Here is a 72089-nt window from a genome sequence, read left to right on the forward strand (position 1 = left end):
GATTGATCGACTGGAACTTGATGCCGAAGGCTGCCGCGGTTCCCGGATTGGTGCCTAGTTCTTACGTCTAGGACTATTTTGCGGGGAAGACCCCGACGTCGGTGGTGATCGAGGGGAGGGAGACGGCTCCTCCTCCCTGTACTGCAGAGCAGAGAGTCCGCTTGTGGCTCTAGTGGTTCCTGTCTTCGATCTACCTCGGAGACAAGGGAGAGAGGCTATCAACGAAGCTCCTTCCCTTTCTTTCTGACCTGAGCGACCTAGGCCGCTGGGATTGGGTCACTGCTGGTTTTGCGGTCCTTATTCGCTTTATGAGGGCCATGGTTCATCCGGAGTTGATGGAGTAGGGGAATTCTCCTGCCGCTGTTGGCCCTGGACTGTTGTTGGAGGTATGAACCTTCATTTCATTTCAAGAAAGATCATTTCCTTTTTCTTATCGAATCACGAAAGATCGTTGTTGACTATCTTATTTTACAGGTGTGGGTGTACTCCTACTTTCCGAGCCTCGCGCCCAAGAGGACGGAGCCGGTGGAGAGGGTCTATCCCGTTGTGAGGGATTGGGTGATGTGCCGTACGAGGAGCCGGCGTTCCTTTCACGACGTCTGTCGACGGGAGGTGAACGCTCTTCAGTTGGACGACATGAGTATTTCACCTTGCGTTGCTTGTCTTTCTTCTTTACTTTTTAGAACTGATCATAAGAATGACCCTTCGTTTGATTTTCCTAGTGGGTTCCCTGGCCTTGGGTGGACTACGCTGGCGCTCCTCCCTTTGTGGCTGAGGTCCTTCGACCTAGGAGCTCGAGCCGGTTGCTGCTTAGGACGTCGATGGGTCCTGTGTGGTACTTGGGCGAGCATTTGGCTCGTCAGTGCTCTCGGGATGTCTTGACGGTTCCCATCAGTCCTCCTCGGACGATGTTCAGGGAGCCTTCTGAGGCTGAGAGGGAGGCTGACCCGGTAGGTGTTGGTGGTGACGCCCTCCTTCTTCTTGGTGAGGACTACTCGGCGTTCCTCTACGGAAGGTTGGCGTACTGGCCAGACGTGGTAAGTGTGTTACTCTTAGTTTTGATCATTTTGAGAACACGATGAATGATCATCAGTTAATGGAAATCATTTGACTTTGCAGGAGGTCGAGGCGGCGGGCATCGAGCCCCCAGAGTACCCCGATACCCTTGAGTACACTGACGCGCCGGGGATGACGACGATCTCCGAGCTTCGCGACTTTGATGCGGCGGTGAGAGATGCTGGTCTAGACGAGTGGTAGCATCTGATTCGGAGGGTGAGTCTCCTAACTTGTTATGTTAATGAAACAATGAACAATTGATAACAAAGCGAAAAACAAAAGGACGAACAAAAGACAAAGGAAGAAGAAAGGAAGCATGAACTGTGGCAGCCTTACGAAGAGGTGCAGCAGGTAATGCGTCCCTTCGAAGAGGCGCAGTAGTTGCTGCGTCCTTTCTCGACGGTTTTCTTCTGATAATCCGTAAAAAGGGTTTTTAAACAAGGTTTTACAAATCGGTTTTAAGAATACTTTCAACATAAATCTTACAATATTAATTACAATAAATAAAGAACAATAATAAAATAAGGATTTACACCCTCAGACTTACATGTTTGACGAAACGAGATTAACTAAGTTTACGTTTAGTGATGCTCGACTCGAATGTACGACGGAAGTGCCCTCTTGGGGGAAAACGAATAAAATTGGTTAATATTGATTGAAGTGGAGTTGGTCAAATTGGTCGGTCATGCAAAATGAGGCTGGTACTCAGAAAGATCCGAGCTTACGTGGTTGAAAGTTCAAGCACGTAGACGCCAAAAAGTAAGAACATGGTCTAGAATGCAAAGGGGGAAGAGAAGGGCGGACACTCGCGTGAGAAATATGTGAGACCGAAGGTCTCTATTTATACTAATCACACGAAAGAACTAGGGTTTTCGGAGAAACTTTGGAAGTGAATCTCGAAAATATACGAAAAATACGCAGAAAAGGACTGAGGAAGAGGCGCAGCAGGCACTGCGTCCCTTGGAAGAGGCGCAACACTTGCTGCGTCCTTTCCTCAGTGGTTTCTTCCTGCGGAAGAAAGATTTCCGCGTTTTTATTATGGAATAGCGGATTAATTAAAAAGAAATGATGAGAGATAAAGCTAGAGAGAGAAAAGCTCTAAATTCTTAAACCCTAATAAAATCTATTACAACGATGACGGCTCTGAAATCTATGTCAAACCGCTTTTCGCCATTAAATTCTACAACTAAATCTGCTTTACAATCTTCCAAAGCTTCTGTCGTGGGCTCATCTACTAAACATGTCCCTAAAAGTGGTGACTTGGTTCCTTCTTCGTCTGATACAGGCAAAACGAAGTCTATCAACGCAATTCAGGGCATTCCTGTGTTGGATCTTAGCGAAGGAGAACCAGTAGAAAACGACGGCTGGACGTTGCGGAATGGAGGAAAGGATATACCCATATTGGAGACTATTGCTGAAGAGGAGGAATTAACTGATTTGCTGCAGTTTACTCACGAAGATATCAAAACAGAGGTAGATTTTTGGTCTAACTCTGTTATTTGTTACATATTGGGAGCAAACCCTCCTTAGGATCTTGTTGAGGATTATGTGTATAAGATGTGGGATTGTTTTGGAATTGATAGGGTTTCCTTTTTGGATAATGGAGTTTTTGTTGTAAGATTTACTAAACCTGGGGGAAAAGATGCTTTATTGAAGTCTGGTTATTATCTTTTTGATAATAAACCAGTTATTGTTAAACCTTGGGTTAAGGATATGGATTTGGTTAAAGAGAAAGTAGTTGTGGTTCCAGTTTGGGTGAAGCTATATGGAATTCCCTTGAAATTTTGGGAAAAATGTTTACCTCAAATTGCTAACCTGGTAGGAAAATATGTTAAGATGAATATTGAGACACATGATAAGGTTCGTTTGAGTTTTGCCAGAGTGATGGTTGAATTACCTATGGATCAAAAGCTCATTGAGAAGATTAAATTCTTAGATGAAAATGGGCTAGTGGTACATGTTAACATAGAGTATGAATGGAGGCCTATTTCTTGTACGAGCTGTACAGGGATTGGGCATGAAGCTGCTCAATGCAGGAAGCCTAGGGGGAGGAAGGCTAACATTCAAGGTCCTAAGGTTCCTGTTAAGCCTTCCCAAAAAAAAGAATGGAGGCCAGTGGATAAACCATCAATCCAGTCCAAGGAAGTGGTAACTCCTCCTACTCTATCTTCTGATAATTTCCCTCCACTCTTAATCAGTAGAACTACTCCTGTCATTAAGTCAACTCCTGTCAATCAAATCATTAGGCTTAATAGACAAGAGGGTATGGTTGGGGTGAGGTTGTCAGGAAGGTTTAGTAATTACACATTTATGGATGCTCTGAATCGTAATGTTGTACCACAAGAGTAGGCTGTTGAGAGTGGCAAAGACCCCCCAGATCCTAATATCAATGCATAGTTTAGGATTTTGGAATGTAAGGGGTCTAAATGACCTGAATAAGCAGAGAGTGGTGAGATCTTTTTTGCACAATAATGGGGTATGGCTTTTTGGTTTGCTTGAAACTAAACTGAAGCCTAGCACTTTGTTGAATTGGAATACCTCTATTTGTGATGGTTGAAGTGTCTCCACTAACTGCAGTTGGCATAAGGGGAGTAGAATTTGGATTTTATGGAAGCCTAATATGTTTGATATTCAGTTTCTGTCTTATAGTGCTCAACATATTCATATGTTGGTTCATTCTAGAGTTGATAATAAGAATTTCCAGCTTACTATGATCTATGCTTTTAATGGATTGCATGAAAGAATTGAATTATGGTATACTCTCAAAGAAATTTCTGCTACTTGTTGTACACCTTGGCTTTGGCTTGGGGATTTCAACATTGTTCTGTCTCTTATTGAGAGGTTAGGAGGTAATACTACTGATGCTGAAATGGAGCATTTCCAAGATTGTGTGTCTATTTGTGGTATGGAGGACATCCCTGCCACTGGTGCCATATTTACCTGGTCTAACAAACAGGATTCAAATGATAGGGTATACAGTAGGCTGGATAGGGCTATGGGAAACCAGGAGTGGCTGGATGATTATGCCACTAGCCTTGCTCACTTTCAGCCTGAGGGATTGTTTGATCACTGTCCCTGCACCATTGTGGACAGGAATGCTGATATTGGAGGGAAAAAGAATTTTAAATATTTCAATATGTGGGGGCTTGCTCCTAGTTTTAAGGATTCTGTTGCTATGGCTTGGGTTACTGTCTATAGAGGGACTAAAATGTTTTCAGTTGTTAAAAAACTCAAAGCTCTTAAGCCTATTCTGAAGAACATTAATAGAGAGTGCTTTTCTGATGTGGAGAATAATTCCAACATTGCTAGTATGGCTTTGGAGCATATCCAGAAAGCCTTAATTGAAAATCCTGGGGATGCTGATCTTATTCAGCAAGAAGCTGCTTTGGCTCATGAACTGAGAGATTTAGTATCTGTCAGGGACAGTTTTCTGCTTTAAAAAGCAAAGGTGCAGTGGTCCTTAGAAGGAGATCTTAACACTTCTTATTTTCATCATGTCATTAAGAAGAGAATGTTGCTCAACAAAGTATTCCAAATTAAGGATCAGGAAGGGAATTTGTGCACTGATGGTGATTCAATTCAGCAGGCTTTCTTAGAGTACTATCAAGGCTTACTGGGGTCTACTAATACTACCACTGAGGTTAATGTGAATGTGGTCAGAAAAGGTACCTGTTGTACTGCAACTCATTGGGACATCTTAGCTAAGCCTGTTACTATTGAAGAGGTTAAGAATAACATCTTTAGCATTCCTAAGAATAAGTCACCTGGTCCTAATGGCTATACAAGCCAATTTTTCAGAGATGCTTGGGATGTAATTGGGACTGATGTGAGTGCAACAGTAATTAATTTCTTGACACTGGGAAGTTATTGAACCAACTGAATGCAACTATAATTACCTTAATTCCTAAACTGGACATGCTAACCAGTGTCAAGCATTTCAGGCCAATTTCCTGCTGTAATGTTCTTTATAAAGCTATTTCCAAAATTCTTTGCAATAGGCTGGCTCTTGTTCTACCTGATATAATAAGTAAGAATCAGGGAGCTTTTGTCAAAGGCAGAAGCATTCTAGAAAATATCTTAATTTGCCAGGATTTGGTAAGGCTTTATCATAGGGGAAATGCCTCTCCTAGGTGCATGTTTAAGCTTGATTTACAAAAAGCTTATGATTCTATTGAGTGGGCGTTGGTGGATCAAATGCTAGGTGCCCTTATGTTCCCTGAGAAGTTCAGACAGATGATTATGACATGCATTACTACTTCTTCTTTTACTCTTAATCTCAATGGGGCTCAATTTGGTTATTTCAAGGGTAGAAGGGGCCTTAGATAAGGTGACCCTATTTCACCTCTGATTTTTTGCATTTGTATGGAATATTTGACAAGGATTATGGATTTTGCAACAAGAAAATGGTATTTTAGGTTCTATCCTCTTTGCAAGAGTTTGAAACTTACTCATTTACTCTTTGCTGATGATCTCTTAATGTTCAGCAAAGGTGATGTGTAGTCCATTATGCTAATTCTCAGAGTTCTGGCCACATTTTCTGCTGCATCAGGTCTTACTGTTAATGCTTCTAAATCTAAGGTTGTGTTCTGTGGAGTCACTGATAGTTTGAAGAATGACATTATCCAGGTTTCTGGTTACCAGGAAGGGAAGTTGCCATTTAAATATCTGGGTATACCTATCCAACCTGGTAGACTGAATAAAGCTGATTGCAGTGTGTTAGTTGAGAAGATTGTTTCCAAAATTAGAGGGATTGGAGCAAGGAAGCTAAGCTATGCTGGTAGACTTGTGCTAATCAACTCTGTGTTCAATACCCTACATAATTATTGGGCTTCTATTTTTCTGATTCCTAAGGGAGTCATCAAAAGAATAGAAGCAATTTGTAGGAATTTTCTCTGGTGTGGTGAGTCAGATTATAACAGAACACCTTTGGTATCTTGGCATGATGTTTGCTTCAGTAAGAAGGAAAGTGGTCTGGGTATTCAGAATGTAGGGGTATGGAACGTAGCAAGTGTAGGTAAGCTTGTTCATTGGTTGTATACAAAGGCTGATAGGTTGTGGGTGCTTTGGATAGACCATGTCTATATGAAAGGAACAACTTGGGTGAATTATAAGCCTCCTCCTGATTCTAACTGGAACTGGAGGAATATTTGTCGAGTTAGAGGTCTTCTTGAGGGTGATTATCAAGGTAATACCTGGATAGCTTCTCCTGGTGGTTACACTGTCAGTGCTGGCTACCATTGGATGCAGGGTTCACACCCCCCTGTCCTTTGGTATAAGGATGTGTGGGATAATTGGTTACTACCCAAGCATTCTTTTATTACTTGGTTGATTCAGAAAAAGGCTCTTAATACTAGATGTAAGCTTCATAGGATTGGTATCTGCTTAACTAATAGATGTATCCTATGTGAAGTGGGAGAGGAAACGCATGACCACCTGTTTGCTGAGTGTGTTTATAGTTCTAGGGTTATTGCAGGTGTTGAGGAAAGGTTCCATATTAGTTTTACTGGGTCTACTCAATTCTACTCAAAGTTAAGAAAGAAGACTTGTAGAATGACAAGAATGGTTACATTCTACATGATATGGCAGGAGAGAAACAATTGAAGGATAACTCTTCAGATTAGCAGGCCTGAAACTTTGGTGTCCAGAATCTCACAGCAAGTGCATAACAGACTGGTTGGAAAAATGTCTACTGTGGTGAAGGCTAATGACTATGGTTGGCTAAGTAGAATACACATTCGTTGTAATTTTTGTACTTAGTCTATATGATGGAATATGAAAATGGATGATATTGTAATATTTTTGATTATATGAAATACAAAAAGCTCACATGTTACCAAAAAAAAAATAGCGGATTAATCTCGTTTCCTTAATATTTTGTGTGAATATTACGGGAGATATGTTAGCAAAGATCAAAAGATTGGAAAATATGGAATAGAAATATCAGGAACATTCCAGAACATTCTGACTCGGTTATTAGAAAATGAAGACGGTTTTTGACCCGGACTCCAAATGTACTCTAATTACTGCCAAAACGACCGTATCGGCACGTAGATGACAATTAAGAGTTAGACACAAGTGTTTGAGTGATCACTTGACCATAAACTTATGAACTGTCACAAATCATTCCGTATACCAAACATGCGGCCCAATCATCACCGGGTGGTTTGCGGGAGGTGCAGAAATGAGGTATCTACAGCTTGAGTGATCATCATACTTGAAACATGTTACAGTTACTATGACGCTTTAAGAATCTTCAATTTTATAGGTCAAGCTGCTATAACATTACTTGAATGATGCTTCACAAATCTTCAATGTTATAGCCAAGGTTCGTATAACATTACTTGCTTAACTTGTAAACTTTAATCAATCTATTAAAGACTAAACAAATGATTATGATCAAGAGTATATACAATACGAAGCACACACTTGTCATTATCAAAACTAATCATATACTATATGGTCCAACAACTAACTTACAAGAACATGGAAAAGGTAGCGACGGGGACTCTTACCGATGTGAAGGAGGTCTATGAGAGAGATGGACGGGCTGAAAGGTTGGTCGAACTGGCCAAGGAAACTAGGGAGAACAGACCAGAGAAGAGGAAGGCTGAGAGTGATGGCGGTAATCAATCTGGTTACAAGTGTGGCAACCACAATCACTCGAAGGCTTATTCTTCTGGGTCGGGATTCAGTGGAGGATCTTCTTTCGGTCATAGTGGTCGCAGTAGTAACGGTAACTGGAGGTATCGCATGTTTTAATTGTGGCGGTGTTGGCCACAAGAGGCATGAGTGTACTAGTGCTGCTAAGAGAGGCTTTCAGAGACAGTCTCAGGGAAACTATTCTCAGGGACCAACGTAGAGTTATGTAAGTAATCGGCCAACTGGGTAGAGCTGACAGCAGCTGAGATACCAGTAGTGGGAGAATTTAAAGATGTTTTCCCGGACGAGATACCGGGATTACCGCTGCAGAGAGATATCGATTTCAGTGTGGAGTAGAAACCAGGGACGGGACCGATCTCTAAGGCCCCGTACCGTATGGGTCCTAAGGAGTTGGAGGAGTTTAAGAAATATTTGAATGAATTGATGGACAAGGGGTACATTAGACCTAGTGTATCGCCTTGTGTTGACACAGCCACCTGCGCCGCGCGCACCTGCGCATTGGTTTCGAGGCGGCGACACTTCTCCCACGAAACTCCGACGCGAGGCCAAGGCACGTCATGAGCCGTTACCGATTTAAAAGGCATTGAAACCGGTGAATGGTTTGACAAGCCTACATTTGTGGAGTCACCACCTATTTTTTGGAAAATTGGAACCGTTCAGCGTCATGTCAAGACACAAAAGTGACATGAACACTAAGAAATCCGTTACCCTTAGCATTATATGTCTAGAATGACTCTTGTGATGCCAATGAACATAGATGTTCATATAGATCTTGAGTAAGGGGTGAGGGTACGTATTAGGAAACTCGTTTATTTGAACACCTAATCCCGCCTGCCTTGATAGCAGTTTCTACTAATGATTAGGGAAGTTTTCTATACTCGATATGTTGTCAATTGTATGCATGCTATGCAACATCCACTATTTTAATCCTAGCATGTCAGATTAGATTAAGTCGGTGAATAAAGAATTTAGCATTAATTGGGTCGAAGTAGGAAGTTAGATTCATTACATATGAATTGCCAAGTAAGTAAATCACACAAGATAAATAAACTGCAATAAATGAATTACAAGAAATAAATTACAATTGAATTACAATGAATAATTGAATTTACGTCACAAGTATGCTTAAAACGGGGTTTAAAAGGAAAATAAAATGATGAAAGAAAATAGAAGGAACTAGAAGGTTGTAAAATACGTTAAATTAGCAGTGATAATAAGGATAATAACCGACTAAAACCTAATTAAAAAGCCTACTTCAAAACAAGACAGGTTCAGAGGCAGAAGCAACCTCAGAACAGGCGCAGCATCTTCTGCGTCTCTTAGAAAAGGCGCATTAGTTCATGCGACTGTTCTTGAGTTAGGTTCGGACTGTGAAAGTCAGACTTGTTAATTGTTATAGTTCGTTGATTGATTAAGGTTGATTATGAACATACAACTCGAGTAGAAGTGATTTAATCACATTATATACATATGAAATTGTCGTAAAAATGAATTAAAACGAGTTATGGTTATTAGGCGGTGTCAGAAAACGGGTTTATATACAAACTTCAAATTAGAAACGGGATTTAAAAGATAAGAAGAAAAAAACAGAATTTAAAACATGTATCAAAGACGAATTCGAGGGACTTAATATGAACAAATCAAGCCTCTTGAATCCGGGTTGGAACTTAATGACGAAAACCCGTAAATATCAAACTATAAGGGATTTAAGTCGGAATTATAGAAAGGTATTTTTATAAAACAAATTTGTGAATAAAAAGAATGAAAACCTGAAAGGAATAAGGGAGAAAACGGAAGAAAACCTTCGAACAAAACAATGAAGAAGCACGAGGAAGAAGAAGAAGAGCAACAACGGCTAAGCAGCCTCTAGAAGAGGCGCAACAAGTGCTGCGACTATTCTAGGAGGCGCAATAGTTGTTGCGTTTCTTCTCGACGGTGGCTCTCTGCTGTTCCGTCAAAAGGGTTTTAAAACGTGATTTTGAAAACGGTTTTAAGCATACTCGTAATATAAACTCGTACACTAATCAATATAAAATAAAATACAGCAAATAAATTGGGTTTTACACCCCCAGACTTAAATGTTTGGCGAAGCGAGATTAACTAAGTTGTCGTTTTAATGATTATTCGACCCGATGTAGAACAAAAGTGCCCTCTACAGAGGATTTAGAAAAAGTCGATTATGTTGATTAAAGTGTAGTGGTAAAATTGCTCGGTCATACAAACGTGATTGGTACTCAGAAGGATCTGAGCTTACGTGGTCGATTGATCAAGCACGTAGGCGCCAAAAAGCAAGAGCGCGGTCTTAGAATGCAATGGGAGAAGAGAAGGGCGGACACTCGCGTAAGAAATATGTGAGGCGGGGGCCTCTATTTATAATAATCACGCGGAGGAATTATGGAAAGGGTAGAATTAGAAAAGGAATTCGGAGGAAATCTGGAAACTGGAGAAAAAGCAGCCCAGGAAGAGGCGCAGTAGGAACTGCGGCCTTTCCAAGAGGCGCGGTACCTGCTGTGTTCTCTCCTGGGCAATTTCCTCCTCAGCAAAAAAGATTTCCGCGGTTGATTTTAGGAATTAGGGAAGACGTTGGCTTCCTTATTCCGCAAGGTAGATATTTTCGTGATAAAAGATAAAATTTAGGAATAATACTCCGAAAAATTCCAGAATATTCTGACTCGGTTTTAAGACGGTTTTAGAAAATGGAAGCAATTTTTGACCCGGACTCCAAATGAACTCAAATTATTGTCAAAACGACCGTATCAGCGCGTAGATGACAACCATGAGGTTAACTCGACTGTTTGATCTTTCACTTGTCGACGAACTTAAGAAATGCCATAAATCGCTCCGCGTGATAAACATGCTGCCCAATCATCACTGGGTGGTTGTGGGAGTTGCATAAACGAGGTGTCTACATCTTGGGGTGCGCTAGTGCTGTTTTTGAAGAAGAATGATGAGATTTTTAGGCCGTGTATCGAGTACAAGGAGTTGAACCATGTTACAGTGAAGAATAAGTATCCTTTACCGAGGATAAATGATCTTTTTTATCAGTTGAGCGGAGCTGGTGTCTTTTCGAAGATTGATCTAAGGTCAAGGTACCATCAGTTGAGGATTCAGGATAAAGACATACCAAAGATAGCTTTTCAATCGAGGTATGGTCACTATGAATATGTGGTGATGCCGTTGGGGTTGATGAATGTGCCAACGATGTTTATGGATCTGATGAACCGGGTTTTCAGCCAGTACTTGGATCAGTTCATGGTGGTTTTTATAGACAACATCTTAGTTTATTCCAAGACTAAGGAGGAGCACGAGGAGCACTTACGATTGGTGTTGCAAACTCTACTCGACAACTAGTTGTATGCCAAGTTGTCTAATTGCGAATTCTGGTTGGAGAAAGTGGCTTTTCTGGGCCATGTCATTTCTAAAGAGGGTGTAACTATTGATCCTAGCAAGATTGAGTCGGTGTCTAATTGGTAGGTGCCGAAGAATGTGGCCGAGATTAGAAGTTTCTTGGGTTTGGATGGATACTCTCGAAGGTTCGTAAATGACTTTTCAAAGATTGTCAGGCCTATGCAAGCTTTGATGAGGAAAGAGAACATGTTTTGCTGGGATGAAATTTGTACAACTCCAGTCTTGGCTTTACCTGAGGGGAGTGAAATTTCGAGGTGTATACGGATGCTTTGAAGAATGGTTTGGGTTGTGTGTTGATGCAGAACGGGAAAGTCATTGCCCATGCTTCTAGGCAGCTGAAGTCTTATGAGGAGAATTATCCGACGCATGATCTAGAGTTGGGTGCAGTTGTATTTACTCTAAATATTTGGAGACACTATCTTTATGAGGCGACCGTTAAGGTGTTTTCTGATCACAAGAGTTTAAAGTACATCTATACTCAGAAGGAATTGAATATGCGACAGAGGAGGTGGATGGAGCTCATTGGTGACTATGACATGGATATTAACTATCATGAAGGGAAGGCGAATGTTGTGGCAGATGCGTTGAGTAGGAAGAGTGTGAATTCCCTATGCACAGCTATGTCACTGATTAGATTGAAAGATGAAGTGACCAAGATGAGGATACATGTGATCCAGAAGGGGGATGCTAGGGGAGATTTGACAGTTGAACCAGAGCTTTATGATGATATTCGGAGGAAACAGGCTCTTGACCCTAAGATTCAGGAGTGGAGGGTTGGAGTAGAGAAGGGGACAATGTCTCGGTTCTCTATTCATTCTGATGGAAGTGTTCGGTTTGATGGCAGATGATTTGTACCTAAGGATGAGGAGATGAAGAAGATAATAATAGCGAAGGCTTATTGTACTCCGTATTCAGTGCATCCAGGTGGTGATAAGCTTTATAAGGATCTTAAGCAGATGTTTTAATGGCCTGGGATAAAGAGGGAGACGGCTGAATTTGTGGCTTGATGTTTGACTTGCTAGAGAGTCAAAGGGGAGCAGCGAAGACCGCACGGTAAGATTCAGTCTCTTGAGGTACCTTAGTGGAAGTGGGAATCTATCTCCATGGATTTCATTGTGGGATTACCGAGAATTAAGCAAGGTAATAATATGATTTGGTGATCGTTGATTGATTGATCAAGTCAGCTCATTTTATTCCTGTGAAAGATACATGGAGTAAGGTTCAGTTGGTGAATGGCTACAAGAAGAATGTGGTGAGATTACATGGGGTGCCGAAGGATATTGTGTCAGATAGAGATGCGAGATTCATTTCTCGGTTTTGGCAAGAGTTGCAGGAATTAATCGGGACTACATTGAAGATGAGTACCACATTTCATCCTATGACAGATGGGAAGACGAAGAGAAAAATTAATACCTTGGAGGACATGTTAAGGGCTTGTGTGATGGAATTTGGTGGTAGTTGGGAAGATAGATTGGACCTGATTGAGTTTTCTTACAATAACAGCTACCATACGAGTATTGGGATGGCTCCATTTGAGGCGTTGTATAGGAGGAGGTGTAGGAGTCTGATTTGTTGGTATGATAGCGCAGAGGCAGTGTTTTTAGGACCACAAATGGTGCAAGATATGGTTGAGCAAGTGAGGTTGATTCGACAAAAGATGAAGGCGACCCAGGATCGACAAAAGAGTTATGCGGATTTGCATCGTCGGGACATTGAGTTCCAAGTTGGGGATACAATTCTTTTGAAGGTGTCACCTATGCATGGGGTGATGCGATTTGGTAAGAAAAGGATGCTAAGTCAGAAATTCATTAGCCCTTATGAGATTTTGGATCGTGTTGGCGAGGTTGCTTATCGGTTAGCCTTTCCACCAGTTTTGGATCGAGTACACAATGTGTTTCATGTGTCTCAAATCCGGAGGTACATGAGTGACCCTTCTCATGTGCTAGAAGTTGAGGAAATTGAGTTGTATGAATCCTTGTCTTATCTTGAAGTGCCAAAGTAGATTCTAGATCGCAAGGTTCGCAAGACTAGGAATGGGGAGACTATATTGCTAAAGGTGTTGTGGTCAATCACAACTTCAAGGAAGCAACTTGGGAGGCGGAAGAAGCTATGAAGGAGCGCTATCCGTTTCTTTTTTATCAGGTATGTGTGATTACGGGGACGTCACCATGTTTTTTAAGGGGGGTAGGAGATGATCGCATAAGCTTTTGGTGCGATTTTTGGTCAGTTTTGGTCAAGTTTAGTGTATGTTTTGGGTTGTTAAGTTGTGTTTTAAGTTTTGCCTTGAGTTATAGTTGTGCCGTTGCGTTATAGTTGAGTATAGTGAGTTTCAGTATGGGTTTGAACTTCGGGGACGAAGTTCAGTTTTAAGGAGGGAAGACTGTAATATCTCAGATATTTGAATTGTTGGGTACTCTATCGAGTAGGACTTACTTTGTCAAGTAAGTCGTTTATAGATTCTGGAGTACATTCGGCTTTTAATGTACTCGATCGAGTAGGCGATACTCGATCGAGTAGGCGATACTCGATCGAGTATGTTAGTTACTCGATCGAGTAACTCGGGTTTTACGAACTTTTCGGACAGGGTTTGATAGTAAACGTGGAGAGGTATTTAAATTTTTGATCGACAATCTTTGTCACTTTTACCTTTATTTTTACACTTTTCACAAGAAAACACTACGACAGTCAGTTCTCTCCTCTTTTTGCTATCAAATCAAGGTTAGGGTTGTCGGATTTCTGAGATCGCTATACCCTTGTGATCGTCATCGTTTGGGTAAGTCATCTGTGTAACTTTTATGTCAATATACTAGATTTGTCTAAACCATAATTTGGGTATTTTGGGGGTTTTTGGTGTAATTGTTGTTGTGGATCGTAATTGTATGGATTATTGTTATAGGAGGTGATTTCGTAGAAGAGGCTTTTTAATCTGTTTCTGTTGTTGTTGGTGATTCCATTTCAGGTAAGGTTTTCCCTACTCGGTTATTGTATAATTGAATTAAGTGCTATGGTGGTTGAATCATATGATTATTTCTATGGTTAATTGTATTTCTTGGTATTGACATGATTATCAGTATTATGGTTTTTGGTTGTAATTGTATGTGGTTCGCGAGGTGCGTCCTCGGCTGAGTGGAGTCATTTTCGGGAATGGCTTTGAAGAGTCTATTGATCCAAAATACTCAAGAGGGGGGGGGGTGAATTGAGGATTTAAAACTTTTGAAATATTTTTCGATTGTGCGTATGTAATTGATTACTTAAAGTTTATTGGTTAAACTTTAACTAATCAACTAACGATTGTAAGCAAAGTAAACGAAAGAACGAAACAAGAAGAGACACGCAGATTTTTGAAGTGGTTCAGTTTCACAAGTCGAAACCTACGTCCACTATTCTCGATTAATAAATTTAGTACCTTTCTACGGATTACAAATTTACTAACCCAACTCGTACAACTAACTCTAGCTGTAACTCAATGAGTACCGTTAAATACTCGAGTGACTAACTTACGCTAATAAGAAAGCACTAATGATTCTAACAAAGGTTCACGTTAATGAACAAGTTAAGAAATCAACTAAGCACTATTATCTTATAACGATAAATGAAGAACAAGTATGCGAGTTTTGTAACACACGACCTTTCAAAACTGCAAATCGGTTTTTGTTAAAAACACACGGTTTGCTCTTTAAAATATGAAAACAATTTTTATGCTTAAGGTCTTTATTTTAGATGTTGTAAATAGCAAAGTATTTATAGGCAAGGAAGAGGTAGGCTACACGGTTTCTACAAGAACCCTAATAGCCGAAATAATAAGATATAATTACAAATTATATCTTCTTATTATCTCTTTCCTAAAAGCCATAAAAGATAATAAAGAATATTCTAAAAGATAGAATATAATCTTTCCAAATATTATCTTTACTATAAATTCTAAGATTATGATAAGATTTCCTAAAACAAGAATATCTTTTACCATAAACAAATATATTAAGTAAGATATAAGATATGTAAAGATATTATTATAGAACAAAATCTTTACCTAATATCTCTTAGGTAACACGCATAACACGGCTCATAAGCTCGTGAATCAAGCAAACCCTAATCTTAATATATAATTAGAATTTAGGTTTTAGGAGAGACTATATGGAAACCCTAATTGATAGTAAAGTCCAACTCATAAGTTGATCCAATAACCATCAATTAACGTCAGCCATAAAACCGGACTCCTCACTAAACCGGGCTTTATAAAATAAATACTTTCATTAGAACATTTAAAATAAACGTTAATTAATTATAAATCAATTTTCGAAACATTTATAAGTCGTGTATGAAAACTCAGCATTTCAATGTTATAGTAGAAGAGCTATAACATTGAGCTCTTTTACTAGTAATGTTATAGCTGCAAAGCTATAACTTTACTAATTAAGAACCTCATTCTTTGATTACCATTACGAGACAATCACCTATACTATTCTAATCTTCAAAGAGATCTTCGAGTATAGGCTACATCATCATCCAAGCTTGATTATTCTTTAGACAAACTTTGTCTTCACATAATACTTGAATGAATCTTTGAATTTGTTTGATCTTGAACAAAGGCTTGAACTTCTCATGTAACTGTCACAATCCTCTTTGTTGCTCGTAATAAGTTAATGCTAAAACACTTAACAAACGATTACACGCAACAAGTATATAAAATGTAAAACACCTTGACATCATCAAAACATAAACATATAAGCTATATGGTCCAACAAATTCCCCTTTTTTGATGATGGCAAGTCTCCTAAAATTGTGAATAATTAAAAAGTTCCCCCTCAATATAATACCGTTATCTTGATAATAAAGACTAACGCAAGATCAAGACAATTATTCAAAAACCGAAACTTCAGGACTTTAAGAGACAATCGGTCTTGACAAGGAGCAAGCTTAGGTAGATGCTTACTATAAACGTTCTTTTCCCCCTCTTGACATCATCGAAAAGTTAAGAACAAATCAAAAATGACTAGAATAATATAAGACGAGACAAGAGATAAAAACGCCATAAGAAATAAAAGTAACATGCAAGACTATAAGCATCAAAAGATAATTAGCATACAAACTAAGAATTAAACATGTTTAAAGCCAAAGTGGGCCGAATGAACACATGTCTAATAGAACACTTGGGCCATAACCTCAAGTGCAATGCCAAAATGGGCCGAATAAGAGTTTAATTAACACACCATTAGATGAAATAAAAAGAAAAGCTAATTAAGGTAAAGGCTAATGAGGGTAGGACGAAAGGAAATCAGATGTTGCAGGTCTTATACGGGTTCACGTAGTCGGGTCTAGTACGGTGCTCCAAAGCATCCAGACGGTCGAAGGAGCTCCTAACCAACTGTGAAAGAGTACCAATGCTCCTCTCAAAATTAAGCACCTTCAAAGAAAGAGCCTTTGTAGCTTCCAACGTGAGAGCTTGATCACCGGCCATCGCTTTCCCGTGCATTACCAAAGCACCACCCTGACTCGTAAGGAAGGTGAGACGATCACCGTGTGGGAACACTTCCCCACGAATAGCCTTCAGCTCCCTCTCAAAACCCGCTAACCTCTTGTCTACATCCTCCATCCACGAGTACACCCGACTAGCATCTAAACCCGAGTCTAAAGACCGAGATGGTCCAACTCGTGACAAAGCCGTAGCCAAACTAGCCGAATGCGCTTCGAATTTCTCCATTAAGCCATTCATGAACCCCTCCAACTTCGACTCCATAGCTCCTAAACCCGAATCCACCGGGGCTTTCTCAACATCCTTTTCAAGTTACAATTCGGGTCCATCAACAACAAGACCCATTAGCTTGATTAACTTGTCACACATACAATCTCTAGCACTAACACCGTAACTGTCAGGCCCGATCACTTGTTTAATTTCCAACAGACGAGATATCCACATACCATACGGCAAATCGATCGTGGTACTCAACTTATCCTTAGTAACCGTAAGACTAGTCTGAATGATACGGTGCAAGACAACACTACCCAAATTCACCTTCTGACCTTCCAACCAAGAATAAACCATTATCGCCTCATAACTCGACACCTTATCACGGCCCCCTCTTCTCGGCACCACTGTGTTCCACAAAAAATTTAAGAGGAACTTGATCTTAGCCGAGAGAGGTCGAACCACGATATTGACACCCTCCGTCATCTCCTCAAAATACTTCTTCACTAACAACTCCTTTTCACTTCCAACATTAGACCATTCAAGACTCGGATTTAATTCAATCCCTTCATTAGGAACCGAAAAAAAGAGCGAGAAATCCGAAACAGAGACGGTAACATCGACACCATTAACAACCGCATGCAACACTCCTTTCTTAATTGAGACACTAGCAAAGAATTGTACCACCTCAACCGGGTATATAGGACCCGAAAACTGACTTATGTGACTCCACCCTTGAAAATCAAGAAAGTTAATAAAGAAAGCAAGAGCGGGTACACTAACCAACCAAGATTTCGGATAGTACCGACCACCATGAATGGAATACCTCAAAACTCTATTAACCAAGACGCTTTCATCATGAGTAAGCCGAACACGATTCAACCCTTCTTTTGTCGCGGCTTTCGAAGCATCCTTAAGTAGAGTACGAGCCACACCATTCCGAACTATCACCTCGGGTTCCTCCACAATAGCTTCACAATCATCAACAACAACTTTATTCTTACCCTTGAAAAGACGACGTCTTTTGCCTTCGGAAACAGATTCGTCCCGACTACGAAACAGGGGCGAGTTTGGGTTTGGTTGTGGTGAAGGACAATTCATGGAATGAGGAGTATGTGGTGGCAAAGGTGATGTTTGGTGAGGAAAGGGGCGGTTTTGGTGGTGACGGGTTGAGGATCGGGTATTTTTTGCATGAGATGTGTTCATGATGATGGTGATTGTTTGAAAAGGGGATGATGGTGATTGTTTGAGTAAAAGAGAAGATATGTAATGATGGTAAAAATTTGGAAGAAGAAAAAGTGAGCAAGTGAGGATGGGTGGACGGGTCATGCAAGGGTAGATATAGGTGTAGGTTTTAGGGTTAACAAGTGGAGGTAACATATGGTAAGTGTTATTAATTAGGAATAGGAAAGTGATAAGTATGGAAATTTATGGTGATAAGACATGAATTAGGAAGTTGGTTTGATATAGGAAAGATATGAGCCGTATACTTGTGAGCTTATTTGTGAGAATTTTTTTTTTTTTTTTTGGAAGGATAAAAGATATGGTGTGTTTGTTTATTGTGATAAGAATAATTTTGTACATCAATTAAATTCTAAATAGCAAATAGAATCTTATGTTAAGAATACGTCTATAAACGAAATTATTCATGCAACGCAATATACGGACACAGTCATACAATCTTAACTTAACTAGTCAGTCATAAAAAGATTGAACAAATATAGAAGCTTAGGTACCACTGATTAAACCAATTTCCAACCGTAAAGTCTCATATCGTTCTCTAGCTAATGATTTTGTCAAAATGTCTGCCCATTGTTTTTCAGTACTACAAAATTCAAGTTTTATATTCCCCTTCTCAACATGGTCTCTAAGAAAATGGTGTCTAATTTCAATATGTTTGGTACGTGAATGTTGTGCGGGATTTTTAGAAATTATTATCGCACTAGTATTGTCACAAAGAATAGGAATACATCCTACATCAACATCATAATCACGTAATTATTGCTTGAGCCATAAAAGTTGAGTACATACCAGTCCTGTGGCAATATATTCGGCTTCAGCGGTTGAGAGAGCAACTGAATTTTGTTTCTTCGAACCCCACGTGATGATACACGGTCTGACAAATGTGGCGACACCTGACGTGCTTTTCCTGTCTAGAGAACATCCTGCGTAATCGGCATCTGAATAACCGACTAGGTCAAAATTGCATTCCATAGGATACCATAGGTATAAGTTGGCCGTTCCAATCAAGTAACGTAAAATTCGTTTTACGGCCGTCATATGCGATTCTTTGGGAGACGATTGATATCTCGCACAAATGAATACGCTAAACATAATATCGGGTCTACTTGCGGTCAAATATAACAGTGACCCAATCATCCCACGGTAAGTAGTTTCATCAACTGATTTACCGTTTTCATCCAATGTCAGTTTCTTATTCTCGACGATTGGAGTAGGCATAGCGTGTGAATTTTCCATTCCAAATTTCCGAATCAACTCTTTGATATATTTCTGTTGATGGATCTTAATGCCTTCATTTGTTTGTTGTATTTGCAGACCTAGGAAGAATTTCAATTCTCCCATCATACTCATTTCGAACTCGGAAGTCATCAACTCAGAAAAATATTTACACAAGCTTCGGTTGGTTGATCCAAAGATGATATCATCGACGTATATTTGGACAACCAAAAGGTCAGAATCCTCAGTTTTCAGAAATAGGGTTTTGTCGATGGATCCTCTACTGAATCCACTGTCAAGTAAAAACTTGGATAATCTGTCGTACCAAGCCCTAGGTGCTTGCTTCAATCCATATAGGGCTTTATCTAATTTGAAAACGTGATCCTCAAATTTGATATTATTAAAACCAGGGGGTTGTTCAGCGAAGACTTCCTCTTGCAAATATCCATTCAAAAATGCCGTCTTGACGTCCATTTGGAAGAGCTTCATTCCCTTGTGTGCGGCAAATGCTATCAGAAGTCTAATAGCTTCAAGACGAGCAACAGGTGCAAAAGTCTCGTCATAATCTATTCCTTCTTATTGATTATATCCTTGAACCACCAATCTAGCCTTATTTCTGACAATGACTCCGGCATCATCTAATTTGTTCCTGAAGACCCACCGAGTTCCAATGACTGTTCGATCTTTTGGTCTAGGAACTAAATGCCAAACCTTGTTTCTTTCGAACTGTTGTAGCTCTTCTTGCATAACTACAATCCAATCTGATTCAGCAAGAGCTTCATTGATGTTCTTTGGTTCGATCATGAATGAGAAAAAGAGTAGAAAGAACAGAAGTTGTTTAAGGAACGTCTTGTTTGAACACCCTTTTTAATATTCCCAAGAATATTGTCCATGGGGTGTGAGTTCTTGTATTTCCACTTCGTCGAAGTGCTTGGTTCTCCATCGTCATTTGAGCTTATCCCGACTTCATTTGGTTCGGAATTAGAGGAAGTTCCCCCTGAATCCAATTCGGGTGATGCGTTTGATCCGATTATAACCTCGGACTCTACACCTTGATTTGGATTCAATGTTACAGTAATATCATCTATAACATTGGTTTGGGAGTTCTTATCTTGAGTCAATGTTATAGTATCATCAACTATAACTTTGTCTTTTTCCCTTTTGTCTTTTGAGGAACGATCAAGTTCATCGTTTATTCCCTCAATCTCATTGTCCTCTAATTCCAAATCTGGGGGATCATCTCTTGAGAGACGAAAGTCGGGTTCATCCAAGTCTTCTTCCTCATCCTGTAAGGGCTTATCGAACACGTTATCTTCATCAAAGATAACGTGGACACTTTCTTCAATACAGAGAGTTCTTTTATTGAATACTTTGTAAGCTTTGCTATGATCTGAGTATCCTATGAAAATCGCCTCATCACTCCTAGGGTCGAATTTACTTAAACGGTTTTTACCGTTATTATGTACAAAACATTTACTTCAAAACAGCGAAGATGGGAGATGTTAGGTTTTCGACCTCTAAGGAGTTCATAAGGGGTTTTCTTAAGGATAGGTCGGATCATAGCACGAATATGGATGTAGCAAGAAGTACTAATGGCTTCAGCCCAAAAGTTGCGGGGTAAACCGCTACACAAAAGCATTGTACGTGCCATATCTTCTAAAGTTCTATTCCTACGTTCAACAACACCGTTTTGTTGAGGAGTTCTTGGTGCAGAAAAGTTATGTCCTACACCATTGACTCTACAATATTCTATAAAAGTTTGGTTGTCAAATTCGGTGTCATGGTCCGTACGAATAGATACGAGATTAGTCTTATATTTATTTTGAACACGTTTCATAAGACAATCAAATTCATCAAAAGTTTCGTCTTTTGAATGAAGAAAGATAGGTCATACATACCTTGAGTAGTCATCTACAAGAACAAAGACGTACCTGGATCCTCCTCTACTCCTTACCTTCATAGGTCCACACAAATCCATGTGTACCAGTTCCAAGGCTTGATTTGTGCTCACTACTCTTTTAGGTTTGAACGATGATCTTACTTGTTTACACCTAGCACATGTGTCACACATATTTTCTTGGTCGAACTTGATCTTAGGCAACCCTTCAACCAAGTCCCACTTCTTGAGCTTGTTCAAGGTCAGTGAGCTAATGTGACCAAATCGTTTATGCCATAAACAAGGATCATCAAGTGTAACTTTCATGCACGAAAAAGAGTTAGTAGGCACAGCATTTAAATCTACCATATAAACATTCCTTTTTCGGTGGCCTTCAAGAATAACGTTGCTAGTTCCTTCAATAATAATGCGATTTGTCGTATGAAAAACTACTTTGTTACCTTTGTCGCATAGTTGAGATATGCTGAGCAAATTGTGTTTAAGGCCATCTACGAGATAAACGTCACTTATTGCGTGAGATTTAGAGATTCCGATTTTGCCAACGCCGATTACTTTTCCCTTTTTATTGTCCCCGAACGTCACTCTTCCTCCGTTGAAGGGCTTGAGTGAAAGAAATAGATTCTTATCTCCGGTCATGTGTCTTGAACATCCACTGTCAAGATACCATTGATTGTTTTCTTTCACTTCTTCCTGCAGAAAGGGTTAGATACAGTTTTTAGGTACCCAAGCTAAGTTGGGTCCCTTATGATTAGTTACTCTAAATACTAAGTCCTTTCGAACCCAAACACGTGTAATGACCGTTTTTCTAACTTTGGGTTTGTTTGGCTTGGGAGGAGTTCTAGGGTTAGGGTTTTCTCTAGCTCTAGGAATTTCTCTAGGTCTCTCTTGACTATTTGCCTTGTGAATAGGTTTACTGGGTTGAGATCTACAAGGGCTTTGTGAAGTGCTAGGTTTCTTAGAGTAGTCAAAGGCCATGTCATAGAACCAACGAAATTTATTATTTCTTTTTTAGTTAGGTTCGTTAGTGGGGGTTTCCTTATCCTCGAAAACTGTGTCAGCAGTTTTGGCATGTTCGGCATTCTTTCTTATATCATGAGCTTTTTTGACACAATTGATTTGGATGTGACCCGTATGACCACAGTAATTGCAAATCAAGTATTCAGGAAGATCAGCATACTTTCTTTTTCTAAAATCAAAATCCGAAGGTGTTGATTTGCATTTAGAGTGATCTCTACGGCTGTAGCACTCATGTCCTAACCCCATCTTCATATTATTGTCATATTGTTCGGTTAGGAAGTTTAGGACTTTTGTGCTACCTTCCCACTTGTCATGGACCTTTCTAGCGTGTAGAAGTAAGTCTTTTAGGGTTTTAATTTCCTCTTGACATTTCGTGTGATCTACATCGTTATCCTTTTTAAAGTTGTCACGAAAGTCTTGGAATCGTTTGTTAAGAATGAACACAACATCGGTGTGGTGTTTCTTAACATTGATCATATCGGTCTTAGATTCTTTCAATTGCTTTAAAAGAGAATCTATCTCTTTCTTTTGATCCAAGATCACTTCTTCATTAGAAGTGACCTTAGTTTCCAAGAGTTCTTTGACTTTTCTAAGTTCTAACATTATAGCTTCATTAGCTATAACTTTGGCTTGAAGGTGCTTGATTTTAAGCTTTAGATCGGAAGTTATAGCTTCATTAGCTATAACTTTGGACTCTAATTCCTTCTTTTCATCCATAGTAGAATCTAATGTTGTAGCTTTCTCAGCTATAACTTTGGATTTCAACTTCTTAGCTTTAGTCTTGAGAGTATGATTCTCTTCCGCGATTTCAAGAATCTATTCCTTTAGATCTTTTAATTCCAAATCCTGTTCGTGACACTTATCAAGAGATTGTTCAAAGAATTCAATTAAAGCACTTTTAGACAGTTTCCTAACATGTTTCTTAAGCTCAAGATAACTTACCTCTTCATCGTCGTCTTCGTCTGATTCTCCAAGAAGGCAATAGTTTGAATGAGAATTTGTGCTTTCATCGTCACTGTCGGAGATTAGGTCAAGACTAACACTGCTAAGACAAAGGTTTGCTACTTCGTCGTCTTCAGATTCCTCGTCATCTTCCGAGTCAAGGTCTCCCCAACACGAAGCCATCATTACTTGCTTGAATTCTCTTTTTGTCTTCTCACGTTTCGTCTTGTCCTTTATCTTCTCCCATGTTGGACAATCTTTGATCATATGACCAGATTCTCCACACTTGAAGCAACCTCTATTTGCGAAAGACGATTTTGAGTCATTAACCTTTTTGTTGAATGACTTGTTGTTATTGTTGTTATAGGATGATTTTGCTTGTTTATTTCGAAAAATTTTATTTTTAAAACGTCGTGCAAACAAAACAGTTTCATCCTCTAGGTCAGAGTCCACTTCTTCGCTCTTTAAAGCCATACTCGTATTGCGACTTGGTTTAGCGTCGTCTTTGTTAAGAGTAATTTCATGGGCCATGAGAGCACCAATGAGTTCTTGATAGGATAGGGTTTCAAGATCTCGTGATTCCTCCATTGCAGTGACCTTAGCACGCCACTTCTTAGTAAGGCTCCTAAGAACCTTTCTAGCAATGTCCTCAGTGCAGAATTTCCTACCTAGGTTCTTCAGTTCATTTATGATGCTTGAAAACCTTGCGGACATACTATCTAGAGACTCATTAAGCTCCATGATGAATAGCTCATATTTTTGCATAAGCAAATCAATTCGGTGCTTCCTAACGATGGAAGTACCTTCATAAGCTAATTCGAGCCCATCCCATATCTCCTTGGCCGTGGAGCATGAAGAGAACCGATCAAACTCAGTGGAAGTCATTCCGTTCTGCAGAAGACTTATTGCTTTGGAGTTTTTCTCGGCCTTCTTGTAGTCGGCCTCGACATAGTCCTCTTCTTTCTTTTCATAGGTCGTGCCTTCCTCGGATGCCACAAGAATTTTGTGTGGTCCGTTTTGAATAATCCTCCAGCACTCCCAATCGTGTCCTTTCACATAGTGAGTCATCATGTTTTTCCACAATCCGTAATTCTTCCCATCAAAGACGGGACACTTGAGATATTTGGAATCCATTTATCACGTGATAGGCAGCGAAATATAAAACGATAAGATAAATGAAAAACAAGATAGATCAGCCTCTTTGCGGTTAGGCAGTCAAGAGCACGAGGCTCGATACCAATTGAAGAGTCTATTGATCCAAAATACTCAAGAGGGGGGGGTGAATTGAGGATTTAAAACTTTTGAAATATTTTTCGATTGTGCGTATGTAATTGATTACTTAAAGTTTATTGGTTAAACTTTAACTAATCAACTAACGATTGTAAGCAAAGTAAACGAAAGAACGAAACAAGAAGAGACACGCGGATTTTTGAAGTGGTTCAGTTTCACAAGTCGAAACCTACGTCCACTATTCTCGATTAATAAATTTAGTACCTTTCTACGGATTACAAATTTACTAACCCAACTCGTACAACTAACTCTAGCTGTAACTCAATGAGTACCATTAAATACTCGAGTGACTAACTTACGCTAATAAGAAAGCACTAATGATTCTAACAAAGGTTCACGTTAATGAACAAGTTAAGAAATCAACTAAGCACTATTATCTTATAACGATAAATGAAGAACAAGTATGCGAGTTTTGTAACACACGACCTTTCAAAACTGCAAATCGGTTTTTGTTAAAAACACACGGTTTGCTCTTTAAAATATGAAAACAATTTTTATGCTTAAGGTCTCTATTTTAGATGTTGTAAATAGCAAAGTATTTATAGGGAAGGAAGAGGTAGGCTACACGGTTTCTACAAGAACTCTAATAGCCGAAATAATAAGATATAATTACAAATTATATCTTCTTATTATCTCTTTCCTAAAAGCCATAAAAGATAATAAAGAATATTCTAAAAGATAGAATATAATCTTTCCAAATATTATCTTTACTATAAATTCTAAGATTATGATAAGATTTCCTAAAACAAGAATATCTTTTACCATAAACAAATATATTAAGTAAGATATAAGATATGTAAAGATATTATTATAGAACAAAATCTTTACCTAATATCTCTTAGGTAACACGCATAACACAGCTCATAAGCTCGTGAATCATGCAAACCCTAATCTTAATATATAATTAGAATTTAGGTTTTAGGAGAGACTATATGGAAACCCTAATTGATAGTAAAGTCCAACTCATAAGTTGATCCAATAACCATCAATTAACGTCAGCCATAAAACCGGACTCCTCACTAAACCGGGCTTTATAAAATAAATACTTTCATTAGAACATTTAAAATAAACGTTAATTAATTATAAATCAATTTTCGAAACATTTATAAGTCGTGTATGAAAACTCAGCATTTCAATGTTATAGTAGAAGAGCTATAACATTGAGCTCTTTTACTAGTAATGTTATAGCTGCAAAGCTATAATTTTACTAATTAAGAACCTCATTCTTTGATTACCATTACGAGACAATCACCTATACTATTCTAATCTTCAAAGAGATCTTCGAGTATAGGCTACATCATCATCCAAGCTTGATTATTCTTTAGACAAACTTTGTCTTCACATAATACTTGAATGAATCTTTGAATTTGTTTGATCTTGAACAAAGGCTTGAACTTCTCATGTAACTGTCACAATCCTCTTTGTTGCTCGTAATAAGTTAATGCTAAAACACTTAACAAACGATTACACGCAACAAGTATATAAAATGTAAAACACCTTGACATCATCAAAACATAAACATATAAGCTATATGGTCCAACAGGCTTCACGCCCTTGATTTGCCTCTTGTGGTTCCCGTCACAAGGGGGATGTGCGCATTAATGGTCATTGGGTTATTCGCTCTATGGTTTTGAGCTAGGCTTAGGTGGTAAGGCTGCGGTCCCCACTGGCGGAGTGGAATATCTGTTGCGATGGGTATTCTGGCAGGTCTACACACTTTAGTGTGAAGTCAGGTGATTGGTGATGAACTGGAGTTGGAGGAATGTGCTTATGTAATTGGATGTTGCTGTATTGCTTATTTTGATTATTCATTAATTGACCCCGTTTAAATGTTCTGAAAACTGTGGTGATCCATTTGGAGATGATGAGCAGTTGATTAGCAGGTATGCCTTGTATTAAGCGCGTGATCTTGCTAGGGATGGAGTCGTCACTTTATGAGTCTTAGTCTTCCGCTATAGTTTATGACACTCTTTTAATTCAGTTTGGATATTTGTTTGAGACAGTGGTTTTTTATTTCCAATTTTGGTCTTAAGTTGTACGCACATTTAACTTTTAAGCTTAAAGTATGTTTTGGAATGGTCACTTTTGATTACTACTAGGTAGTATCCCGCGCTTCGCGCGGCCTGTTTTGAAATTTATTTATTATAATTGAAGAAAAATAACATAATTTATATATGATCGTTAATATTTTTACTTATAAATAAAAATAAATTAATTTTTCTCAAATTTAATTTTTTTAGGTTTATTTTCAATATTTTAAAATAAAATACATACAATTTTAATTAAAACTAATAAGTGATTATTTATTATGCTGATCAACGCTTTATAAATTATTTTGTAACTAATCAAATATCATATTAATTAAAATAAAATTTATTTGAATAATGCAACAATCAACATTAAGTTCTCAACTTATATCATTTTACAATACGTTAGGTTCCAAATCAATCAATATTTCTTCAAAATGATGTGAATAAAATTTTATGTAATTTTTAATTTTTTATGTATAGCGCGTGATATTTATGTATCAAACATATAGAGTTCAAACTCAACTTATTCAAATGTTTTGATTGTGTTTTGTATCTGTTATGTGTCAAACATATCTATAAAAATTGGACATTTTGTATTTTTAAACAACTATATATAAATGATGTTTAAGAGTTTACCTATAAATAAAATAGGTTAAACTTTCTCAAATAATATTTTTTGAGGTTTAACTTCAAAGTATTTAAAATATAACATATAAAATATTTAACTAAAAGTAATATTTATCTAGTCATAATCAATATTTATACTTGACATATACGTATTTTAATTGAAGGTATTAAAGAAAAATGTAATTTTTTTTTTCTACTTTTTTATGTCTTTTATAATACTATATTATTTAATAATCATTACTTTTGTTTTGATTATTCAAATGCATTCGTGATCACTGTGTACATACATACTCGTTATCACACTATTTAAACCTATCAAAATCTCATATGTATTCAATTTCTCGCAATATAATTTTTTTTCATTCCCACATAAAAACTTACCTCTTATTAGTTTTCTTTGGATTTAATGATTTAAGTTTTATAACTTTATCAAAATGTCTTTTTACATAAACATAAAATATTATGAGACACTCACTTTAATCATCTCTACAAATCAAAATATTTCAATAAATATAATGAAAATTATACTCAATTTGAAGCATTTTTCGCAATAAACGTAATTATTTACATTTTGAGATTTTTATCAAAATAATTTTTTAATAAATGTAGAATAAAATCACCGTAATTATTTAATGTAATTTTATGATAAAATTTATTAAGCTGTAATTAATATTTTGCTGAGATTTATACAACATTTATTATGTTTATATTTAATGTTCAGTGTAATTAATACTTATATTTAAAGCTGGGTTGACACGTGTCGCATCCACGGCGCTTCATCCGATTTATATATATATATATATATATATATATATATATATATATATATATATATATATATATATATATATATATATATATATATATATATATATATATATATATATATATATATATATATATATATATATATATATATATATATAGAGTCGGGATCCGGTGAGAACCCCTAAATATTTGAGGATTGAGTAACGGATACAATATCGCGCAATAAACTAAACAATATCACTTAAAAAAAAGGTAACAAAACAGACACACACGCCTTTTGAAATTCATAACCGCAGCAAATGGTTTTTGACTTCTCACTTTCTCTCTCTAAAAACTCAAAAAACCACTAAAATTCCCGATTATTAACGCGAATCAACAACAATTTACGAAAAAAAACTAATCATTGTTCAATTCAATTGCATTTTGAGTGAAAATCAGGTACAATTTCTGTCTTAATTCTCTCGAGGACTTCAATTTTAGTGAAATCATTGTTAAAATCGAGTATTAGTTAGTTTAAGTATCAAAATTATTGATAAACTTCGTTAATTTCCAATAATTTTCATATAATTGTACAACTTCGTAGTTGTTACTTGAATGTTTTTTATTCTGATTGAAATTGCATATTTTCCTCTTTAAATCTGCTAAATTAGCGTTGAATATTGTGCGACTGCGAAAAATTAGGGTTCGACATTGTTCGAAGTGCAAAATAAGTATTTCGTATTGTTTTTATCACTTAAGAATAGGTTTTAACATATTCAATGAAGAAATTTATGTTTAAACACTGTTCCATTGTTTATTTGTGATATTCAAAGTTCGACATTGTTTAATTGTGAAAAATTAGGGTTAAAACTGGTTAAAAAACTGTTTAATATAATAAACCGGTTAATTATTCGTTTGAACACTGTTCGATTGTGAAATTGAAAGTTCAAAATTGTGTATTTGTCAAAATAACGGTTACAAATTGTTTGAATCGCGAAAATTAGGGTTAAACGTTTGGTTAAATGTGAACGAGTACAATTTCATAACGCTGAATTGAATTTGTTTGACAATGAGGTCCATGAATTGAGAGTTTTCATTGAAAGTACAATGAATAACGTTGATATATGTGTTGGCAATGAGGAAGACAAACTTGTAATACTATTACTTGTATGGTGCGATATTGAATCGAATATTAGTGGTATCTTGAATCTTCATGAATTTTGTGTAGTTCTATTATTGATAGTGTTTACGAAATCTGGCTGTATACTCCTTTAAAAATACTTATTACGGTGACATACAATAGTGATGTTGTTTTGAATAAGGTGTGAAATTATATCTAATGAAGTGTGATATTGATTAATGAGAATGGACTTGATGACTTCAAAACAACCTGAAAAAAAACATACACGAGAAAGAGGAGATCAAAAAATGATGAGGTTGAACAACCAAGCAAGAGGTCAAAAAATGGTAATGAAAATAAAAGTAAAATTTGACGAAATGGTGTTACAGGATGAAGTTGAAAAGCATCCTGCCGTCAACAAAAAAAGGGCCAACCATCAAAAAAGAAATCAAAGACTGATAGAAACAAAGATGCCGAATTGGTGGTACGGGATGCGAGGTAGAGCGACTGAGATCAAAAAGAAGAAGGTGCAACCGTTTCAAACTAAATGTAGGCCATGAAATCGGTTGAGTTGATTGCCAACTTAAATGAAGAACAAAGGAAGGTTGTTTCTGATGTTGGCTTTGGTGGATTGTTAGAGTTGAAACTAACAAAAATTCCACATGAAATTCTGAAAATGCTGCTGAAGGCATTTGATCACACAAGCAACATGTTCAAAACAAAAAAAATTTGATTTCCTGTTGACGAAAGACGATGTGCATGACATATTTCAACTTCCTCGACAAGGTCGGAAAGTGGACGTCGCTCACATGGGAAACACCACTGCTGTGACATACACAAAGCTGAAAAATGCATGGAGGGCAAAGTTTGGATTGGAGAGTACTTCAGCTCCAATTATGGTCAAAGATGTACATGAAAGGCTGATGGAATGTAATGATCTTTGGAGATGAATTTAAAAGAATGTTTGTAATTTCTGACATGTCTATTTTCCTAGCACCGTCTTCAAATAAATCTCTGGATTTGAAACTGGTAAAGGCTGTTGAGCATGTGACAAGGATAAGCCAATTTGATTGGTGTGAATACGTATTTGAGGAAATGGTTAGAAGTGTTAGAGTGTTCAAAGAAGGGGGAAAGTCAACTGTCAGTGGATGCGTAATAGTTATTATGCTAGCATATATGCATAGGTTCGATTTCAAGGGTGATGTTTTGGAACACACTTTACCACTCATCCAACATTGGGATGATAAAAAATTGTCAAAGAGAGTGGATGATGAGAAAAAAACAGGATCTTTGGGGAATGCTCCAATATCAAAGATTCAGTACCCCATCTGTCAGCAACAAGAAGTCCCTAAAAAAACACCATATTCTTCACAGCTCCAGAGAGATATTCGGCTCGGGACGTCGATCATGAAGTCAAGTGGAAACAAAAAGAGGGGTATATGATGGTGAAGTTGCCTAGTGGTGTTGAAACCGATGAACAAATCAGAGCAAGGGCAATGGATGTAAGCACTAATGAAATAAATTTCTAACTGATAATTATTTTAGCTATGATATTAAAATATTATTGTGATATTGTTTTTGAACTAGTGTGATATTGTTTGAGTCTGTTTGTGGTATTATTATGATATTGATATTGAATAAAAGCATTTGCTATCTGATAATTATTTTAGATATGATATTGTTTGATATATTGTATGATATTGTGATATTGTTAATTGATAATTGTGATATAGTTTAGAAAAGCAAATGATATTGAATACTGATTGTTGTGATATTGATTTAAAAATTGTTATGATATTGTTTTTGCACTAGTGTGATATTATTTGTAGTCTTTTTGTGATATTGTTATGAAAGTTGATATTAAAAACCTTATTATTGTGTCATATCTTCTTATTATCAAAGAGTCTATTTTAGTGTTTAATATATTTATTTTGTAATTTGGCAGCGTGCTCATGTAATTTATCTACGTATGAAAAGGGACAATGAATTGTTCATAGGTAGGTATGTACGTAACATGAGAAAACTGATCACTATGAAAGCAAAGAGTTCAATGGGTGAAGCAACTACATCTACACAATCTGGTGCGAAGGTAGATGGTGCGGAAGATGTTGATCCTAAAGAACATCTCTTCTTTGAAGAAGAGGTTGAGAATCGAAAAAGCGACTGTGAGAGACTCAAATTTGCCTTTCATGAATGATGTTGGGTATCATAACTTGATGGACATGTTGATAGCGAGGTCATATGAAATGAAGAAAGCAAAAGAAGGGATGCCAGCATTTGATGTTTGGACTGAAATGTTGAAAGTGCAATACAAGGAATTGAACAAAAATACGGTGGATATACGAGATAAAGATCTGAACAGTGATGATGACTTGGCATGTGATGACAAACAACAGGATGATGATATTAATGATGTTACTAACTTGGACAGTGGTGATGATGAAGACCAAGATGATGGACTGGATAATGACATGAATTCAAAATTGAATGATGTTATATCCAGTATTGGTGTAGGAGTAGGAAGTCCCGTTGAAGAGTTGAATCGTGATACACTAAATGAAGAAGACGGTGAAAAACAGTGTGGAAAAATAAATGAGGAGACAGATGTGTTGACACAGCTTGATGAAGGTGTAATCAATGTTGGTTTAGGAGGGACCAAGACTGTTGAGAAGGTTCAGGAAATGAATGAGGAGGCTGCAAAAAGGGATGAGAATACAGCAAATGTTGAGGACGTAACAAATGTTAAGGAGGGAATTGGAAAAGATGTTGAGGAAAATGTTAACAATGTACCAACTGTTGAGGACCTGAATACTAAGAACGTGGAGTCTGGAAAAGAGGCTGGGGAGAAAAATGATGATAAAAGTGTGGGGTCTCATATGAAGGAGGTTCTTCCAAATGTTCAGTTGGAAACAGAGAGAACGTGGAGCATCAATGATTATTTGTTGCACGCAGACAGCATGAACAAAATACCCGAATCGGCAGATATGGTACCTCATAATTTGGTGTGTACTATGGACTGTGGTTTGCCAGACAGGGATGCTGCACTTGTCTCAGATTTCATGGTCAGACAGGACCATTTATTTGAGACTGTCTTGAAGCGTCGGAAGGAAGTCATGGATTATTTCTTCCTTACAGATCATGCGATTAAGAAGACGTAAGTTTATTTATTGAATGTAAGACATTAATTAATCTACTACATAAAAATAATTTAAAAACTAATATGCTAATTTTTTTTGGAAAATGGTACAGAGAGATTGTCTGTGACTTTGGTATTTACCATAACATACCAAAGAGCGATATTGAGTCTTTGTTGCCTGACACTAAAATAGAAGCAGTGGTTATTGAGGCATGGGCAATATTGCTCAATCAGTTTGAAATGGCGCCAAAAGACAGCAACAGACCAACAAGGATTTTCTATGGCCTTGCCCACTCGGTATGGGAAACATAAACCTCATGTGTTCCTTGTGTTTTAAATTACGTGGAAAAATCTGTCAACACGACTAATCAATTCTTTTATAAACAAACAGGGTGGTATGGAGAAAATATTATTGGTAGATGAAGAAAATGTTGATGAACTGACAAGACTGAAGGAAGACGTATGGAGGACATGGGATATGTGGTCAAATCAATATAAACAGCAACTGAATTTAAATTCAGATATGGTAAGAATTTAAAAGTACTTGTAGTTCTGATACTGTTAAGTTAATTATCTGATATTGTCAGAAGTAAGTATTGAAATTGTTTCTTAAATCAAGTAGCTATTTTAGTTGTGATATTGTATTATATATTCTGTGATATTGTTACTCATTACTTGTGATATTGTATGCTATGGTCTGTGAATGACAGTGTTATTTTCTATAAAATATTTCTATAGGTGTTCATACCTTTGCTATATGAAGACCACTATATTTGCGTCTGTATTGACACCAAGAGGGAAAAAATGTTCTACTTGGACAACCGAGATTATGATCATTTTGAGGACGAGGAGCATGTACACCTTGCTCATTTAACTGTAAGTACTATATTTAAAAATAAGAACTAAGGATATAATGCTTTTGTTAGCTAAAGATTGAAATTTGATAGTTATTTTTTATAAACATAAAACGGAGGAGTCTTGTTTACGGGCACTACCTCAACAGTAAAGGTTATGCAAGTGGGGCGAAAGTACAGGACTATGTCTTTGACAAATGTCGCCTTTGATTGGCAAACAAAAGAGTTGAACCTGGATTGTGGATTATTCATGATGTTCCACATGATGTTTTTTGTGGGTGAAGATTTTAAATGTGAACTGAACGATGAAAAGAAGAGGCAGTTGTACAGGGGGGAGATTGCAGCAACGCTTGTGTTGAGCGATTTAAATAAATGTAGGAGTCAGGTCCTGAGGAAGGTTACAAACCTTAATGCAATCAAAGGGACACTGTTGCCTAAATTAGTAGCAAAGAGGAAAGCAGCAAGCAAAAGAAAGAGAGGGAAAGGTGGGAAAAAGAATGTTCAAACTCCTGTACAAAAAAAACAGGTTATTTTCTTCAACACTGACTTATTTTAATTATATATAAGCATTATATATTCAAATAACAAAAATAAATATTTTTGTAGGTATGGTAGAAGATGGTTTGCCGGTGTGGTGGGAAGCGTGAGGAGGGGAAATCGGATGGCCTTGGGAGCACATACAACTGCGGTGTGGCAGATTCTAACGTGGAGGTCGTCTCAATGTTTATGAAGGCTAACAAATCACTGTGTGCAAAGATGTTGACCATGAGGAAACAAGTGCTTGACTACTGCCTATTGGACGACCACAGTTTCCCATTAGAGTATGTTTCGTGATATCTTGTTTCTTAAAGAGTGTGATATTGTTTTCGAGTAGTGTGATATTGTTTGCACTATTTAAATTTGATGGTACTTTTATTTTATCATAACTGCTATTTTTTGTGATACTGTTTCTTAAGGGATGTGATATTGTTTTTAGAGAAGTGTGATATTGTGTGTACTATTTTAATTTGGTTTGTGTTAATGTTTGGAGCAGTGAGGTGGTTGCCAAATTCAGTAATGATCAATATCTTGTCAGAAACGATATATTGTCATTGCTTCCAAATGAGCATGTCAGTAGCAATGTGATTGAATGTTGGTCCCTCATTCTGAACCATATTGAGCACACAGAAAAATGTGAAACAAGTGTGATGTTTTTTGGGATTCGACACATGGTAAGCTGTCCATTTAGTTTGATTAAATATAATCACTCTTTAAAACAAAAATAGGACTTGTAACATATATATTCAAAACAGGAAATTAAAACCGAAGGAGCTGGAGACAGGGAATTGATTAAAGAAAAGATGTTCGAAGAATGGGATGAATTCATTAGAAGAAACACAGTTCCCTGTAACCTGCAAGCAGATCTGGTTTTTATTCCAATGGTATGGAAAGAGCATTATTTCTGTGTTTGTATAAATTTCAAACCGAGACAGTGGAAGTCTTTGGACAACACAGAGTACCCGATCGGGAGCAAACACAAATACACAAAGTTTAGATTTGGTGGTATGATTAATTGATAGTTCTTTAAAGTATTGTTGTATAGTAACATTGAAATAATGGATTCTCTGTGTTTGTGAAATTATTACTAATGGTGAACCGTAATATTGTAGGCGGAGCACATGAGTGACTACTTAGCAAAGAAGAACGTGGAAAGAGCAGATGATATAATAACGTTTGATGTTGTCAACATCAACTTCCCTTGGCAAAAGACAGAGATGAACAATACTGAGTCTGGGAACTTCTTAATGATGCACATGATTCGATATGAGGGTGTAATGTTTGAAGTCGACCTGAACCAAAAAGTGTATAGGCGATACTACTGGCTAGAAATGGCAGCAGCATTGCTTTTAGCTGACATAAATGAGAACAGAACACCTTTGATCGAAAAACTAAAAGAATTTTCAGATGGGAAGGATGAAATATGGAAGACATTGAAACAACAGAGGAAGAACAACGAAAAGGCGAAAGGTAAGCGAGAAGAGGAAGTACCAATGGCAGAAGTTCAAACAAAAGAGAATCGATGTTGTTGTGGAGGAGACAAATAAAGAAGATGTTAGGAAATGAGAAAGGAGGATTGCACTAAGAAACCGATTATTAACACGTAATTGTCGATTCTTGGCAATCTCCTAGGAAAAGGTAAAAACAATTTACAATTGTATATAGAAAAAGATAGATAGTAATTAGGACAAAGGTGTCCAGAAATAATAAATGACTGTTGGTATGGATATGCTTTCGAGGAGCCGATTAGGAAAAGATGGTGAAGATTGTAGGAACGAGCCCGCAGTAACATACAAACGTGGTAGGATTAAGACCGTTGCAAATCCGAAGAACCGCGGTAGAGGAAGAGGAAGGAATTAGGACTACTATATTTGTTAGAACGAAGTTGTAATTAAACTAAAGGGTATGTAATGGTAGTACAAAAACGAATTTAATGGTAACTTTTTATAATGGTAAAGTAGTGATGGCTATTTTGAATGTCATCTAACTGTTGCTAAAGTGTGATATTATTTCACGTTTGGTGTGATATTGTGTAATAGTTCTTTGTGATATTGCTTCTCAATATCACAGGGCTAAAAAAATACCACACTGTTTACTTTTAAATATCACTATGGATATGGATTGTTAAATCTGACGTTGATATTGTTTTTAGAATGTTGTAATATTGTTGTGTACACAGGTTGATATTGCTTCTCAGTATCGCACAGTATGTTAAACAATATCACACGGATGTCTAAACAATTTCACAAAATGCATATGTTAGTTTAAGTCTTACGTTGATATTGTTTTCACTATGTTGTGATATTGTTGTGTACACAAGTTGATATTGTGTTAGAAAACTGCAGAAGCATTTTATGAACTGCCATATTTTGACAACACACAAAACACAATATGTGAAAAACTTAAAGCAAAAGGCATATATAGTAGTCCGATGTAGTGATCTTTTTGTTTAGAGTAAGATGTGAAATATATAAATGTAAGGTGTGATATTGTTTCTCAGTATCAAAAAATACAAAAACAAGACAACTGAGACAAATAAAATAATCAAATATTCTCCGAGTACGAGTACTTTCTATATAAAATAAAGTATAATTTATACTTTAATGAATGTTGTGGTCTATATTAATATACTAGTCATAAAGAATGTCATCTATTTGCTGCTCCTATAATTAATGAGCGCCATCAACAAAAACTCCTTCGACCGATCAACCATCATCAGCATCATCCTCATCTGAACTACCCTGAAAATACAAAAAGGTGAAACAGTGATATTATTTTATATAAGGAGTGATATTATTTCAAATGAAGTGTGATATTGTTTCTATCTCAGAACAATTACAAACAATATCACATTCTGTTATCCTCAAGCAGTGATACTGTGTACTACAAAAGTGTGATATTATTTCTAACAAGATGTGGTATTGTTTCTAAAATTACCAGGAAAATATAAAAGAAAATTGAGACAGATGTGTTGACACATTCTGTTATCCTCAAATAATATCACATTCTGGTATCGTCAAATAGTGATACTGTTTAGTATAAGATGTGATATTATTTTAAATAACATGTGGTATTGTTTCTGACTCGTGACCATACAGCATAGATAAAAAGTTTCATACATAGACTGTTCATGGTGAACATACCTTATTGTTGGCATCAGGTACAAAAGCATTAGGACAGTTACGTTTATCATGGTGAGCCATTTGTTTGCAATTACGACAAATCCTTTTAGGCTTCTCCGCTTTAGCTATGCATTGTTGCTTTTTGGAGATCATTCTCTTCCCGCTACCCTTGTTATTTGCCTGACGAGGTGGTAAAATCCTCACCTCAGTTGAGGAACTGCACCCAAGAAGCATCTCCAACTCCTGCTATTTGGTCATTGACTCTGATTGCGGATTGAGTTTCACCCTGAATTGTTTAAGGGTGTCAACAAGATCAGTGATGTCCTTCGTAGACACATTCTTGAGCACACTGATGGTCGCGTAGAACTCTGACCATAACTTGCACATTTCCATCTTTCGTAAATCAGTGGCATCAAAATCCTCAATTAACTCACCATGTGGACCATAAAGAGGGATCTTATGTGCATTCTTGGTCCACCGCATAAGAATGTATTTATCGGGCAAAGTGTGGACTTGTTTTCCAGAGTAAACCCAGATAATGTGTCTACAAATAATACCCTTCCTGTTGAACAACTTGCAAGAACATTCAACGTCATTCGTTAGAGAATTGTAGACGACTTGGTAGGTCTTCTGCGTTCTGGCATCAGCAATACCAATTAATTCTACACCGTTTGCAGGTGGTGTGAAGCCACCAACACTAAGGGAACAAATAGAAGCAGAAGCTTCTACTTGAAAATCTGAGAAAGCAGCATTTGTATAAACCTTGGAAGCATGAGCTTCCAACTTAAGAGAAGTCGCTAATTGTGGAAGAGTACAATCATCGTCTCTATCAAGTTGTTTTTGAGTATGTATTTTGTACATCAATGGCACTTTGAAACCGCATCAAGAATTCAACAAGTGTACCATGTGCATTTTCAAAACGCTTGAAAAAATTATTCTGACTCTCAGAACGTTGAGTTGTTCGTAATAGACAACCCATAGGAACATCACGAAAATAAGCTGGGATCCATTTCCTCCTTTTTCTAAACATGGTTGACAACCAGGAATTACCGTCAAGATTATGCTCATTGACCAACTGACACCACTTTTCTTCAAATTCAAGAGGTTCTAACTCAGCATCCCAAACAATAGCATTCAAACGGCTGACAAAATCAGTCTCTCTCGAAATTGCAGGCCCAACCTTATCAGTAAGCTTTTGCATGATATGCCACATGCAATATCTGCGCTTAGCATGTTTGAAGACAGCACGCAAACCCAGCTTTATTCCAGCACACTGATCAGTTATTATACAGTGTGGCTCTCGCTGTCCCATAGCATCAAGGAACTTTTGAAAGACCCATGTGAACGAATCTTCATCCTCATGAAATAGCAACGCAGAAGCAAAAGTAACTGACCTTTTGTGGTGGTCTACGCCAGTAAAAGGAGTGAAAAGCATACAATACTTATTCGTACTGTAAGTTGGATCATAAGTGATGTAATCACCAAACAAAGCATAGTTTCTACGAGACTCTGCATCACACCAAAACGCACGAACCAAGCATTTACCAGAATCCACCTCATAAGCAAAGTAAAAACCTTCAGTGGTATCACGTTTATCCTCAAAATAGTTAACAAACAGTTGAGCATCCCGGTCTCCTATGAAACATTTGATATCCCTTCCAAAATTCTTAAAATCAACAAGTTGAGCTCCAACATTCTCATAGCCATCTACATATTCCTTGACATTTCTAAATGCCCTTGTTGGCCCTTGATTAACCCTTGAATGATCAATAATTGTCTTTTTATGGTAAAGATGGAGGTGCCTGTGTTTTTTTTGAAACTGTTGATTTCTAAGTGAACAAAGACGGTGATTATGCCACTCACGAAACTGAAAAAAAACATAACCATCCCCATTATAGCAAAACTCAATCATAGCAATACAACCAATCCTAGTTAATTTAGTGTTCCTGATATCAAAAGGCCTGGGAGTTGCCTGCTCCTTTCCACTATCTAACACAGTAGCCTTCCTCTTACGATCTCTAAAACCTTCACGGTTGCAAACAACAAATTTATACTTCACATCACCAGAAACAGACCTTTTTTGAGAAGACTTCCTAGGTTCAAAACCACATGCTTCTGCATACACATCATAAAAACTAATAGCTTCTTCCAACGTGCCAAACAACTGGCCAATATAAGGTTTAAACTCAGGTGCAACATTCCTTGTCCACAATTCACTACCACCAGATGTGGAGTCCAAAAGTAGTTGATGCACACGAGAAGGAACAGAATGTTGTTCAACATGTGGAGTAGAACTAGATGCATTTCAATCAGAACAGTAGAAGTAAGTGAAGACTCAACGATATCATTACTATCTTTAGAGGTAATGACAGAGACATGAAGATCATTACAGGAAGAAGAAGTTACATTACTTGTAGGATCTGGCAAGAAAAGTAAAATGTAAAATAACAAGAAAAATTCTAAAAGATATGGACGAAAACAAAATCACACAAGTGGCTGAACAATATCACATATCCAGGAAAACAATATCACGTTGTTTGGGAAAAATATCACACATGAAGATGGAAAACGATATCACAAAGAATGTTGCAGGAACAATATCACACAGGTGCCTGAACAATATCACATATCCAGGAAAACAATATCACGTACTCTGGAACAAATATCACACATGAAGTTGAAAAACAATATCACAAACGTGAATATACAATGGTACATATCAACATAAACAATATCACCAGGTGTACAAAACAATATCACATATTGAGAAAAATAAGAACGTCAATGAACAAAAAATATGTACCAAAAGTATGACGAACATGTGATTGAAAGCTGAAAGTACAAAATAAAGAGAGAATACGCAGAGATTTCAGAATACGCTGAAAGTACAAAATTAAGAAGAATAACATACCAGACATCGCAATGAAGATTGAAGACGCAGAGATTTGAGCAGGAAAACCTGGAAATCAAACAAAAACGTACCGAATTTTAAGGAAGCACAAAATTAAATTGAAAATAACAAATAAATAAGAACAAACAGAGTAAGATAAGAACGAAGGCGAAACATAAGGACGAAAAACGGCAATTACGTACCTGAACGAAGGAAATAATTGGAATAATATGATAATTGTGAAGAATGAACAGCAAAACCTATAAATAAAACAAAAATGTACCGAATTTTAGGAAACACAAAATTAAATTGAAAATAACAAACAAAAGCAAGATGAAATTCAAATTATAGAAACGAAAGAAGAACAAACAGAGTAATGTTAGGACGAATTCGAAATTTAGGGACGAAAAACGCCAATTACGTACCTGAACAAACGAACTAATTGGAATAATATGATAATTGTGAAGAATGACGACGAAAAACGGAGATGACGCCTAAATTCTAGGGTTTTCCAGCTCAACAATGGAGGAAGAAGCTACAGTAGAGAGAGAAGTTGAAGGGAGAAGAAGAAAAAGGAGGAAATAACGGTATTGCTGTAAAACGTAGTTTATATAGGCAGCTGTTAAATTACAAATTTGCCCTTCCTTGTTTCCACTCTAAATACCTATCATAGTATTAATCCTCAATCCTCAAATATATAACTAATACTCACATGATCTTATATATATATATATATATATATATATATATATATATATATATATATATATATATATATAGAGAGAGAGAGAGAGAGAGAGAGAAGGGTTCTAGTAAGGCCATGATATATATTGAGTCCCTAAGTCCTCATAAGAGCCTTTGGATAAGGGAAATGGAGGGAGGAGATTACATCTCAAAGAAAGGTCATAAATCTCCCTCCCTAATCTTGTATAACTCTTTCTAATATTGTATAACTCCTTCCCCATTCTAATCTCCCTAATTACCCATTATCCATTTCATTCATTCACCCTCTTCAATCATTCACTCCCCCTCTCCTCATTCATTCTCTCCCAACAAAAAAAAAACCCCCAAAAAATAAAAGACAAAAACCAAACATATATTCATTTGTTCATCAATCAAAAAAAAAACCCCAAAAAATAAAAGACACACATGACCCACCACCACACCCACCAGACGACCACCACCACACCCGACCCCCCAGCACCAGACCTGCTGCCCCCCGCACGACCGCCACACCCTCGCACGACCGCCACCCCTAGATTCAGCCGCCATCCTCCTCCCCTGCTCCTTTCTCCGGCCTCCCCACAACCATCCTCCCTGCCGCCCTTACCACCCCGACACAACCAGCCCTTCACCACCCCACAACCAGCATCCTCCTGCCACCCTTGACATTCCGACACACCACCACCATTCACGCGTCACCTCCGTCTCAGATCTGACGTTTTTCTTCAGTTTTTTCGTTGTTTTTTTGTTCACGCGTCACATTCATGCCCTGTTTTTTTGTTTTGGTTTTGTTTTTTTTTTTTTTTTTTTTTTTTTGTTGTTTCTTCAATTTATTTGTTTTGGTTTTGGTTTTGTTTTTGTTTTGTTTTTGTTTTGTTGTTTCTTCAAATTTTCATTGTTTTGTTATTGTTATTTGTTCGTTTTTTCTTTATGTATATAATTTTTATTGTCTCGAGTCTTTCATATAATTTTATTTATGTATATAATTTGTTAATTTAATTGGGGTATACGACTAAAGTTATACAATTTACGATTAAAGTTATTCTATTTACGACTAAAGTTACACTCTTGAAAAATTAAATTTACCTATACTTTATACTAAAATTACACAAATTCAACATAATAAATAAAATGGAGTCTACTTTTTTGACTTATTGGTTATTTTTTTATTTTTTCAGATTTAGTATTGTTGGTTTAATGGTGGTATTGTTGGTTTTTTTAAGATTCTAATTTTAAAGTTTAGACGGTTTTTTTTTTGCAATATTATTGTTGATTATTTTTTTTTTTGCAATATTATTTTTGATTGGAGTATTTTTTTTTTGCAATTTTCAGTGTCACTACTTTCAATCTAGAATTGATTTTTAGTATTTTGGGTTTTTTATTTCTCTTTTTTTTAGATCTATTATTGTTGGTTTAAAGTTAGTATTGGTGGTTTTTAGGATTTCGGTTATATATTGGACTAAAGTTATACGATTTTGGACTAAAGTTATACAAAAATGGACTAAAGTTATACAAATATGGAGTAAAGTTATACAAAACTGGACTAAAGTTATACAAATAAAGACTAAAGTTATACAAAAATGGACTAAAGTTATACAAAAGAAGACTAAAGTTATACAAAAGAAGACTAAAGTTATACAAAAATTGACTAAAGTTATACAAAAATGAGATTGCAGTTTTTTTATTGTACTTTTTTGACTTATTGGTTTATTTTTGTTCACAAAAATGAACTAAAGTTATACAAAAATGGATTAAAGTTACACAAATATGGACTAAAGTTATACAAATAAGGACTAGAGTTATACAAAAAATGCTTAAAGTTATACAAATATAGACTAAAGTTACATAAGTTAGGACTAAAGTTATACAAACATGAACTAAAATTATACAAATAAGGACTAAAGTTATACAAATATGGACTAAAGTTATACAAATATGGACTAGAATGTATTTGTATAACTTTAGTCCATTTTTGTATAACTTTAGTCTTTATTTGTATAACTTTAGTCCTTATTTGTATAACTTTAGTTCATTTCTGTATAACTTTAGGCCATTTTTGTATAACTTCAGTCCATTTTTGTATAACTTTAGTCCATTTTTGTATAACTTTAGTCCTTATTTGTATAACTTTAGTCCTTATTTGTATAACTTTAGTTCATTTTTGTATAACTTTAGGCCATTTTTGTATAACTTTAATCAATTTATGTAAACTTTAGTCCTTATTTGTATAACTTTAGTCAATTTTTGTATAACTTTAGTCCATTTTTGTATAACTTTAGTCCTTATTTGTATAATTTTAGTCCATATTTGTATAACTTTAGTTAATTTTTGTATAACTTTAGTCCTTATTTGTATAACTTTAGTCCATATTTTTATAACTTTATTCAGTTTTTGTATAACTTTAGTCCTTATTTGTATAACTTTAGTCAATTTTTGTATAACTTTAGACCATTTTTATATAACTTTTGTCCATAACAGTATAACTTTTGTCCATAATTGTGTATACTTTAGTCATTTTATATAATTTTTATATAAAAATGTGAAATATAAGATTAAAAATCAACAAATTATAAGAATTTTTATATAGCTAAGATTAAAACAACAAATTTTATGAAAAATATTGTAGTAGATCGTAGATGAAAAAAAACGATATTTAAAACCCGAAATTAAAAAAAAAAGTATTATAAGAAGATATTTGAAAAGAATAAATAACAACAAAAACCAACTAAAGTTAACAAATAAAATAAACCAACCCAAACAACAAATTTAAAACAAAATCTGAAGAAAAAAAAAAGTGACGAAAAAAAATGAGACGCAAAATCTGAAAAAAAAAAACGAATTATAGAATTTACCGACGGCGGTGGTGGAGGTGGCGGTGGCGGTGGAGGTGGGCGGTGGGTGGTGTCGAGTGGGATAGTGGTGGGTGGGATAGTGGTGGGTGGTGGTGAATGACGAAGAGAGGAATGAATGATTTTTTTGGGTTTTTTGATTTATTTGGATTTTTTGATTTTTTTTGGATTTTTTGGGTTTCTGATATGTTTGGATTTTTTATTTATTTGGATTTTTTTGGGTTTTTTTAATTATTTGGATTTTTTGGGTTTTTTTATTTATGTGGATTTTTTGGGTTTTTTTATTTGTTTGGATTTTTTGGGTTTTTTATTTATTTGGATTTTTTAGGTTTTTTTATTGAGGTTTTGAGAGAAGAGAAGAATGAAATGTGTGAGATGAGAGAGAAATGGGTGGGTAGAAAACAAATATATAGTAAATTAGTGGTTAATTAGGGTGGATTAGTAAAGTGTGTTAATTAGCTTCTATAATGACTTTGGATGGGTTCATCTCATCCCTCCATCTCCCTCCATCCAATGACTCATAATAGGACTTATGGACTCAATATATATCATGGCCTTACATGATCTCTTCTATATATATATATATATATATATATATATATATATATATATATATATATATATATATATATATATATATATATATATAGGGTCGGGGTCCGGTGCGAACTAAAGTTCGGTGCGAACCGTACGAACTAGCTTCAATCCAGTTTTTTTTTTTTTTTTTTTTTTTTTTTTTTTTTTTTTTCGATACACTTTATTTCATTACTAGATACACCTCTTATTCAGATACATTTTGTAACATATGTAGATACACTTTTTCCACCCTAAAATTATAGATGCACTTTTACACTTTTTTTACACTAATTTTTTTTTGAGTTTTAAGACCAACACCGAGATACATTTTATACTATTTACGGATACATTTTATATTATTAGCGGATACACTTGGTGGGAATTGCTACACGTTTTAACATTAACTCTCGGATACGTTTTATATTTTTTGTGGATACGTTTTATATTTTTGGCGGATACACGTGACATTAAAGCTAGATACACATTTTTCAAACCCAGATACACATGTCACTAAAAGTCACATACTTCCAGATACACATGATATAACTACTAGATACACATGTATCCCGCGGTAATACCATGTGTATCCGGGCCGATATTATGTGTATCTAGGTGGTATTTTGCGTATCCACTAGTCCATTACCACCACTGCCCCCACCACTACCACTGCCCCCACCATCACCACACCCGCCACCATTACCAAGGTACATCATCCCCACCATCGCCACCGCCACAACCACCACCATTGTCCCAACCACCAACGCCGCCGCCACCGCCACTTTCACACATCATCCCCACCATCGCCATTATATGTGTATCTAGTCGTATACATACATGTATCTAGCCGTCTTCGTACATGTATCCACCACATCAGCTGCCGTCACCACCACCTCCGCCCCAACAACCAACTGAACCTACTGCCACCACCACCATCACCGCCACCACTATCAGACTCACCATCTATAAGCCCGCCCACACAGCCACCACATACGACACCACCAAAACAACAACGACTCATCCCCACGACTAGCACCAGTCCTCATCCCCGACGACCACCACCACCGTTTCAACCCCACCCCCGTGACCACCACCACCACCTTATCCCCTCACACCGCCCTATACCATTCGAACCAGTCCAATTTCACCACAAAACCATTTTCCACAGCTAGATCTGCTCGACAAGAAATGGAGTGAGCCTAGATCTAGTCGATTTTTCGAAAGAAACGCAAATGATGGTTGAAGTGGGCTGATAACCTTCTCGACATACCACTATGCAACACTTCCATGACCACCGCCCTTACTCAACCCGATATTCCATCCTAATGACCACCACACAACCCGCCAATTTCTCTCCCAAGAAAGAAACCACTAGCGTTCTTAGCATACCAGGAAAACAATAGACAACATCCTTCTCCTTTATCATTAATTAATAAGATCTAATTAAATTCCAGATCTACAGAAAATGAAGAGTTTGTGCGTGTGAGGAACGCAGAGTTTGTGCGTGTGAGGCAAAGAGATAGAAGGTGATGGCGACGGTGCTGCGGTAATGACGACAGTGCTCCGGTGATGACGACGGTGTTCCAGCGACGGCGACGATATTGTGGGATCATGACAGTGAGTGTGTGAAATATGGGAGAAGATGTAAGGAGAAGATATGGTTTGTTTTATTTTCCTGTAGAAGTGAAAATTGAGAGAGTGAAGTCATCAGTAATGAAGATATGGTTCTATGGCCTTTATCTTCATCTCATGGTTATTGTGAGCCATTCATTTAATGTGTTTTTTAGACAGTTGATATTGAGTGAGCAGAGGATAGGGAACTAGGGGAGTGACGGGCCAGACAGTGGATAAGAATGTGAGAGAGTGAAGTCATTAATATTTGGGTTTTTTTAGTTTTGGGCTGTTAATATGTGTTTTTTAGACAGTTCGTACGGTTCGCACTGAACTTTAGGTTCGCACAGGATCCTATTTTTATATATATATATATAGGAATGGGATGGTGTGAGTATGACTCATATATTTGAGGATTGAGGATTAATACTAGCTGTCAGATCTAAGAGATCCAACGTCCATGATTTAGTGCGGATAAGTAAGGGTAATATGGTAATTTTGCGGACGCACATATATACTCCTTATTCCATCGAAACAAACCTAATTCATTCATTCTCACCCAAAGTCTTTCTCTCTCTACCTTCCATCTTCTTCGATGAATCCCTAATTTTCCTATTTTCGTGATTTTTTTGTTTCGAATTCAATCTCAACTCAATCATTTGTCATTCTTCTATTTCTTATCAACGATCATACTCTTTCAATCGAAATTGCAATGTCAGGTACATCTACTTTATCTTTAGTTTTTAATTTCAGTTTTATTTTCATGTGATTGTTGTTTCGCTACATATATTTGCAATTACTAGTCATCTTACCACGTTTGTTATGATTTTGTAGCTACTCATCATGATTTCAATGCTTTGTATCTCTTTTTCCTAAATTAGGTTTAATTTGTGAGGATTTCATATGATTTATTGGTCTTCTTTCTCATATATCTAGGTTAATTTAATTCGAACAAGTTACGAATTTGTTATATATTCAGTAATTTTTCCTGATCTATGTTAAACTCACATGTTGTTATGATTTTTTTGTTCTCGATTTATAATTTTGATGTGATTGATTCATAATCTTGTTATTTGATTGCGATTTAAATTTTTTTCACTTTGTTCGAGTTTTGTTGTCATGTAAACCTAATTTACATGTGTAGTATCTTGTTTCAATTTTTTTTAAATTTGTGTCAGATTGATTTACATCTGTTTTACATTGTTACTCTTTACTGTTAGCTAGTAGTAGTATACATTTCGCCGATTTAGGTTCTAAATTGTTTGACATCTTATAAATATCACGTATTTGCTGCTAAAGTATCCAGTGTGATATTGTTTAGAAGACTATGAGATATTGTTTAGCAGACTGTGTGATATTGTTTTATTACATCCCTTTTACTTTGATTGTCAGAAATCAATTACTACTTGTTTGTTTACATTGTATTTTTTTGTGCTATTTTTTGTCAGATCGTGAAAGTTGTTTAGCTTTGAGCGGCCTATTGGATAGAGATATTACTTGGTCCAAATTGGCCTAAGAAGCTTTGGGCTTAAGGCTTAATTTACCTGCCAAATGAGTCTCCAAGTTTGATGTATGTTTGGTTTTGGTATAGATTTGATGTTGAGTTGTCATCATATGTTTCTGATTTACATTCTGCTTGTTTATTGAGTTGCGGTATTTTGTTTGACCATCACCATTTCATCTTGTTGAGCAACAAGCACAACATAAATTTTAAGATATTGTTGTTGGTTCTTCTGTTCCATTGTTTTCATCAGGTATTGAAAAAAATTAGATCGAATTTGTCTAATTTCAGTTGTGGTCTTGCTCATATTTTCTGTGAGTGCTCTTAATTCATTGGTGGATTCGAGTTTTGATTAATCCACTTTCTTCTATTGGTACAATAGGTTGGACTTCGTCCCACTAGATTGTTGGTTGCGTAAACCAGGTTGTTTAAGCGGCTTAAAGGTGAAGAATCATGCGGAGTAAATGTGTTGGCCACCTTTTCTTTCTTTGAGATGGATCATCGATGAAGTGGAAGTAGACGCCACAACACAGTATGGTTCATTCCTCTCGACGAGCTTTATTTTGCATCCTTGTATATCTCTCTCACATGTTTACTTACTGGGAATGGCAGATCCACTTTGAAGGGGATATGAAGTCCATGATGCGTCCAGAGAAGCTAATTGATAAAACCAAGTCAGAAATGAAGCTAAGGATCAGTGTTACTTTCCAAGGGGATATGAAGTTTCATGATATTCTTCATTGGTGTCGTACTAATGGTTTGATGTAATTGAGTTCCTGAAAGTTGAGTAGATAGTCAGGTGGTTGTATTAAGTTGAGTCATGGTCATGAAATGGTTATATAAAACGGTTGTACTGGTGTTTAAAACAAGATGAAGTTGAACAAACGTCAAGCAAGAAGTTGAATATTGTGCTGGAAAAAGATGTCAAAAAGGATAATAAAAAGAAATTGGTAAAGGTAGAAGAAGAGAAATGAACTAATCTGTGTACTCAGATTGTGTTGACAGAACTTTAATTGAATATGCACTGATTGATGTAATTTTGGAAGGATAGTAATCTGCTGTAGTCGTTATAAATTAATATTAGTGTCGTTGTAATTTTGTGATACTGTTTAGAATCAGCAATGATATTTTATCTTATATGCTGTGATATTGTTTCTCAATAGCAAAAAGTTTGAGTGTTTCAAGATTCCTTGTGAATGTGATATTGTTTTGGATAAAGTGTGATACCGGGATGTGTGAAGTTTGATATTGTTCGGTAATGCTTCTAGAACAATATGACGTGATACTTATGAAGATATATATTGTTTCTTATAACTGTTTGTAAACTAGCAAATAAAGATAAATATATGATATTGTTAATAGCATAGTGTGATATTATTAGCACAATAACTTGATATTGTTTACCATATCATTTGATATTTTTTTTGAAAGAACTAAATTATTTGATATTATTAACACAATAATGGTGATATTCTTTTATGATATTCTTTACCACATCTTATGATATTGTTAAGCCAATAGTGTGATATTGTTTACCACATCTTGTGATATTGTTAAACTAATAGTGTGATATTATTCTCAAAGTCATTTGATATTGTGTCATGAAAGGTGATATTTTTTATAATTAAATGTGATATTGTTTACTAAAACTTGTGATATTGTTAAAACAAACGTGTGATATTGTTTACCAAAAAAAATGAAATACTTTAAGAACCATATATTCTCTATTAAATAACATAAAAAAGAGGCAAATTCTGATACAACTATAATATTGTTACCATTACTTTACATTCCAACTCCAAAATGCAAAAAAAAAAAAAAAAATACAAATTTATAATCGCTTGAAACAATATCTAAGAAAACAGAATTTGTCTTTATAAGAGAAATGAATAAAAAAACATGATTTGTTTAGTTAATCATGCACTATAGACTTCGCCAACATGCACACATACTCTTAAGTAACCTCCAAAAGCGAAGAAATCTGCAAAAAAAAGGAAAAAAAATGTACAAAACATCATCTTTCAGACAAAAGAAAATACAACAAATATAAAAAACACACCATATTACAGCATTTACAGCAACATTTTACATTATTTTACTGCAAACCAGTGACATTTTACAGCGAAAACACCATACTATATCATTTTAGTGCCTTGATGCCATTTTACAAGTTAATTATGTAGTAGTCAACCTGCCAAAATGTATGAAAATAGAGTACCACGAATATTCACATTCAGTATCACATCATACAAACAACAGTATCACACGTTTTCCGTTATCATAGCCAACATGTAATTCGACATTACTCATTTTACTGAACACAAACGATTACTTCAATTCTATCATATGAAACTGTAATTTTGCACAATTAAACAATGTTAAACCCTAACTTTCGCGATTAAAACAATATAAAACCCTAATTTTCACAATTAAACAAAGTTGAACCCTAATTTTCACAATCGATCAATATTAAACCCTAATTTTAGCAATTAAAACAAAAAAGACATCTTATAAACAACTAAAACTTCAATTGATGATAGTAATTGATTCAATGTGTCGATATTATGAACGAAAAACGTTTAAAATCATTTATAAGTAAGATATTTAGAAATTTACAGCAATAACACGAAAGAACCCTAAATAACTCGATAATTAGTTAGATTTTGTTGATTTAATCCTATTAAATTCATCTAATTCAACATACATATAATGATTTCGAACAAAATCAAAATGTATAATCAATTTATTGCTACAAAAGTTGAAAAAAATCGCAGAAATGGATAAAGATGGGAAACAAATGTACCTCAACGATTTTGGAGAGAATTATGGTGAGATTATTCAATCTAGTGAACGAATACATCTATAATGTTGAAATGAATTTGAAATCGTCTTTGAATTTTAAGTTTTTGCGGATTTTCGGCGAGATTTTAGAGAGGATTTTGTGATAGTTTTCGTTTGAGATGTTTGATTGATTTTGGTAAAAATTTTAGAGAGAGAAATGGCGATTGATTTTTTGAGTTTTAGGTGGTTTTGTTTGTCAATTTTCCTCGCGATATTGTTTTGTATATGGTGTGATACTTTATTCGTTACTCAATCCTCAAATATTTAGGAATTCTCACCGGATCCCGACTCTCTCTCTCTCTCTCTCTCTCTCTCTCCATGTGCTAGGGTGGTCTTAGTAAGGCACCTTGGTGTATGGGGATATTATAGTGTAGAAAGTAAATGTATAGAATTGGATGAAAAGGAAAACGAATCATATAGAACTATAAGGCAAATCATAGATTCGCTATATGAATGCATTCATCGAAGATGCCTAATTTTGTTATGAGGAGGTTTTCAAAAATTTTTTAGCAAATTAAAAATCTCGAGTTCACTAACCTTTGACAAATATTTTTTGTCCTAATCTTTAGTCCATATTGTTTATTGCTTTAATTGTACGTATATAAACATTCTATTTTTTTAACGCATATTTTAATGTTCTTTCTTCACTAACTCCCTCCTTCTTATCAATCCTGTATCACCTCCACCTCTCATCCTTGCCTCCCATAATCGTCGTATTAACAATCTTATTAGCATGCTCATCATAAATTGTCAATCTCCATATTTTCATTCTTATATGACATGCCACTGTCCCACCTCATCAATTGTCAATCAAAATCACATCAATTCGACTGTCGTCCTCGCCACTGTTGGTGATTTAGTTAATCATCGTATCATTTGAATGCAATCGGGATTTGGCCAAAAATCGTAGCGAGTTTGACCGTTATAATATGGGTTAGGGAGTGTGGAGTACACGCTCATATAAGCGAGTTTGAATAAGTAAATTTAAAGAATAAGTTACAATGCAAATTATTCGATAAAATCGTAGCAAAAAATGGAAAATAGGCTAACCCCTATCAGGGTTGCTAGCCCCGATCGGGGCCATTGTTATCTACTGAAATTTTCCAACTTTTGTTTACGTGAAAATGGGAAAAACCACGTCCCCGATCGGGGTGAGTGTTATTTATCGGGTTCTATGAACCGTGTTGCATTGTTTCATACTTGTCTTTATGTTCCGTTTGGAATGTAACTACCTTTCGTTTTCTGATTATTTTGCATTAGTATATATATACTCAAAGTATGCATGAGAAAGGGTTAGAAAAAATATAAAACAAACTTTATTTTTTTTCAGATTTTTGCATAACAAATCAAATATAAAAACTTCATAAGTTTTCTCTTGTTTTGCCTTAGAACAAGAGGGAATTTGGTGTATTATCCTAGGAAAGATTTCTTGTAACCCAAAGGCTTAATAGGGTAGAAATACTTTCTAAGGAAAGCGATACATTTCGTGATCATCAAGTTATCCAAGTTCGATTTGTCAATTACCCTACACAAAACTACAACAGCCACGAGAACACACATTAACCTTATCTCAGTGTTAGAATAATAACCTTGAGCAAACACTCTAATTTATAAAGCCATTGATCTGAAGGTCATTATTGAAATCCTAAATCACATGCATGTGCATGACAAGCCTACATCTCTTATGTCTCCTCTCCAAATATACCATCACCGATAGCGTGGTGAAACTTCAATTGTTTCTCTAGTCACTTGTTCGTATGTATTGTCATCGAGCAATTTATTGTCAGTGCACAACCACATACCCATCTCGTTTTACTCCTCACTTTACTTATTTCCTCTCCTTCTCCCTATCGCTCCACATTAACTTTACCATCACAACAATTTCAACTGGCACTCGTTCCATCTCTATATCCCATCTTCATTATAATACCACATTACTGCGACATCCACACTACACCCTTTCACAATTACTGTAACATCCCCTTGTTACCCGACCAAGGTAATTAGGAGATGCTATCATCTCGGTTTACCGAGGCAGTGAAATCGGAATTACAATTAAGAAACTCTTTATATAAATAACAAATATGGTGATTACAATCCATAAACTAATAAATGGAAGAAAATAATAACCCACGACAACTATACTCTTCTAGCCAACTATAATCGACTCCGATGTCATCAAGGCTCGTCCCGTCTCCCACGTGCTATCAAAGATATGTTGGGGCTGGTGTCCTCTACAGTTAGTGCAAATAACATTTAAATCTCTAAAAGGATCAAAGGGTATACTTTTGTATTATTATCAGTTGGTCCACGTTTATCAATAACGGTTGGCTTGCTAGATAAGTTTGACGTTATTGTCATACAGATGGCGGTGAGCAACTGGTCCCTAAAAGTCACACCTATAGGATACGTTTGAGAGATGTGACAGTATGAAAATACAGTCATGTTGATGCCTAATTTGACTAAGCAGTTAGTCGGAGTTATTGACTAATAATTAGTCAAACGCGATGTTGAGATAATTATTTAATACGGATTAAATAATAATGGCTAAGACGAATTAAGCGGTTAATTCGTAAATTGAATATAAACGATTATATTTAATTAATGTATATTGAATTAATTATACAATATTGTCTTTGTCGGACAAGTATTAATATGTCGACTAATCCATGTTACTAGTCGATATTTTAATAACCGATAACCGATGACGATTTATAATAAAATCCCGTCATATACATTTAGCGAAAATCGAATCGGACCACGAGTTAAAAATAAGGAGGAAGTGGAAAGCCCACTCCCTCCCCATGTACACGGTTTGGACCGAGAGGAACAAAAGGGGAGTTTCTCTCCTTTTGTGACCTAATCATCTCATTTGCAAAGAAATTAGGGTTTCGGGGCAATTTCCTCTGAAATTCTAGATCTCACATCGAAAAACCTCACAACAACTCTCTCAATATTGCAAGTCAATTAGAGAGTATTTCTAGCACAAGGGGCATAGTCTCAGACGGTCTTGGGTGCAACGATTAGGAGGAAATCTACTTTGATTTCTGTTCTTAGGCCGCATTTCAAAGGACCCGACGTTGATTCTTGTTCTTTATCGTTTCTCTATTGTTTTTCGTTTATGACCATAAATCGCATGTTAAATTTAGGTTATAGTCCTAAAATTTAAGGGTTTTATACGGATATTACCCCACAAGTGGTATCAGAGCGAGGCCACGTAAATTTTTCTTTGTGATTTTCATTAAACGAATTGAATCGATAAATTTTTTTGCATTGAATTCCGTGCGGCATTTTTGTGTCTCGGCTGTTTTGTTTTTTTAGCAAACCGTGACAATTTTTTCTTGAAAACCGTGCCAAACGGCTTATGTCTGTTCAGACGATGTGTTGTTTTCAATTTGTTCTTTGCATATTGTTATTTTAAACGATAATCATAGCAATATGTTAAAGTATTATCAATTGTAAATTCATTTCTATACGGATTAGGTTTATTTGCAATTGGTTTTATCAAATCGATTTTGGTTGATTGTTGATGCTCACGTTTTTTTTTGAGCCGCTGAAAAAAAAAATTTTTTTTCTTGCTTTTTTTGAGCTCTCGGCAATCAGCAGCCAATAAAAAAAAATAAAAAAAAAAAATTTTTTTGCTGCTCTCTTCACGGTTCAGCCGTGAGAAAAATAAATAAATTTCGTGTCTTAATTTTTTTTTTTCGGCCTTAACATATGCATAATACGGATTTTGTGCATTCGCTTGATAGTGAAACGGTTCACTCACGTACCATTTAGTTATTTTAAAGCGATTTAAAGTAACGGATTATCATGGATTAAAATTAAGTTGATTAAAGCGGTTTTGTCACATAATTTTAATCATTAAAGGTGGTTTGGATAAATTTCACATAATTACGGAATTATGTCACGAATAAATTTAGTTTTAGTTGATGCATTTTTATTTATTTATCGTTACTTTTGAATGCCATGAATGAATTTATTACGTATTTATTTTCTTTTTACAAACGGTTGTAACTTAGTGTGGCCTTAGTAGAACGTGTTACCGTAATGATGGAACACGGTCTTGGTTGTATTTTGAGATCTCGCATCTCCATTTTGATTTTTCCTTGTAATTACAGTTTTAATTTAGAATGTAAATAGGTTTATTTTTGTAAATTTTAATTGTAATTTTGAGAAGACCAAAGATGGAGATCGGATGCTCACTCCCGCTGCATGGACAAAGATGGAACATCAAGACAAGCTTCACGGGTCCAACGGTGGATTCCAAAGTTGTATTATGTTCTTTTTACTAGGATAGGCCACATTAGGAATTTTTATTTACGTTTTGCATTCTTTTATTTATTTTATCGTAACGATAGATTGCATCATATTCCGCCTAAAACCAAACCACCTAATAATTGCATGAAAACTGACTCATATAGAGGTCACGCGTTAGTTTTCTATGACATTCCTATGTCACACGATCAATTTTAAGCCATCACCTAAGTTAATTCATTCACGTAATGCTAGTTATTCGTTCACTTAAAATGAATTAAAACTAAGTTGATGGGATCTTCCTCGTATAACCAAAAATTGAGAATAGTCTTTATAGGTCAAACTCCAATGAATCCCTTCTTCGTCGGTAGTTATAATATGACCCCTTCTACGTCGGGTAAGTTGGAACTGATTGACCTATTTTATCTCAACACTATGGTCACTCGTACGATCCTGTGATTATGGTGGACTATAGATAGGATTTACGGAAATCTATCGACCAAGAGTAATAACGGTAGAACTAGCTGAACAGTTGGCTTATCAATTTACTGAAATTGAGTCTTGGGATCACTTGTATCATTCTTGAGGGAGATCAATTATGCAAGTGCAATGAGTCTACACGATTAAAATGAATTTTAAATAGACTTAAATCACCTCGATGAGTTGCTTATTTCGTTTTGTTTTTCCTTTCTTTTTCAGTGTAGATCACGATAATTTAAACTGCTAATAACAAAATGGCTGGCCGTGCTGACGACCCAATGCCAAGTGTCACATTGGACCGAGAGTCCTGGCTTCGGATCTTCATGAATCAGATGAATCAGTCTACTCGACTGAAGAATGATGGATCAAACTTCGCGGACTGGGAGGCGGCATTACGGAATGCTGCCGCTGCTGACGGGAAGCTCAAATATCTGACTGAGCCCATCCCGCCAAACCCAGGCCCCACGGCTAGAATTAACGAGATCGACAAGTATAACGATTTCGCCATGAAAGCGGGCGCGGTAAAGAACGTACTCATTTTTGCAATGGAACCCAATTTGCAGAAACGCTTCATAGCCCAAGGTGCAAACAAGATTTTCACCACGCTCACTAAGGAATTCTCGAAAGCACCGAGAATCGTGACCTATGAGCATACCACTCGCTTCTTTAATGCGAAACTCCAGAATGGCCAACCGGTTAGCCCACACATTCTCAGCATGATTGAGAATGTCGAGAAACTGGAGGCGCTTGATTGTAAAATCAGCGAGAACATCGTGATTGACCGCATGCTTCATTCACTCCACGATGGTTTTGCGCTCTTTAGAGCGAATTACTATATGAATGATTTGAAGAAAAGTCCTCATGAACTACACTCCTTCTTCGTCGCATGCACCGAGAAGGACATGAAGTTTAGTGGGAGCCACGAAACAGGATGTTCTCGTTGTGTCAAACAAGGGCAAGGGAAAGGGCAAAGTTCAGCCAGGCCTAGCAAGAGAGGTAAACCGAAGTTTAAGAAGTCGGGATCGGGTAAGAGTGGGCCTGGTGAGTCGAGCACCTCATCAGGCGCGACAAAGAGCAAGACCGATAACATGGAATGCCATCATTGCCACAAGATTGGGCATTGGAGGCGTACATTTCTGTTTACCATGAGGACATAAAAGCGGTCGCGTTAAACTGTTGGTATGTCTTCTTCCTCTTCTACTTTTATTCATATGATTGAGATTAACCACGCAAGTTACGGAACTTGGGTACTAGATCCTGGTTGTGGTTCTCATCTGTGTAATCATGTGCGGGGGCTCCGAAACATCGAACCCCTCGTAAAGGGTGAGGTGGACTGCGTGTCGGGAATGGAGCACGAGTGGCTGCCGTCTCGAGGGGAACATATGTGATCCACTTCCTAGCGGATTTGAGTTATTTTTATATAATCTTGCTATTATGTACCAGTCTTTCTAAAAACATTATTTCAGTTTCTGCACTTGACAAACTTAGTTTTTCATTTGTAATAGAGAATAATACTTGCATTTTCTCATTACACGATATGATTTATGGCAAGGGTCTCCATAAATGGAATTTATGTTTTAGATCGACCACCGAAATATTACACGTAATGAATAAGAAGTTAAAGGTTGGTGACAAAGATCAAACGTATCTATGGCACCTGCCGTATGGGACACATTAATGAGAAACGCGTTAAACAGCTCATACAGAATGGAGCTATCTCGGCCTTTGATTTTCAATCATTTGGCACGTGTGAATCATGTCTCATTGGTAAGATGACTCGAATTTCCTTCAAAGGTGTTGGAATGCGCGCGCCGACCTATTAGGACTCATACATACGGATGTGTGTGGACCTATGTCAATCACCGCACGAGAAGGCTATAGGTATTTCATCACTTTCACGGACGATTTGAGTAGATATGGCTATGTCTACTTAATGAAGCACAAAAGTGAGTCCTTTGAGAAATTCAAAGAATACCAGAATCGGGTACGTAACCTCTTTGGGTAGAAAGATTAAAACACTACGATCGACCGTGGTGGCGAGTATCTTTCTCACGAGTTTGATCAACACCTTAAGGATTGTGGGATTGCCTTACGGTTAACTCCACTGGAACACCTCGGTGAATGGTGTGTCCGAACGGAGAAATCGAACACTACTTGATATGGTTCGATCCATGATGAGTCACACCGTGTTGCCCGACTCATTGTGGGGTTATGCTCTTCTGTCACCGCTTAATCTAATACTTAACCGAAGTCCGTCTAAAGTCTGTTGACAAGACTCCATATGAACTATGGAAGGGAACGGTCCCTAACTTGTCCTTTATACGGGTTTGGGGCTTCGAGGCTTATGTCAAGTGGAGACACGAGGATAAGCTCGGCCCGCGATCGGTCAAGACATACTTTATAGGTTATCCTAAAGGAACATTTGGTCATTACTTCTATTCGCCAACCGAACAACGTGTATTTGTTGCGGCTAGTGCGACATTCTTAGAGAAGGAGTTTCTCGAGAATGCAAAGAGTGATAGAACCTTCGAGCTGTCGGAGATTCCAGAACCAAATACCGAGCAACCTTTGGAGGAACCAGTTCCTTCAATCCCGGCTGCGGTGAATATTCCTGAGGAACCTAGGAGGTCGGGAAGAGTCTTTATTCCTCTGGACAGATACATTGGTATGGTCGAGGAACATGACATAGATGACATTCTGCTCTTAACGAGTAGTGAACCCGCAACCTATAAAGGTGCCATGACTAGTTCTGACTCAAAGCTATGGCTTGAAGCCATGCAATCCGAGATGGACTCCATGTATGAGAACAACGTGTGGGATCTTGTTGACTTACCTGCTAAGGTTCGTCCCCTTCAATGCAAATGGCTTTACAAGATAAAGCATTCTGTGGAAGGTCAACAAGATATCTATAAAGCACGACTAGTTGCTAAAGGTTTCACCCAAGTGCTAGGTTTGCACTACGATGAAATTTTTGCACCCGTAGTCATGATGCGTTCCATTCGGATTATCTTAGCGATTGCCGCTTTTCATGACTATGAAATTTGGCAGATGGATGTGAAAACCGCCTTCTTAATCGGTTTTTTGGAGGAAGAGTTGTACATGGTACAACCCGAAGGTTTCATCGATCCTGAACATCCTAAGAAAGTATGCAAGCTTAAGCGTTCCATTTATGGACTTAAGCAAGCTTCTAGGAGTTGGAATCATCATTTCGACCAAGTGATAAAAGAAAATGGATTTACTCGATCGGTCGAGGAACCATGTCTATATATCAAGTCGAGTGGGAGCAAGATTGTCTTCCTAATATTGTATGTTGATGACATACTCCTGATTGGGAATGACATACCTCTCTTAACTTCGGTAAAAGTATGGTTGAAAAACCATTTCCAGATGAAAGATCTGGGTGAGGCACAAAGAATTTTGGGCTTCCGCATCTATCGAGATAGATCACGTCGGATGTTATCTCTCAGTCAGGAGTCTTATATAGACAAGATACTAGAGAGATTCAGCATGACTAACTCCAAAAAGGGGTTTCTTCCTATGGCTCCAGGGATGCATTTGAGCAAGTCTCAGGCACCAGAGACGCCGGAAGAGAAAGAGCGCATGACACGGATTCCTTATGCCTCGGCTATAGGATCAATCATGTATGCCATGATATGTACACGTCCAGACGTGGCATATGCATTGAGTATGACAAGTCGATTCCAACAGCATCCAGGTGAATCATATTGGATGGTTGTCAAGAACATTCTTAAGTACCTACGGAGGACTAAAGATTGGGCATTGACTTATGGAGGCGATCAAAAGCTATGCGCAACCGGTTACGCAGATGCTAGCTTCCAAACGGATCGAGATGACTCGAAATCTCATTCTGGATTCGTTTTTACTCTTAATGGCGCTGCAGATCACTGGAAGAGTTCCAAACAAAGTGTTACAAAGCAGATTCTACGATCGAGTCCGAGTACTATGCCGCGTACGAAGGCGCAAAGGAAGCGATATGGATGCGTCAATTCTTACAAGGACTATCTGTAGTGCATAGTTCGAATGACCCGATCACCATCTATTGTGACAATAGAGGTGCCATCCTCCAGGCTAAGGAGCCTAAGTCTAACAACAAGTCTAGACATGTACAACGGAAAGCTCATCTAATCCGAGATTACGTGGAGCAAAAGGAGGTAGTGATAGAAAAGATTGCTACAGATGATAATATAGCAGATCCTCTCACTAAACCATTACGACAAGATAAGCATGAAGGGCATGTTAATTCCATGGGAATTAAACGTGTTCCTGAGTTGTAGTACTCTTTTATGGATTAGATTCATTCTCTTTTGTACTCTATACGACATCATCGTTTTGATATTTATATATTTTGTTTTTCATGTGGATTTGTACGACAATTTTGAACACCACAAAGTGAACTGAACAAACATTATATTTTTGGTCCTTAATTGCCCACGTGAGCTGATAACTCTGGCAATTATTTTGTGACGTTGGTTGAGGGTGGGTTCAACGAGCCATAAGTCAAACGGTTGACTGACCAATCACAGAGGCGAGTTATACGGATATCTCGTAGGACACAATTGTGACAACGACATGGAGTCCTAAATGTTTTATTACATTCGGTGCCAGGTCGTGGATATGACCTCCATGGTGATCCTAAGAGTCGATTCTTTTGACTATCGACTGTCTCTTGAGATTAAGGCAGATTTTGGGTGACTTTGGTTTCTTTCTCACGGTCATCCGTAACGGGGGGCCAAGTAGATTTTTTTCGGGTCATTTCATGTTGTGCTTATATCGGCGGGGTCGAGTTGAAGGAAATATTCAGCCTTTATCGGTACTCGATATTTCTCGGGGCCACTCGAGGAGTCAGAATCGAAATGCATGGCCATGCTCGAATACGAATTCGTTTTATCAGTTAAGTTACTCTCTAGTCGGGGAAACCACTCATGATACAGATCGATTGTAAAATACGACCTTTGCGGATCTGGATCTGCAAATTGTTTTACATTGAGTGGGAGAAATTTTAAATGAATATGAGAATCGGTTATCGCACATACACTTGTACGGACAAGTGGGAGTTTGTTGGAGCCGGTGTCCTCCAGTTAGTGCGGATAACGTTATTGCACATACACTTGTACGGACAAGTGGGAGCTTGTTGGGGCTGGTGTCCTCTACAGTTAGTGCAAATAACATTTAAATCTCTAAAAGGATCAAAGGGTATACTTTTGTATTATTATCAGTTGGTCCACGTTTATCAATAACGGTTGGCTTGCTAGATAAGTTTGACGTTATTGTCATACAGATGGCGGTGATCAACTGGTCCCTAAAAGTCACACCTATAGGATACGTTTGAGAGATGTGACGGTATGAAAATACAGTCATGTTGATGCCTAATTTGACTAAGCAGTTAGTCGGAGTTATTGACTAATAATTAGTCAAACGCGATGTTGAGATAATTATTTAATACGGATTAAATAATAATGGCTAAGACGAATTAAGTGGTTAATTCGTAAATTGAATATAAACGATTATATTTAATTAATGTATATTGAATTAATTACATAGAATTGGAAAAATGTCTAGAGTCTCCTAGGGTTTGTCTATTTTCTTCATAGCGTCTCTCCTCTTGTTCGGGGATTATCTCACGATTTCGATTGTGAGATAATCGTTTTTCTTGCTTGTTTTCCTTGGTTTTCTTTGTTTCTTCTATGCAGGGTCAGATGGATAGCACAACGCGAGGTCGTATTCGGGACGGGAAACGACCGATGGGGGAGGGAGACGACACTGAAGGGGGGGCTTTCGAATGGGAGGAGGGCTTCGATGAGGGACAAGAGAAGGAGAAGCTGCTATTGGTGGGGAAGATATGGGCATCCAAATCGATCAATGTGAAAGCAGCCATTGAATCGATGATCCGGCTCTGGAATCCCACGAAGCCTATGCTAGGAAACGTGATTGATGCAAAGGAGAAATTGTTTGTTTTTCGCTTTGGTACGGAACGGGATAAAGCTAGGGTTTTGGAGGGACAACCATGGCAATTCGATAAGTTCCTATGGTGCTTCAACGAACCGAATCGTGAAGGTAAACTTACTGATGTTCCGCTATTCTTTTTTCCAATTTGGACACGTGTCTATGACCTACCTATAGCGGGGCGTGCGAGTACGTCGAACATACAGAAAATTGGGGCATCACTGGGGTCATACATAGCCATGGAGTCAGGGCCTAATAATGAGATTGACAGAGCTGTTCGAATACGGATTCTTCATGACGTCCGTACACCATTGAAATCATCAGTCCCAATCAGAATGAAGGGTGGACAAGTGGTTAATTTCGACGTTAAGTATGAGCGACTGCCTTTGTATTGCTACGGATGTGGACATATAGGGCATGGTGAGAAAGACTACGACGACGGACCCTATGACGAGGGTGAACTACGATATGGTGACTGGTTACGAGCATCCCCGTGGAAGGTAACAAAGACGGTCTCTGATGGGCCAGGGCGTGCTAGACGTGATCTTAGAGCAGAGTTTGACGCGGAGAAGCTACAAAACAGGGATGACGATATAGCTAAGATGATAGACAAATTGCAAGCCATGGCTATAGATTTGAAGACTAAAAAAATGGCTACTAGCTCCTTAATGCAGCAGCATGGTGGAGTTGATAATGGGGTAGGGATGCTTGATGAGGGTTTGACAGTTGGGGGAAGGAACATAGAAGATGAAGTAGGGTTTGACAGCAGCAATGATGGAGGAAGCAAGGGTAAGGCAGGGGAGGGCGTTCTGGTGGGGAGAGAGGAAGGACAGAGCAGTGATAGGGACGAGGCCTTTGGTACTGGGTCCGTTGATCTTTCTATACAGAAGGAAGGAGGTGCACTCGCTGATTATGAGGGTATTGGTGGGGATGTCGGGGGGCAGAAGATGAAAAAGGGGTCGATGATTTGGACACGGCTGACAAGGGAGGTAGTGGAGAGAAATCGTGGTGGAGCTAATTGTGAAACAGGGAAGAGACACCGGGGAGAGGAACAATTGGGTGTGGGCAGTAAAAAACAAAAATTTTCTACAGACGGGGACGTCTTAATATCTGAGGCGGAGGTTGAGGGTGCTCAACCCCGCTGGGCCCAATGAATCTCCTAAGCCTTAACTGTCGGGGCTTGGGCAACCCCGACGCTGTAAATAATCTTCGTGCTTTGGTACGAAAGGAAGCCCCGGCTATGCTGTTTTTGTGTGAAACAAAACTGTGTGGTCGTGAGATGCGGAGGGTCCGAGAAAGTTTAGATGGTTTTTTTGGGATTGAGGTTGATTGTATGGGGCGAGCTGGTGGCCTTGCCTTTATGTGGAAGAAAGAACTAGACTGTACTTTAAGGACGGCGTCAGTCCATCATATTGACGTCGTGGTGAAGGAGGGGGAGAGGGAATGGAGGGTCACGGGTTTCTACGGTTGGGCGGCAGTTACGGATAGACACCTTTCATGGGAGCTGCTACGACTTCTTCATGGGCAATCTGACCTTCCATGGCTATGTATCGGCGATTTTAATGAAATACTCTACTCGACTGAAATGAAGGGAGGGAGTAGAGCCCAATGGCAAATGAACAATTTCCAAGCGGCAGCGGATGACTGTGGTCTCAAAGATGTGGGGTGGGAGGGGTATCAATTTACGTGGGATAATGGGCAAGCTGGCGATGCTAATCGACAAAGTATGATTGATAGAGCGATGTGTACGGGTCCGTGAGTGGATTTATTTCCCTACGCGAAGCTCATTCATTTGACGAGGGAATGGTCCGACCACGCACCTATTAAGCTGATCTTCGATAAGAGGGCTACGGGAATGGAGGTGAAAAGAAACTTTCGGTTTGAGCATATATGGCTTGGTGAGGAAGGCTGTGAGGATGCGGTCAGGTGTGGGGTTAATAAGGGAGGAGGAGCGCTGGGTGAATCTATAAAATGTTGTGCCCGAGAATTACAAGCGTGGAAAAAAACAAGCATAAGGAAAATTAGCAATTTAATCGAGCGCAAAACCAAGCAGCTGACCCGGCTGATTGAGGGGGGGGGGGGGCGGTCTGATGAGGAGGTGAGAAGGAGGAAGAAGCTTGTCGCTGAAATCGCTACTCTTAGAAGGCAAGAAGAATAGTACTGGAGGCAAAGGTCAAGGGCGCTTTGGCTACAAGATGGAGATCGCAACACAAAATTCTTCCATACAAGAGCAGGGGAAAGAAAGAGAAAGAATTATATCGGTATGCTTGTGGATGACAATGGGATCGAACGCTCTGGCCATGATGAAGTCTCGGGGGTGGCCACGGATTACTTTAAGCATCTGTTTACTTCGTCAAATCCGGGCAATTTCGATGACACGCTGATCGGGCTGGAAGGGAGGGTTACGGACCGAATGAACGCATGCCTAAGGATTGAGTATCGAGAGGAGGAGGTTATTGAGGCTCTGAACCAGATGCACCCGCTCAAAGCTCCGGGACCGGATGGTATGAATGCTTTATTCTTTCAGTCCTTTTGGCATATCATTGGGCCGAAGGTCATCAAAACCGTGCTTGGAATACTAAGGGGAGAGCTGGACCCGGGTGATTTTAATAATACTAATATTGTCTTAATCCCGAAGAAAAAGGCACCGGATAAAATTAGGGATTTCCGACCGATTAGCCTGTGCAATGTGGTGTACAAGCTTGTTGCTAAAGTTCTGGCCAATAGACTCAAGTTATTCCTTGGTGAGATCGTCTCTGAGAACCAAAGTGCGTTCACCCCAGGGCGGCTTATTACTGATAACGTACTCATTGCTTTTGAGATGTTCCACCATATGAAAAATTCGAGACAAAATGACGGCTTTATGGCTGTTAAACTGGATATGGGTAAGGCCTATGACAGGGTTGAGTGGCGGTTTTTGCGACGAGTGCTGGATGTTATGAATTTTGACCGTGGATGGACCTCTCGGGTTATGGCTTGTGTTTCATCCGTGTCCTTTTCAGTTCTAATTAATGGAGTGCAGACGAATGAGTTCCGCCCTGAACGAGGTCTCCGGCAAGGAGACCCGCTACCGCCTTACTTATTTATTCTTTGTGCTGAGGCCCTTTCTAATTTTATGCGACGGGCTGTGGAAAATGGGTCACTCCATGGCTTGCGGATTTCGAACTCAGCCCCTACTATTTCTCATTTGTTTTTCGCTGACGATAGCATTTTCTTCGTGAAAGCAACGGAGGATGAGGCTGAGACTGTGTCCGGTATCCTTAGGCGATATGAAGCTGCTTCGGGTCAACTTGTTAGTCTAGAGAAGACCACAGTGTCCTTTAGTAGAGGTGTCCCTAGAGTGAGGAGGGACCGTGTGCTTGACAAGCTTGGAGTTCGTGAAGTTGAGACGCAGGAACGGTATTTAGGCTTGCCCACGGTGGTAGGAAGATCAAAAAAATTTCTTACTGATATGCTCCGTGACAAGCTCAGCAAAAGATTACAAGGGTGGCGTGGGAAATTATTGTCGAAGGCTGGTAGGGAGGTTCTCATAAAGGCAGTTGCCAATTCACTTCCTACCTATGTGATGAGTGTTTTCAAAATCCCGGCAACTTTTTGTAATACCCTCCGTTCGATGGTGTCTCGGTTTTGGTGGGGTCATGGCGAAGGGAAGCGTGGTATCTCGTGGGTCTCTTGGAAACGCTTGTGTCAACCTAAATGTGTGGGAGGTCTTGGATTCCGAGACTTTGAACTGTTTAACGATGCTCTCCTAGGGAAGCAAGCATGGCGGCTGGTGGCTGACCCGGAGTGCCTCTGGGCTCGGGTTATGAAAGCTAAGTATTACCACACGAGGGATTTTATGAATGCGGAAGTGGGGCAAAGACTGAGCTATACCTGGCGCAGCATTATTGGGGCACGGGAAGTTTTGGAGCGTGGCTTACGTAGGAGGATAGGTGATGGTAGAGAGACGCGTGTTTGGGGACAGCCGTGGGTCGAAGGGTGCCAAAGGGGAAAGGTAATATCTCCTTGTGGGCCGGGGAACGAACTAATGTATGTGGCCGACTTACTCAAACCAGGAGGCAGGGGATGGGATGAGGTGATGCTACACCATTACTTTCTACCCTTTGAAGCCAAACGAATCCTCAATATTCGGGTTAGTCCCAATATGCCAAGAGATGGGTGGTACTGGGACCTGGAGAAGGATGGCGAGTACTCGGTGAAGTCTGCGTACGCGTGTCTAGTTGGGGATACTTGTAACTCGGGGAGCTCGTCAAACTGGGAAAAGGAGAAGTGGTTGTGGAACCGGCTGTGGAAAGTTCGAGTATGGCCTCGCGTTAAACTATTCTTCTGGCAGCTGTGTAGCGGAGCCTTGGCAACCTTGGATAACATTGCAAGTCGAACTAGAGGTGAGTCTTCTTTATGTTGTTTTTGTCAATCGTTTTCCGAATCTTCTTTACACTTGTTTCGAGATTGCAGTGTGGCAAGATGGGTGTGGAGTGCTCTCGGCTTAGAGGGGAAAGGGACTGATGAGGGGTCGGAGACGGGGAATAGTATGCGTGATTGGGTGGAGGGTCGATGGGGGGAGCTTGAGGCGAGTGAGTATGGGGTCTTTATGATTGGGTGCTGGGCTGTTTGGGAGCACATAAATAAGGTGGTCTTCGACGAAGTGCAGGTGGAGCCAGATAGAGTAGTGCAACGGGTCAGGGACATATTACAGGAAGTGAGTGGTACAGTGGGGTATGGTGAAGGCCGTGGAAGGAGGAGGGCGAAGGATACGAGTGGGGAGGAGCACGAAGGGTGGAGGCCGGCTGCTGAAGGATATATAAAGATTAACGTGGATGCGGGAATCAAGGAGGAGGAAGGGGTTAGTACGGGAGCGGTGTGTCGAGATGGCCGGGGTAGGGTGTTGTGGGGTCTAACAGTAGAACGTGATGTTGTTTGGGACCCTCGTTTTGCGGAGGCAACAGCTGTGTTGGATGGATTACAAGAAGCTCGGGCAAGAGGATATCAACGGGTTATGTTGGAGAGCGACTGTCTTCATGTCATCGATGCGTTAACGGAAAAACGCAAAGGACGGAGCTCCTTTTCTATTCTTATTGCTGATATTTTACATCTTTGTAATTCCTTTAGTTCGGTTATTTGGTCTCACACGAGTCGGATAAACAATACGGTAGCTCATGCTTTAGCTCATATTTTTCCTAGGGTAGCTGGCAAAACCATGTGGTCGAATGTTTTACCTCCTGTTGCGGATTCTGCAGCAGTCTTTGATTTATCATTAATGAATTAATACCCTTCGGGGTCTTTCCCTCAAAAAAAAAAAATGTATATTCAATTAATTATACAATATTGTCTTTGTCGGACAAGTATTAATATGTCGACTAATCCATGTTACTAGTCGATATTTTAATAACCGATAACCGATGACAATTTATAATAAAATCCCGTCATATACATTTAGCGAAAATCGAATCGGACCACGAGTTAAAAATAAGGAGGAAGTGGAAAGCCCACTCCCTCCCCATGTACACGGTTTGGACCGAGAGGAACAAAAGGGGAGTTTCTCTCCTTTTGTGACCTAATCATCTCATTTGCAAAGAAATTAGGGTTTCGGGGCAATTTCCTCTGAAATTCTAGATCTCACATCGAAAAACCTCACAACAACTCTCTCAATATTGCAAGTCAATTAGAGAGTATTTCTAGCACAAGGGGCATAGTCTCAGACGGCCTTGGGTGCAACGATTAGGAGGAAATCTACTTTGATTTCTGTTCTTAGGCCGCATTTCAAAGGACCCGAGGTTGATTCTTGTTCTTTATCGTTTCTCTATTGTTTTTCGTTTATGACCATAAATCGCATGTTAAATTTACGTTATAGTCCTAAAATTTAAGGGTTTTATACGGATATTACCCCACAAGATAACCTGTATTTAACCAGCTCCCCATATGATCGAAAATATCATATGGATCGACACATGCCACCCCGGAAATAGGTGACAATTACACAGACACACAACACGCCAGTTTCAATAAATAAAGTGAGACACGACACAAAGTGTGTGAGTATGCAACATGACTATGATATGAATGAGACGCTATCAAACAACCACCACGCCAGTACCGGGACACGTCCAGTTGTACCCACAACCACCGGTAAAAGGGACACGCCCATGACACCACACCACACAAACAGGTACCGGGACAAGCCCACACGTACCGGGCCCGGAAGCCAACCGGGTCCCCTGCCAGATGTCGTGTCTCAACTACACGAGTCCCTCCGTACTTAAGTCATTAATTTGCACATCCCTCTTAGAGTGAGAAGTTCCAAGATGCGACCCGAGTGTGAGACGGTCTCCCAACCGCCTCACGTCTCTTCAACAACAAGTAACCAACATAAACCGTCATGTCCTCCAATATGCATGACAAACACAATAAATGCAAGATACTACACAATATGCCAATTACTGACTCTGTAAGTCATCTTAACCAATACCATGTCATAATGCATTTCCCGTAACATATGACTTCATGACAACAAGCTATAATGCACTGACCACTAAAACACGACTTAAAATGACCATTCAAATATATTAAAACTGAGTAGGATTAATCTACCTTTAAGCATACTCCGTAAGAAATCCGAATAATAATAATCTTCTACAAAAACCGTCACCTAAATAAAATAATTAAATATATTTAATTACTAACTAATCTAATTACTAATTAATCTAATTAAATTAAATACGTAATTAAATAAACAAAATTCGTCTTAAACTACCCAAAACAGTCAACATATACCTACCAACCACCACCAAAACAGCCACCACCACCACCACGGTGGCACGGCTTGGCGCCACTAGACCCACGCGCCACCCAACACCCACCAGCAGCATCGACAACCGCACCTACAACCATAACACGATACAAGAACACCAACACAACACAATACACGCACAACCTACCCTTTTAGCCGACCAAAGACGGCCGACAACGTCACTACTACCGTGGCCTCTCTGACCACGGTGGACCCAGCCTCCAACACAACAACAACAGCTGACAACAACGACAACAACTATAAACACGACCAATACCACGACTAAACCACCCCTCTTTTCACTTTGATTTCCGCCACCCACAACCGCCTATACCGCCACCACTAACCACCAATGCCAGCCTCACTCAACCCACGACACAACCACCCCACTACCACCCTAGGTCAGTCACGGTTAGAGGGGTAAAAACCCGTCTTAAGACGGTTTCACAACAACAATCAAGCTCTAGATCTAGGTCGGTCAAACCCCCATTTGGGCGGTCAATGGCGGTCCCGAGGGTGGTCAACGATGGTCAGAGATGAGTTGGGGTTAAGGCAGGTCAACGGTATGATTTAATTAACATACAGACTAGTTTAAGACGGTCTTACCTTATGATCTTGAGACGGAGGGACAAAAGACGGTCTTCCAATCTCCCTTTTCTTGTTTCTCTTTCTCTCCTTTTTCTCTCTTACAAAATGTTGGGTGGGGATTGTGTTGTGATTTTGTGAGTGGATAAGGTGAGTGGATAAGGGGGAGGATGGAGTATATAAGGGTAAGATGGTTGTAGATACCCGTATCTGTCGATATTGGAATTTGTAGTCCCTCAACAAACACCTGATGATGATAGGACGACATGTACTCTTAGTTGGCATTTGTCATTATTTGGGTTCGTTTTACGATGTAGAACGGGCGTTGTTGATGAAGCGTTTTAAATGATATTTAAATTAAAATGTTTTTAAATTCATTTTATTTATTTATTTAATTTGAATTTATTTATTTTATTGAAAATAAAATAATCTTTGATTTGATAAATCATTTTGAATTTAATTTATTTGTTTTATTAATTGTATTTGAAAAACTCGATTTTTACGATGGTTTTATACACGATTTTAACTCGGTTTTGGGCACGATTTTCGATGCAAATTCGACCAAACCTTTGACCCACATGCCAACCTTTACCAACACCCAATTTCAATCGCCACACTCACCAATTCTCGTCCAAAACAACTACCCAACCACCCATAACACGAAAAACAGAGTGCACAAACACTCTATTTTCGCGTCAATTCCTGCGCAAACCGGTCCCCTTCTCCCTATTTTTTCATTCCCAATAACTTAAAACGATCCCTTATCACTTGAAAATATTTAATCTACGTTCTTTATAGTTTTGAAAACATCTTTCGAAACGAACTTTCGTTGAGAAACGAGAGAGAAATTGCAATTTGAAAACCGTGGTTCAGACTTACCAAAAATGTGTTCATTGATTCAATTTTCGTCGACGACAGCCCCTCGAGATAAAATCTACGATCGATCACAACCCAAGACGGTGTCAACGATACATGTAGGCTCATTGAACCCACCATCAATCAACCCAAGATTACTTTTCTAGTTCCCATGAAGTTGTGCTAAAGATTTATGAAACTGATTCTGACTTGTGCACGGGATATACGGTGCGAGTGCGATTTTTTGTCCTTGGAGTGGGTGGGCTTGAAATAATGAGTTGCAGAATGCTGTTGATAATGTCAATAATAAGCTTTGGGGTTGTAGTTGCTTCTTATGGCGAAATAGATATCAATTGGGCGGGTGTGGTGTACCAAATGGGAGGAGTTGTTGGGGAAGCCCTACGGCTGATTTTTATGGAGATACTGGTGAAAAGAAAGGGTCTGAAGCTTAATCCAATATCTATCATGTACTACGTCAGTCCCTGCAGGTATATTCAATATTTATATCTATTCTATTTAGTGAAACCTTAATAGTCTGCCATGAATTTACCAGATTCCCTTATTGTAATTGACTTTTTCTTTCACAGTGCTCTTTGCCTTTTGATTCCATGGATATTCCTTGAGAAGCCAAAGATGGATGGAAATGGAACATGGAATTTTCCACCTCTTGTACTGCTACTTAACTGTCTTTGTACTTTTGCCCTCAACCTCTCCGTTTTCCTTGTCATCTCTCATACTAGTGCTCTCACCATTAGAGTTGCTGGAGTGGTTAAGGATTGGATTGTGGTGCTAGTGTCTGCCCTTCTATTTGCCGATACAAAGCTGACATTGATAAATTTGTTTGGCTATGGAATTGGTAAAGTTTCATCTTTTCAATTCACCTTCTCTCCCCCCAACCCCCAACCCAAAAGCTGGTCTCCTACTATCATTTGCTCCATCCCCGCTTGACTTTGGTGGTCAAATTATGTCAACTTTGATTAATATTTTGTCGTTGTATACAATAATTGAGTTTTTTTAGAAATGGTAATGTGGAAATCAGATCTAAGTACAAAGATAATTTTCTCCCTTATATATCTATATACTCGTATATGTTTAGAGAAATAATTGTGATTGCTTGTCATACTTGTGAACAATTCATTAACCACCAAAATCAAATGAGGACAATAAATTTTGGATTTTGATTGATGAATTTGGTAATGTCTTCCGGTAATGATTCTTATCTGGTTACTTGTAACTCGAAGTTTAGAAAAGACTGAATACATTTTTACATTTTCTTTTGACGACATGTTATCTTTTAACATTACCAAAGTACCCTTATAACACTCATGTCCTAGTGCACTCTTAAAAATTAGATGAGGATAATAAAAGGGTTGCTTTGTACATTTGTTTCGTACTCTTAAAAAATAAACTTAAAGAATTCACTGGGACGGAGGGAGTATTAGAGTACATTGATTTCGAGTCTTTTGGCATATGGCAGGTACTCTTTACATACTCTACTGCTTGTTCTTATCTTATGCAACCCACAAACTAAAACCACATTTGTTTGTTTAGCTATTGGCGGTGTTGTGGCATATAATAATCATAAATTGAAGAAAGAAGCCGCTTCAGGGAGCTCCAAAGGGCCTCAAACCGATGAATCAGTACCAATGGTGTCATCATCTTTGGAGAAATAGCCACGAGTGCTGGAGATGGCAAGTCTTGTTTGTAAGGTTTATGAAAGGATGATTTTTATTGATAATTATACAAGGATACAACAATGCCTTATATACTAATACAATGACCTAAAGAGCAAGAAAGCTATCATATGAAATTTACCAAAGAACAAACGAATAGCCTAAGATACGGAAATTACAATAATAAGGAAACTACAATTATGGACAATCTTTATTTACGGAAATATTCCTAACATTCCCCCACAAGATGGACGACCCAAAGGCGAGACCAATCTTGGAGAGCAAAGAAGCAAAACGTGGCTTAGGAATGTGCTGGACGCGAAGATGACCCTGCTGAACTTGTTCACGAACAAAATGAAATGCAAGAGCAAGATGCTTCATACGGGAGTGAAAAACCGGGTTAGCAGCATAGCTCGTAGCACTAAGATTATCACAATAGATAACCGGTGGTTGAGAGAGAGGAACACGAAGTTAAGTGAGTAAGGACTACAACCACATTAACTCGGCAGTCGTAGAGGCAACAGCACGAAACTCGGCCTCGGTGGACGAACAAGCGATAGCACGCTGTTTCTTGGAGCCCCAAGAAAGTGCATTGCGGCCCAAATAAGTGCATTGAGGCCGAGAAGGTAAACTTCAAGGCGTACTCAAATTCGTCCCCGTTTGGGCTGATGATAAGGATGCCGGCTCCTGAGCTGTTCGTCGTGGAGGACCCGTCGGTGTATACCTCCCATACACCGGGGTGTGATTCTTCTTGGTATGTGCACTCGGCAAGGAAGTCTGCAAGTGCTTGCCCCTTTATCGAGGGCCTCGGCCTGTATTGAATGCCGAAGCCGGATAGCTCTACTACCCATTTGACGAGCCTGCCGGATTGTTCAAATTTTTCCAATGCTTTCTCCAATGGCTGGTCGGTTAAGACCGTTACGGGATGTGCGTCGAAGTAAGGTTTTAGTTTCCTTGCGGCAACGACGACAGCAAAGGCTGCTTTTTCAATCAGTGGGTAATTTCTTTCGGCGGGCAATAGTGTATGGCTGATGAAGTAGATTGGGTGCTGCTGCTTGTTTTCTTCTCTGACGATTACGGCACTGACCGTGGCCGAGGTAACTGCTAAGTATAGATATAGAGTTTCCCCAGCGTCGGTCTGGACAGGGTCGGGAGAGTTTGTAGATGAGCTTTCAGCTGCCTAAAAGCTGTGCTCTGTTCCTCCCCCCAGCAAAAGTCTTTATTCCCCTTCAACACTTTGAAGAATGGGGTGCTCTTGTCGGCTGACCGAGAAATGAAGCGGGCGAGAGCCGCCATCCTCCCGGTGAGCATCATAACCTCTTTTCGATTCCTCGGCTCCGGCAGGTCTAGAATTGCTTTGATTTTCTCTGGATTGGCATCAATTCCCCTGGCGCTGACAAGCACGCCGAGGAACTTGCCGGCCCGGACGCCGAAGTTGCACTTCATTGGGTTAAGCTTCATCTTGTATTTCCTTAGCGAACAAAATGTTTCGCTCAAGTCGGCCAAGTGCTCGCCGTCAGACTTGCTTTTTACAATAGCATCGTCGACGTAAGCCTCGATATTTCGCCCTTTTTGGTCTTGAAGCACTTTGTCCACCAGCCTAGTGTAAGTTGCGCCAGCGTTTTTCAAACGGAACGGCATCATTTTGTACATGTATGTGCCGTGTATGGTGATGAATGCGCACTTAGGCATGTCTTCTTCGGCCATGAATACCTGATGGTACCCCGAAAAGGCGTCGGCGGGCTCAAGATAGTGTAGCCTTTGCCGTTGCGTCTATTAAGCTATTTATTCGAGGCAAGGGATAACAATCTTTGGGGCATGCTTTATTAAGATTTGTAAAATCAACACACATCCTCCACCCCCCTGATGACTTCTTCACCATTACAACATTTGCTAGCCACTCAGGGTAAGTAC

The 72089-nt window shown here is 38.1% G+C and overlaps 2 protein-coding genes across 2 annotated transcripts; one reads left to right on the forward strand and one right to left on the reverse strand.

The window, feature by feature from the left end:
• Positions 1 to 36832: 36832 nt before the first annotated feature.
• LOC141651319 (protein FAR1-RELATED SEQUENCE 5-like) lies at positions 36833 to 44431 on the reverse strand. Its single transcript, XM_074459037.1, has 5 exons — positions 44325 to 44431; positions 39680 to 39736; positions 39498 to 39545; positions 37490 to 38880; positions 36833 to 37383 (listed from the first exon to the last, which is right to left on the reverse strand). Exons 1-5 carry the CDS (start codon positions 44429 to 44431, stop codon positions 36833 to 36835), a joined length of 2154 nt encoding a protein of 717 aa, XP_074315138.1.
• A 24230-nt stretch (positions 44432 to 68661) lies between these two features.
• LOC141653378 (putative sugar phosphate/phosphate translocator At3g14410) lies at positions 68662 to 70206 on the forward strand. Its single transcript, XM_074461115.1, has 3 exons — positions 68662 to 68990; positions 69090 to 69358; positions 70054 to 70206. The coding sequence occupies exons 1-3, from the start codon at positions 68776 to 68778 to the stop codon at positions 70173 to 70175; spliced, it is 606 nt and encodes a 201-aa protein (XP_074317216.1). The 5' UTR covers positions 68662 to 68775; the 3' UTR covers positions 70176 to 70206.
• Positions 70207 to 72089: the final 1883 nt, after the last annotated feature.

The sequence above is a fragment of the Silene latifolia genome, chromosome 4 (assembly GCF_048544455.1).
Source record: "Silene latifolia isolate original U9 population chromosome 4, ASM4854445v1, whole genome shotgun sequence".
Lineage (NCBI taxonomy): Eukaryota > Viridiplantae > Streptophyta > Magnoliopsida > Caryophyllales > Caryophyllaceae > Silene > Silene latifolia.

Coding starts and splice junctions, on each gene's coding strand:
- LOC141653378 (XM_074461115.1), top strand. CDS start 68,776: ATGAGTTGCAGAATGCTGTTGATAATGTCAATAATAAGCTTTGGGGTT. Junction 68,991..69,089: donor TACTACGTCAGTCCCTGCAG/GTATATTCAATA, acceptor TTTCTTTCACAG/TGCTCTTTGCCTTTTGATTC. Junction 69,359..70,053: donor TTTGTTTGGCTATGGAATTG/GTAAAGTTTCAT, acceptor TTGTTTGTTTAG/CTATTGGCGGTGTTGTGGCA.
- LOC141651319 (XM_074459037.1), bottom strand. CDS start 44,431: ATGGCGATGGTGGGGATGATGTGTGAAAGTGGCGGTGGCGGCGGCGTT. Junction 39,737..44,324: donor GGTGGGGATGATGTACCTTG/GTAATGGTGGCG, acceptor TTTTATTTATAG/GTTTTGCTGTTCATTCTTCA. Junction 37,384..37,489: donor GCGTTTTGAAAATGCACATG/GTACACTTGTTG, acceptor TTCCACAATTAG/CGACTTCTCTTAAGTTGGAA.